At 41.6% G+C, this 62421-nt stretch overlaps 1 protein-coding gene across 1 annotated transcript; it reads right to left on the bottom strand.

Annotated features, from left to right (window-relative positions):
- Nucleotides 1-4477: 4477 nt before the first annotated feature.
- slc12a3 (solute carrier family 12 member 3) lies at nucleotides 4478-62182 on the bottom strand. Its single transcript, XM_041191291.1, has 25 exons — nucleotides 61868-62182; nucleotides 59553-59690; nucleotides 53348-53423; nucleotides 51031-51126; nucleotides 49056-49195; nucleotides 47137-47247; nucleotides 44354-44465; nucleotides 43338-43468; nucleotides 41393-41477; nucleotides 33893-34047; nucleotides 27720-27827; nucleotides 26407-26530; nucleotides 25650-25751; nucleotides 24065-24220; nucleotides 23419-23518; nucleotides 22412-22523; nucleotides 21429-21563; nucleotides 18662-18768; nucleotides 14757-14839; nucleotides 11461-11562; nucleotides 9345-9456; nucleotides 8151-8237; nucleotides 7879-8014; nucleotides 7293-7360; nucleotides 4478-4619 (listed from the first exon to the last, which is right to left on the bottom strand). Exons 1-25 carry the CDS (start codon nucleotides 62180-62182, stop codon nucleotides 4478-4480), a joined length of 3033 nt encoding a protein of 1010 aa, XP_041047225.1.
- Between the last annotated feature and the right edge of the window lie 239 nt (nucleotides 62183-62421).

Genomic DNA, 62421 nt, shown 5'->3' with positions numbered 1-62421 from the left:
GTGATGACCTCCAACAACCACAACCATTTCTTTGTGCTAGGTATGACTCCAATTAGTGGAAAGTTTTCCCCTGATTCCCATTGGCTCCAGTTTTGCTAGGGCTTCTTGATCCCACATTTGGTCAGATGTGGCCTTGATGTCAAGGGCAGTCATTCCGCCCCCCCCGCCCCACCTCGCCTCAGGAGTTCAGCTCTCTTGGCCATGTTTGGACTGAGTCTGTAAGGAGGTCAGGAGCCAAGTGATCCTGGCGGAACCCAAACTGAGTGTTAGTGAGCATGTTATTGCTGAAGCAATTGCTTATTAGCAGCCCAGCTCAGGAGCTGCTTTCTAAACATGGCCTTCAGTTACGATGCCTCTTGCAAGCCCCCTATCCCTCCCACTTCACCAAAGGTGGTGTGCCAAGACCTGTCACCTCTGAGCCGCACACCATCATCACACATGTGTGTCTCGGGGGAAATGGCATGCAGGGACATGGCTGCTCATTATCAGCCCATGCCATGTTGGCAATGCACACACCAACAGCAAGGCCACTCAGTCTTCATACTGCAAACCCAGCACTAGTTGTCAATGCCAATCTCACTCGCCCCTACCCAGCATCAATCAGATGCAGCTAATGTCATGTAGTACACGAGGTGAGCATACAGGCTGACCATATGTAATCCCATGCCAGAGTGTCAGAAGAGAGCCTCAGTTGAATGCTATTAACAGTTCCAAGGTTTAGTGACCAGGACCTGAAGCTCCTGGCCCAGGCTGCCAATGGGAAGCAGGATATTATGTATCCAGCTGGGAGGAAACTGAGAGCCTGGCTGGAAATCGCAGATATCATGAGCACCTTGAGACACCACAGGTACACTTGGATCCAGTGCCATAAGTGCTTTGGCAAAGTGAATGGTTCCTTCAGTAGACCCACAGATGCCTATTTGCTGGCATCGCATTGTAGCCGGTGCACACAGGGCACATGCTTCTCTGCTACCTCGGAGGACAATGTGCAAAGACACTACGTATGGTTTCACGACTGTTGCCAGTAGCCACAGGATGAGCAGCCTTTCTCCATGCTGTGCATTATATTCCTCTGCCCCTTTTCCTCACAGAAGAGGGAACATAATGCCAGGGAGATAACCTGGGTCACAGATGGGATACCACTATTGAAAATAATTAGGGCCGTAGGGGAAAGGGTGTTGGAGATTGCGAGGGTAACCTGTCAGCACAGCATCGGAAATGGCTAGTCATCCATTCCAGGTGCACATGGCCATGGGGAAGGTGCATGCAGCATAGTGTGGTGTTGGAGATGTGGTTGAAGGAGTTGCTGGGGTGGTAGTACCTGGGGGAGGCAGTAGGCAGGGAAGGGGGTGGCATGAATGGGTGCAGACATTGGCCTAGTGCCATGTGTAGTTTCATTGCATGCTGAGCAATGTGTGGTGTGGTACAGCCCACAGGATGCCCAAGGCTAACTTTTATTAACTCATGTCTCTCACAGACACCCACCCCCATGAGCCAAGTCATTCCTCAAGCATAAGGAGGAGGAAGAGATGTCTGATGATCTAGCATCACATCAAACTAGCATATCATCAACCAGCGCAGATACCAGCAACTTGTGCGCATTTAGAGTCTGTCACTGGGGGAGGAGCAACAGTACCAGATTGCGGGAGGTGTCTGAGTCAGAGGTATCTGTGCAACGAGCGAACATCATCCCTTCACCACTGACCACAAAATGCGGGTCATTGACACTGCTTCTCTCCACGGATGCTGCCTGACCTGGTATGTTCAGCATTTTGTGTCTTTATATCAGCTTTAATAAAGGACTGGCTCAAAACTCGTGGCATGTGGCTCCCATATCAATAGTTGGAAAAAGATCAATGCTTCAATAGCACGAGCAAAACTCTTTCCCTTTGCATGCTTTTGGTGGTTAGTGGAGTGTCCACCAGTGGTGGTCTGACGGTTGAAAAGATTCCTCCAAAGGAATTGATCCTGTAGAAAATTGGTTCAAACTGATGTCCCTCTAAAGTCCCATCTCAGCTTCTCACATTAAATAAGCCAAGGGCAGAATCTAAAGATGATTAAGGATTTTTAAAACATCAATCCATTCTCAGATTTAAAAAAATATTAGAATCACTGGTGAGGTGCACCAATAAAACAATTATTTATTCAATGTACATGATTTTTAGCAGAACCCTAATAGTGTTCAATAATGAATAAAAATAATTTCAAACTTTTGAGATCTGCAATTATTCCAATCCTGGGATAGAACTGCACAAGCGTTCTATCTTGGAGATAGAGCGGTTTCTCTGTTGCTATGGATTGCATGCTTGTTAGATGGACCAGTTATCTGCGACTTTCTAACATGTCGTATTGCTATCCTTGGTATACATGTCAAATTCTGCCAATTGTTTTCTAGATTCTTTCACTGTTGAGTGATGGCCCACAACCACACAATAAACATTCCTGGTAATATAATATATTCAAAATATCCAGTGCTTTACAATTGTCATTGGGATTAACAATGCTTTGGTTTGGTTGGGTGATACATCATGTAATGTATTAGATGAACACAGGTGGACTGACTTTTGGTTTGTTTGTGTTAAAATTACTTCTCCATTAAGTAGAGATTTTACAACAATGACTTATATTTATATAGCACCTTTAATGTAAGAAAACATCCCAGGCACTTCACAGGAGCATTGTAAAACAAGTATGACACCAAACAATATAAGGAGATATTAGATCAGATGACCAAAAGCTTGGTCAAAGAGGTAGGTTTTGAGGCATGTCTTAAAGGAGAAAAGTGAGGTGGAGAGATGTAGGGAGGGGATTCCAGAGCTTGGGGCCTAGGTAACTGAAGGCATGGCTGCCAATGGTGGAGCAGTTAAAATTGGAGTTAAAAACAAAAAAACTGCGGATGCTGGAAATCCAAAACAAAAACAGAATTACCTGGAAAAACTCAGCAGGTCTGGCAGCATCGGCGGAGAAGAAAAGAGTTGATGTTTCGAGTCCTCATGACCCTTCGACAGAACTTGAGTTCGAGTCCAAGAAAGAGTTGAAATATAAGCTGGTTTAAGGTGTGTGTGTGGGGGGGCGGAGAGAGAGAGAGTTCAAGAGGCAAGAATTATATAAGCACAGATATTGCAAAAGTTTGTGGAACTGGAGGAGATTAGAGTTAGGAAGTGGCAAAGTCATGGGTGAATTTGAAAACAAGGATAAGAATTTTAAAATCCAGGTGTTGCTTGACCGGGAGCCAATGTAGGTCAGTAAGCAGGGGATGATAGGGGAACAGGACGTGCTGCAAGTTAAGAAGGGGGCAGCAGTGTTTTCAATGACCTCGAGTTTACAGAGGGTAGAATGTGGGAGACCAATAAGGTGGTGTGTGTTGGAATAGTCAAATCTAGAGGTAATAAAGGCATGAACGATGGTATCAGCAGCAGATGAGCTGAGACAGGAGTGAAGTCTGACGATATTACTGAGGCAGTCCCTTCACTGTTGCTGGGTCAAAATCCTGGAACTTCCTCCCTAACAGCACTGTGGGTGTATCTAAACCAGAGGGACTGCAGTGGTTCAAGAAGGCAGCTCACCATCACCTTCTCAAAGGGAATTAGGGTTAGGCAATAAATGCTGGCCTAGCCACCGATACCCACATTCTGTAAATGAAGAAAAAACAAAAATATAGGAGATCGGAGCTCTTCTCGGTCAAACAGGACACCAAGGTTATGAAAATTCTAGAATCTCATTCTGCCGCCAGGGAGTGGGATGGAATTGGTATTTAGGGAATGGAGTTTGGATCGGGAACTGAAAACAATAGCTTCAGTCTTCCCAATATTTAATTGGAGGAAACTTCTACTTATCCAGTCCTGGATATTGGATAAAAAGTCTGATAATTTAGCACTAGTGGAGGAGTTGACAAAGCTGATGTTGAGGTAGAACAGGGTGTCGATGTACATGATAATTAATGCTGTACTTTCACATGTTGTCACCAATGACAACATGTAGATGAGAAATAGGAGAGAGCCAAGAATAGATCCTTGGGACAGGAGAGGTAACGATGAAGGAGAAGGAGCCATTGCAAGTGAAACTCTGGCTATGCTCAGTTAGATAAGAACAGAGCCAGGTGAGAACAGCCTTAGTCAGCTGGACAACAATGGGGAGTGTTGGATGTGGTCAATCATGTCAAAGACTGCAGAAAGGATGATAAGGGGCAATTTACCTTTGGCACAGTCACATGGTTATCTAAAAAGTGTAAAATCACATCCTATCAGCTTTGTTCAGTTGTTCTCCTTTCTTGGTTGTTTTCTCTTATGCTGGTCTTATATTCTCAAGTGACCCAACTCACGCTTTCAGATCCCTAAACTAACAGATATACAAAACTTGATACAGCTTAACAGATTTATTTCCAACACGCTATCAATTTTGTTGTGTTAAGTGTTTGTGCAAGCATTCAGTTCAAGTGCGTGTTAAAGTGAATAAATGAACAGTCCGTGAGTCAATGTCATTGACAGTAGAAGGTCAGGACATTTTGCTGGTTTCCTCTGATTAAGTGGACAGGGGAACGCAAGTCCTGAGAAAGTATCTCCAGCCATGCCATGTACAGTGTGCTTGGGCATTTATCCTTTCTTGCAACAGGCATTGTACTGAAAAAAAAATAAGGAACCACACAATATCACATTTCATTCAACAGCAACCCAACAATGTAAAATAGTGAATGTGCTCTTTTTGAGAATTCCAGGACCTCAAACATGTAGCCAGCAATAATTTGGTTAATGTAACTTAAATATGGAATCTCACCATTGTTATTCATTTTTTTTTTCAGATCAAATCATAATGAATCATTATTTTAACTTTAATTTACTTGAAAGTTCCCAGCTGTATGGGAAGGATTTTACAGACCCAAAAGCAACACATGGCTGATAAAGAACTGTAGCTTTGATTTTTTTTATTCGTTCATGGGATGTGGGCTTCGCTGGCTGGGCCAGCATATATTGCCCATCCCTAATTGCCTTTGCGCAGGTGACAGTGAGCTCCTTTCTTGAACTGCTGCCGTCCATGTGGTGTAGGTACACCACAGTGCTGTTAGGGAGGGAATTCCAGGATTTTGACCCAGCAACAGTGAAGGAACAGCGATACATTTCCAAGTCAGGGTGGTGAGTGGCTTGGCTGGAACTTCCAGGTGGTGGCATTCCCATGTGTCTGCTGCCCTTGTCCTAGATGGTAGCGGTTGTGGGTTTGGAAGATGCTGTCTAAGGAGCCTCGGTGAGTTTCTGCAGTGCATCTTGTAGATGGTACACACTGCTGCCACTGTTCGTTTGTGGATGGGGTGCCAGTCAAGCGGGCTGCTTTGTCCTAGATAGTGTCAAGCTTCCTGAGTGCTGATGGAGCTGCACTCATCCAGGCAAGTGGGGAGTATTCCAACATGCTCCTGACTTTTGTCTTGTAGATGGTGGACAGGCTTTGGAGAGTCAGGAGGTGAGTTACTTCCTGCAAAATCCCCAGCCTCTGACCTGCTCTTGTAGCCACAGTATTTATATGGCTAGTCCAGTTCAGTTTCTGGTCAATGGTAATACCCAGGATGTTGATAGTGGGGGATTCAACGATGGTAATGCCATTGAATGTCAAGGGGCGATGGTTAGATTCCCTTTTGTTGGACATGGTCATTGCCTGGCACTTTGAGGATAGATTGGAGAGGTTGGGACTGTTTTCCTTGGAGAAAAGGAGGCTGAGAGGAGAATTGATAGAGGTATTCAAGATCCTGAAGGTAAATAGTGAGAAACAGTTCCCAATCAAGACAGCGTCAAAAACTAGAGGGCACAGATTCAAAATAATTGGCAAAAGGGGAGTAAATGTGATGTGAGGAAGAATATTTTCATCCAGAATGTGGTTTGAGTCTGGAATTAACTTCCTGGGAGAGTGGTGGAGGCAGGTTCGATCGAGGTATTCAAAAGGGAACTGGATTGCTATCTGAAAAGAAAGAACGTGCAAGGTTACAGGGTTAAGGCAGGGGAGTAGGACCAGGTAGAATGCTCATTTGGGGAGCCAGTGTAGACTTGATGGGTCGAATGACTTCTTTCTGCACTGTAAAGATTCTGAGGAGGAAGGGGAAAGTAAGCAATTTTCTGTGGCAGGGAAGATGTATCTCAGTCAATGGTACTTCCACAGCCAATACTTACAGTGAGTGGTAGACACCTCTTAAACAAGCCTTGGTCAGAGATTTTCGGGGAACATAACCTGATGTAATAGAGCAGATAATTGAAGGAAAATGGAAACAATCATAACCCTAGCTCTGGGGAAAGGCCAAGAGAAGCATGGATAGAAACAGATGGTACCACTTTATCACTTGTTTTACTGGGCAGCTGAAAACTTAATCAAGCTATAGGTAAATTATTTTATATTTTCCTGCCATTTCAATTCTATTTTTCAAACAAAGGTTTTTACATCTATAATAATTTCATATAATATATTCAAATGCATGCATGTATATTAGGTTCACAAAATGCATATATAATTGTACACTCATAAATTATGAAGCTTGTTTTTCATGATGTGTACCAGCGTTTTTTTTTCAAACATTCTCGTTAATTGGGATATCAGACAGAACTAGTTTGGAAATATGGCTGTGACTGATTACATAATGGAGCTGAGCTGATATCAGTATAGATAATTATTAACTCTGTTTCAATAATCATGTTAGTTCAACCTTGTGCATTATAATTTTGCTCGCTAACGCACTGGACTCAGTAACGCTATGCTTCAACAAAAATATTTAAATAACTAACTGACATAAAAAGCAAAATTGGTGTCAAAGTTGATCAGAATTCTTAACTGTTTTCACCCTCCCCCTTAAAAGAGGTCCAACATGCTGTTTAATTATGCAAATTTTTGAATGGTTTATTTCAAATATCCTCATTGTTCTAGAAGCTTTGATCTGAGAAATACAAATTAATTGCACTGCAGATATGGCAGCCTTCAGGACCCATGACAAAATCAATCAACCCACAGGGTAAGCAGCAACATCACAGCAGCAGCCATGAAGCAAGGCCAGAAATGGCATTGAGATAATTAATTTGATGCTTTTTAATGACAGGCAATGAATACTCTTGTAAATATGTATTATAAGTAGAAATTAGAGGAAAATTTTGAAATAAAATTCAATCCTTTCATAAAGTATCTAGCTACATTTGATAAATAAAATATAGTAATTAAATGTTTTAGTATGCAAATCTGACTAACCGGACACATTGCAGCACAGAGAAATTAAGGGACAAAAATAGTCAAAGATAGAGATCACAGAGAACTGGTTTCATACTTACACAACTACAAGCGCAGCATCACGGGAGTAATCCAATAAGATCTCATTCAGTCTCACCTGTCGGAGTGACTGCAGAGAAAACAATCACATTATGAAGCTCTCCCTGAACAAATATTTTCTCAAGGATTTTAATTCTATGCTTCCAGTTTAGCAGAAGCATAACCTTGATCTTTGAGTATAATGGATACATAAATAAATCAAAGTGGAAAAAATGTTGATGGTACATAATAGTATACAAGTCCCATTGCTGAGCTTGTTTAATTTGTTACACTGTTATATCTTGTTACCAAGCTAGGGCAAAACTCAGTGGTGATGCACGTGTACACACCCATTATAACATCATGATATCCATACACCAGAACATAATGACTATATGGTAAAATATATTTATAATTACATTCCAACATACTTTTCTGAGAGGAGATTGATCTGGGTTTCTGCATCAATATTGTCTAACTACTATCAAACTGATCCCTAAGCCATTCTAGTTCACAATCATTCTGGCAAGAACACAACCCCAGCATATCCAGTCACCTTTGAATGAGCACCAGTAACTGAACAGAGTATCCAGCCTGATTTTTACATACTTTTGTGTTGCTATTCTTAATCTCCTCATCTGAGATCTTCCAAGGACAATCTTTCCTCAGCTCGTTAACAACGGCTTCATCCTTGAAACCATCATTCAGTCTGTAGGGAGCGATCAGATCCTCGAACCTCTTTAAACTACAATGGGGGGGGGGGGGTGGCGGCAGAATGAAAGAATGACTTATAAAATCAAAGAGCTGTAACTAGAATCACTAGCACTCTATGTTGCAGAGAGTTATAAAAGCTACAAGAATTGTGCTGAAATATTTCTTACTGTTCAGGACGTGGTTTCTGGTTGATGTCTGGTAGTACATGGACCTCATGGAAACCAAGGCGGAATTTGCTTAACAGCGTAATCATCCTAAAACATAGAGAATTGTTAATCCAGTGTCTTCATTTGCTGATGTGAAAATTGTAGAATTTTCTTTTTAATCTTGGCAATGAGACCTGACCTAGGAGTGACTGACACCAATATTAAGGAGCTTAAAGTAGGGACCAATCCACTTTCCAGTACTAATCTCCCGCACTCATTTTAAGGAGTACCAAATTAAACATCAAAATAACGTATTTTTAAAAAGTGGTAAAACTTGTGGATGCTGGTTTCATTTGATTTTTGATGACAGTTAATTACTAATAAAGTATCTTGTGACAAACAGCAATAGCCTTTCTTCTGAAAAACGCGAAAAAGTAATAGAGGTTGAGGTTATAGTCTGGTGAGAATTGACTCAATACAATTTCAGCAAACGTATGATTAGAAATACATGAAGCTAAAACCATAAATATATCTACATAATGATGAGTGCCAAAGTAAAGCAATGAAGACAGAGTGATACACCATTTGATTTTGAATTGTATTCTATAACATGCCTGCTAGTGCAATTGTACTTGGGGTTATTTTGCTTTTTTGTAATATATTTGGTGGATAGGCCATAAATTTACTGTTTCATTCACAGAGAGGGTAAAGGCACTAGTAATCCAGAGTTAGGAGTTCAAATTCCACCATGGCAGTTAGGGAACTTAAATTCAATCAATTTTAAAAATCTGTGATAAATAGCTATTATCAGTAATAATGGCCATGAAACTACTAGATTCTTGTAACAACCCATCTGGTTTGCTAATATCCTTTAGGGAAGGAAATCTGCCATCCTTACCCAGCATGGCTGAAATGCGACTCTAAATCCACAGCAACGTGATTGACTCTTGACTGCCTTCTGAAATGGCCTAGCAAGCCATTCAATTGCCACCACCACATGCTCAAGGGCAATTAGGGATGGGCAACAAATGTTGGTCTTGCCAGCGGCTGGCACATCCATGATTTAATAATCTCACATCCATCACCATAAAACTCGGACAGTAATCTTGTGAAGAGCAGACTGTGTCATCAGAAGATTTGCATGGTGGTCATTCAAATCAATGCTATCATAGCTAGACAACAGGCACAAAATAATCCAGATTCAGGTGTACTTACGCCTTTCTCTCCTCATCCATACGATTGATCTGACCTCCCACAAATACACGAACATTGCAACTGCGCCACCTCTTCTTGCGAGTGAGCAAATATGGGATTAAGAGGGTGAGGCCTACAGCAATGAGAAACAAAGATTAGTATGGCGACAGTGACCTTGGCTTCACATTTTGAGGTATCCTGGATACTCAGTTGCATCTCCATTCACTGCCCCACCGCAGTCATGTTGTTTAAGTGCCAGTCATGATTGTGTTGAATTTCCACACGACAGGAAAGGAGATCAGGTGGAGAGGCCAGTTCAGAACATCATTGACGGTGAAACAGGTTATCAGCCTATCTTAGGAACAGGTATTTCACCTCCCTCCAGGCCATGGTCAGTGCATGAACTAGGCCTGGAGGGATTAAGGAAGACAGGGCAAAAACAATTTAGAACATCACTATCTGTGCTCATAAATATTGAAACGAAGCAAATTAATACAGGCATATGAAGACAAAGGCAGGGGTGGGTGGGGTGGGGGGTGTGGGGTGGGGGTGGGGGGGGGGGGTGGTGGTGATGTGGGTGTGGGGTTGGGGGGGTGGTGGGATCACCCAATCCATCACATTCAGCCCATACAGGGGTGGTGGGGAGGAATGAGACAGATAAGAACATAAGAACTAGGAGCAGGAGTAGGCAATTCAGCCCCTCGAGCCTGCCCTGCCGTTCATTACAATCATGGCTGATCTCATTTTGACCTCAACTTTAAATTCCCGCCCTCTCCCTATAACCTATAAGAACATAAGAACGAAAAGAGCAATAACTCTGGGAACTCTCTAACTCACTAAGATAGTAAAGCAAAGCTCCAGGAGAACACAATTACCCATGCCATGAAAGAAAGACTTGCATTTATATCAGATATTTTAGACCTGAGGATGTCCCAAAGCACATTGCAATCAGTGAAGTGCTTTTTGAAGTGTAGTCATTGTTGTATTGGAGCCAATTTGTGCACAGTAAGCTCCCACAAGTAGCAACATGATAATGACCAGATAATGTTTTTGTGATATTGATCGAGGGGTAAATATTGGCCAGGACACACAGATAACTCTCCTGCTCTTCTTTGAATTAGTGTCATGGGATCTTTTGCAGCCACCTTAGAAAGCAGACAGGGCCTTAGTTTAACACCTCATCTGAAAGACCACATCTCTGACAGTGCAGCATTCCTTTAGTACTGCACTAGAGCATCGGGCTAGGTATTTGTGCTCAAGTCTCTGGACTGAGAATTGAATCCATGATCTTGCAACTCAGAGGTGGCAATGCTACCAGCTGAACCATGGGTACCTTGTAACCACCAGTGGCATCAAGCAGCAAAGAAAGCTGAATCAGGTGGATGTCAATGATGTTGTTGATCTGCCTCCCTCAGTTGTCTAACACCTCATCTGAATCCCCTTCTCCAAGTTCTAGGCATAATTCTCAATTAAGAACAGAAAAACAGTTGATGGTGGATGAAAATTTGAAACTATGTAACATGGAGAAAATTGGCTACAAAGTAGGTGGAAATTAATTATAATGTTGCTCCTGGTGGAAGATTCATGATAGCATTAAAAGAGATAAGTCAATCTTCTATAACACAACTCATGGTGAGTCCTCTCCACTGTGGTTCTTGCCTGTCTACCTTTGTGTCCTTTGATCTCTCCGTATCTTTGTCTCACCCAAACTCTGCCTCAGCTGATGTATCTCTCAGTTTGAACCTACTTCCATCCAGGCAGTAAGACTGCAACACTGGCTGTATTCTGTAACTGTACCTAGCAGTAGTGCTAGGCCTGCTACATGACGAAGACCACAACAGCGAATAGGATGGGCTATGCCATTGAAGGGAGACCCACAGATATGACAGGAAATGATGGGCAAGTTACATCTTAACTTTAGAAAATCCCATTGTAGATGTTTAACTTTCTCTAGGATAGAGTGGGCAGTATACATATCAATTTTAATATATTGTACTCGATGACCTCTCTACAGATAACGTTAAAGAATTTATCTCATTATATTCTAAGCATTTGCAGTTGCAAAGGGATACAAAACAGAAGATAATAAACAAATATACAACTTCTTCTGTTATTTATGAACAATTCTGAATATTACCTCCATCATCAAAGAGCCAGTAGATGTCAATGGTCTTTTTGCCTTGCTCCAACTGGAAGATGGTACTGGCCTGTTGCGCAACAACAACCGCACTGGAGTCCACTGATTAAAAATAAACAGCAATGTTTTTTTAACATAATAGAATGAGCAAGTGGCAGAAGTATCATTCAGTTCAAACCAAAACAATTCCAGTATGCTGCCATAATAAAAACTTCCAGTTCTGAAGAAGAGTCATACTGGACTTGAAGCATTGTTTCCTGTTCCTCTCCACAGATGCTGCCAGACCTGCTGAGATTTTCCAACATTTTGTGTTTTTATTTCCGATCCCTAGCATCTGCAGTATTTTGCTTTTATCCCAGTAAGCGGCCATTGTTTGATTATGAATTCCCATTCAAGATGGCTTCAGTTATCACAGATATATATTTTCCCTTCAACTTTCTCCATTCTTTCCTTAAAAGCTGAAATTAAAGTTGGATATGGTTTTGAGAGTACCAGAAATCTTGAACTACTTCATGTGAGCAGTGGGAGGAAGAAAGGTCAGACTTAACAGGCAAAATCTAATGTTGGTGACAGAGAATCTGCCCGCCAGCTGGAAATCCAGTGGGAGCCAAGTGTCACTTTTCTCCAGGAGGCACGACACTTTTCTAAGGCGATCAGGCACTTACCTGAGCAGCTTCAGACCTTTCATTGAATTAGGCCTGAGTAAAATGGAAATCCCGCCCCCAAAAGCTGCTGACCAATCAGAGGTTCGTAGCTCTCCTGTTCCGGCAGTGCCACGGGGAATGGTGGCCCTTGCCGATATTGCACTCTAGGGGGCATTGTCATTGGATTCCTGGAGAGAGGCAAGTGTGGGCAGGATGGAGGTAGCAGAGAGGGGGATGCCTGCAAAAGGGTGAGAAGTGAGATGGGTTAAAAGCAAGGGCACGAGGGGTGACTTTCTGCAGCCCCCATCCCGATGCAGGGTCCCTAATTGGGCACAGAGTGTCTGAGAACGAAAGACCCTCCCTAGTAGGCCACACTGACAGTGTGCTGAGTTGTCTTCCTGGATGGAAAGTTCCCACCCGCAGCTGGTTAAATATCAGCAGCGGCGGGTTAAGGCTCTTAAATTGCTACTTAAGGGCCTCCAGGCCAGAAGGCTGCCCTCAACCCTTCCCATCCAGTGCTTAATCAGGTGAGTCGAGAAGGGTGTCCATCTTCACCCTCTCATCACCGCGGCCCCCCCGCCACCGAGCTTGCTTCCAGTGGGGGGATGGTGCATAAAATTTCACCCTTAACTCGGTTTCTCCCTCCTGTCAGACCTGAGTATTGGCAGCATTTTCTGCTTTTGTTTCAGATTCCCAACTTCTGCAATATTTTGCTTTCGTATTTGTGATAAAGGTTGGATACTCCGCCCACATATCCATTGTAAAAAAAGCAGAAGCATAGAAACAGCACGGCATAAACAGAATAATTCAGCAATGATTACACAAACAATGCACATTAAAAAGGTAAATAACATCATCAATGCAAATTTAAGTCCTTCATTTATTATGTTTGTTATTGCAAGACAATTAATCTTTCACATTTTATGTTTTACTGTACTATATTTTGACTATTATATTATATAGTCAAACAATATAACTCACATGTGCCTTTAATCCCATTTCCTATAGTTTTCTCATCTTCATTTTCTTCAAATACAGCATTAAACATGGATGGTGAAGATAAAGAACCAAATCCATGTCAGGTTGGCAAACTGCATCATCAGCAGAAGAATCTAAAAACTCTGATTACTTTTACACAGAAACCTACAGGAAGGGCCTGAAGGGCCAAGGCCTATAATGCAGGACACCACCAAGGTTAGAGAAAAGAGGGACAGAGAAGTAAAAATTGGGTAATACTAAGCTTGTGTATGTCTGTAAATTCTTGGTAATCGAAAGATGGTATTGAATTCTATGAAAGAATGGCTTGGAGTATAAGGATAACATGGTGTCTTGATTTTAGCAGTGGTGATGATACAAGAATTAGAAAAATAGTAGTGTATTTTCAGCCTGGAATAGGTGAGAGAGAAATTCAGAGGAGCAGAGACCATATTAGTATGGAGAAACAATATAAAGTATGAAGCTTAGATAATTCTAGGTTTTAAATTCCACCTTCCCTTCACCCATTATTCAGTTTATGGGTTTTTAATTGTAGATTCAACAATGCACATAAAAAGGCAAATAATAAATATCAGTATGGTGGATGCGAGTAGGGAAGTGGTCAGAACCTTCAATGGAAATTAGAGAAGTAGGTGTCTCAAATGCAGAACGCCCCTTAAAGTGATATTGGCTGATGAAGGTGGTCAATGAAACAATTGGAATATTAGATGAAGAATGGAATCTGAGATTAAAAAGGAGGGCAGGATTGTGTCTGAGGCAGTAGGAGAGTCTAAAGGATGTGTGACAAACACTAGGAACAGTTAATCAGAAAGAGAATATAAAAGAATTAAGAGAGGATAATAGGGAAAGAGGAGCATAAAAGAGAGAAATATGGAATGGGAAGGGTAAGAGAGACAGGAGCAGAAAATGGACAGAGTAACAATGAAAGAGAAAATGTGGGGAAATATAAGAGCCAGAGATACAGAAAGGGGAATCCAAGATGGATAGATTTTGTTGTACAGGGCTTTGGTGAGATCACACCTGGAGTACCAATGTGCAGTTTTGATCACCATACCAAGGGAAGGATACACATGCCTTAGATGGGGATGCAATGAAGGTTCACTAGACTGATTCCTGGGATGAAAGGGTTGCCTTTTAGAAAAATGAGAGGTGATCTCATTCAAACATATAAAATTAGGAGGGGGCTCCAGAGGGTAAGTGTTGAAAGGCTGTTTTCTCCTGGCTGAAGAGTCTAGAATAGGGAGCTTGGTATCAGGTTAAGGGGTTGGTCCTTTAGGACCAAGTAGAAATTTCTTCACACAGAAGGTTGCGAATATTTAGGACACTCTACCCCAATAGAGCTGTGGACTCTCAGTTACTGAGTATATTCAAGGCTGAGATTAATAGATTTTTGGACTCCAAGGGAACGAAATGATACAGGAATCTGACAGGAAAGTGGAGTTCAGGTTGACGATCAGGCACGATCTTAGTGAATGGCAAAGCAGGCTCAAGGGGCCATATGGTCCACTCCTGCTCCTATTAAATTTCATCGCACAGCGGTCATACTGTACATGTTGTTGAGGAATTAATGAAACTCAATGCATAAGGATGCACAGGCTCTGGGCGCTGAGCCCTAAATACATATTATCTGTGTTGAAATGTCTGTCACATACTCACCATGTGCCTGCATCATTCTTGAAATGTTAAGGCCATGCTTCATTCTCATCATGCATACACCATAATTAAAGTCGAAAGAGTCACTATAATTCAAATACAAATTTTAAACATAGCAGCAGGAAATGTCAAGCAAATACAAAAGGTAGCTTTAGAATCAGAAAGGTCACTTGGACTCTTTTGATCTCGAAGGCGATGAGGAATCTTCCAGATTATTTTTTTTTTGGTACAAATTAGCAATGAGGTTTTATCTGGTTTTCCTCCTCTCCCAAGAGATTACATGGCTCTGAGTGGAGTGGCAAGTGTATAATAATATGATGCACAAGGCATCACTGTTGTGTGCAACAGGCTGAATAGACCAGTGGGTCTTTTCCTGTACGTCAATTCTAGATTTGATTTTATGCCTGTTGGATTAGGCTCATTAACCCTAAACCACGTAGACTCGAGTAACAGTCAGTCAATCTCATGTAAAAGTTGACCCCCGACTTTTGGATAAAAAAACCTTAATTTTCCATATACCTCCCGTTAAAATCGACCCCTGATTTTCCAAGGACACACTGCTGTGACTCAGCTCACTGTCCCACTCTGTGCTCAGAGTGACACAGCAGAGGCAAAGTTTTGAAGGAGTTTTCTGATCTTTCTGCATCGGTGCTAGATCACAGGGTCAAACTATCCCACTGTGATATCCAAGAACTTAACTAAAATTTAATTTCTCAATGACATGACAGAGGTAAGGTTGGAACAAACTGCAGGGTCAGTGTGCACCAGCCCAAAAGGTACCTGTGCGGAGTATGTTCTCATGTGGGACTTGATAGGGTGGATACCCAGAGAATATTTCTCGTGGGGGAGACTAAAACTAGGGGACCTAGTTTAAGAATGAGAGGTCTCCATTTTAAGACAGAGGTTAAGAGAATTTTTTCCTCTCAGAGGGTTGTTAGCATGTGGAATTCTCTTCCCCAGACAGCAGTGGAGGCTAGGCATTTAAATTTATTCAAGGCTGAATTAGGTAGCATTTTGATAGACAAGGGAGTCAAGGGTTATAAGGGGCAGATGGGAAGGTGGATCTGAGACCACAACCAGATCAGCTGTGATCTATCGAGTGGCAGAGCAGGCTCAAAGGGCCAAATGGCCTACTCCTAAGTCCTATGTAGACAGCTGGGTGTGTGAGCATTGGAGTTGAAAGTAAGCCCCTCAAAAACATTACCCGTGTAAAAGTCGACCCTTTTTATCTCTTTGCCTAAAAAATGGGTCTCAAAAATTTGACTTTTACAGGAGTATATATGGTGATTCCATTTACTAAATACAAAACAGAATCCTTTCACATTATTAAATATTAACAGCATTGCCCCTTTAAGGAGAGATACTTGGTTACATCACCATGGGGCTAAACTTTATCTGATTTTACATTCTATTTGGTCATTCTGAAATAGAACCCTTTCTTATTGTCCGAGATAGCATCTTTACATATGCACTGTTTATAAGGACAGAAACACTATACCACAATGATATTGTTAATAACTTCCAATCACTCATTGTTAGGAAATAGAGACAGTTTAAGTTAGTTATGTGTGTATTTGTGGGTGTTAGGGATGAGTTTTAGCTTTAACGTTTAAGTTTGATTTGTATTTCTGTATGTATGTTAGGAAAAAGTCAAGTTGAGTTTTAGTTTCACTTTAAAAGGTGCCTACATTTCTAAATGAGTTTTACTACTCTTAAGTTAAAGCAAACACAAGACTAGAAAAAAAAATGGTGTTGTTGCCTAAGCAACAGGGGTCCAGAGAGGGAGGCCTCACCCACACACACACAGAGAAAAACTAGACAAAGCAGTTTTGAGTTCAGTTTGAAGACAGCTGCCAGGAAAGACTGGACACTGGGAGAGGGAACTACAGAGAGAGTTGAGTTCCCAAAAGAACCGAAAGATACCAAGGCCAAAGGAGTGAGACAGAAAACAGGAGAAAGCCCCAAGCAGACCTTCTAGTCAAAGGAAGGACAGGAACCTAGATAAAGTCCTGTTAAGTAAGTTAAGAGTGAGGGGCAGAGAGAAAGGCTCCAAGCTTCAAGTTAAAAAGACGAAGGCTGCAGGAAGCAGATTTAAAGTGAGAACAGCTTGTGAGAAGCCAGAAGGTCCGTAGAGGCAACTGAAAATCTGTAACTCTTTGCTATTGGCATGTGAAGCAGTGGTGTACTGTTGATGGCTGAGTCGGTGAGAGAGAGTGCGTGGGAGAAATCTTGAATGCATGTGATGACCCAGGGGAGAGGAACATCGGAAGCAGAGTTTGAAACCCTGGAGGTGGGCCCTTGTGGAAGATGTCTGAAAGAAAGCGTCGGCTTGGGAGAAGATTCCAAAGCAACTTCTTGGTGAGTGGAGATTAGAAATCCTCATGTGAAAGATGGAGTTCAGTTTGACAAGTGTCTGGGGGCAGTTGAGGAGAGATCCATAGCATCTGTTTGGGATGGCATCTGTCACTTGGTTTCAGAGTGTGGTGTCTGACCATAGGCCGCCTATTGGTTTATACGGACTGCGTACTTACTGAGAACATTAGAGTATAAGATAGCTTTTGTAACATGTGTTATCCTTTCAAATCTATATAATCTGTAAAGGTATAGTTGTGGGTGAAGAAATATTGTAATAGATTTCATCTTTTCTTGTTAAAAGAATGTTTTATTCATTTGTTAGAAGTTCATTAGCTGACTCCTGTGATTCTGTTCAGTAGTCACTCACCATGTATCTAAACAAACAAATAAAAATTAGGATCTAGGTTCCACCCTGGGATCAGACTTGTCCAGTAGTATCAGCTAGGATCATATCACCACGCTGACAGAAAATTGACTGTATGGAGTCTCCCTCCTTCAAGAATTAATTGCTGCAGATTTATAAAAATGGTAAACTTAATTTTTAAAAAACTTTTCCTTCCTGTGTCTCTTTCTCAATCTCTTTTTTTCCCTCCCTATTTCTCAAATTAAAGGTCCTTCTCAATCTTCCTGTTTATCAATCTGATTGGTTAAGGAGACACACAGTTGCTTGCCCTGTTCACTCATGTCCCAGGTGCCTTTGAAATCTTAAGATTTAAGAGCAAGTTTAATTAACTAATGGTGTGGTGGATATGGTGGTATAGTGGTAATGTCAATTGACTAGTGATATAGCGGCCCAGGCTGATACTCTGGAGACATGGGTTCAAATCCCACCATGGCAGTTGGTGGAATTTAAATTCAATTAAGCAATCTGATTCAATAATATCCTTTAGGGAGGAAGTCTACTGTCCTTACCTGGTCTGGCATACATGTGACTCCAGACCTGCTCAGTTGGAGAAAAAAAAGCTGAATAGTAGTTTTAGCCTGTAGACAGTTGCCTCTTTTTTCATTTTCTTTCGTGACAAGAAATTGTGGTGGGCATCTCACATAAGAACATATGAAATAGGAACAGGAGTAGACCATTCGGCCTCTTGAGCCTCCTCCGCAATTCAATAAGATCATGGCTGATCTTCTTGTGTTTTGATTTTCACATTCCCATCTAAGCCTGATAGCCTTTGATTCCTTTGCCTACCAAGAATCTATCTACCTCTACCTTAAAAATATTCAATGACCCCTTCTGAGGCGGAGAATTCCAAAGTCACACAACCCTCTCCAGCAAGCATTTACTACAATTCAGGGTTACCTATGCTCACCCATAATCAGTAGGTAGCAAAGATACAAGTTTCAGTTCATGATACAGTCAAAGTTTAGCCTTGCATGTGTTGGGAAAAGCCAAAAATATAACATCCGACAAATCAGAATATGATGAAATTTGTCAAAATTATAACACTTTGAAAAATAAATTCTCATCATCAATAGTACTTAAAGTCTAAAGTTACCTCCTTTTAAAATTATTTGCCTTTTACTAAAGTAGTACAGAGTTGTTGGTTACTCACTAGATGATGCCAATGTAATTTTCCACATTCTGTGGATGATCAGATTGCCAATTCCTTTTAAATCCCATCACAAGTACGTTGGGCTTCATCCTCCCAAGACCTACAGCCTATTAAACACATAATATGATTTATTTTAATATATATGAACATTCTTACATGGTGGGGAAAAATAAGAGTTAATTTAAACAAAAAGAATTACATTTCTTGTAATAATAGTGAAGCAGTCAGCCTCACCTCGAGTACTGAGTAAAACCAACAGCAAATTCTGACATCTGCGCGTATGCAGTTAAAAACAGGAATCCGGAATTTTTTTTAGTTTTCTGTAGCAATTTGGTACAATTGAGTGGCTTTCTAGGGCAGTTAAGAATCAACCACATTGCTGGGCATTTGGAATCACATGTAGGTCAGACCAGTTAAGGATGGCAGATTTACTTTTCTAAAGGATATAAGCGAACCAGATAGGTTTTTAAATCCAATCCTTTCATGAGACTAGCTTTAAATTCAGTGAATTAATAAATCTGTAATTAAAATTCCACCAGCTGCTGTGGTAGGAATTGAATTTGTCCAGTAACATCATGACGCCACCATCCAAATGCTGGGCTTACCAGCAATATTCACATACAATGCAACAATTAAAAAAAAGTTTTGACAGAGATACTCTAATCTTCCAGAGAGGGCTCTATAGCAACCTTTGCAGATTAAGTCAAAGCACAAACTATTCAGCCACTATTCTTGCCATAAGGATCAACGAAAAAGTTTTACTTATCAGGCGTAACTGAGATTTTAACATTGTACTAAGTCATAATTATTCTTGAACAACCTCTCTGGCCTTGAAAAATGAATCCAATAAGTATGAAGTGTCATTCCCTCAGTAGAACATTCAACAACTGCAAATTTAAAAAAAACTTTTTTGTTTTAAAGTCTAATTTCTCATATTTAAGTTTCACCTTTACTCTCATGTGTATTTTCCAGTCTTTATTTTGCCTTCTGTATAAGGACTCAAATGTGATGTATATTCTCGGTTTTCTATTTCTAACTTTGCCCTCTGTGAGGATTCTTTGAAGCGATTAGCTGATCTTCTGCCTGCCCTGCTCCTGGACATCATGAATCCTTTATAGAAGGTGTCAAATTCAAACTGTTGTCAGAACAGAGGAAGTCTGCATTCTGGAGCCTGTTAAATCTTTGTGAGCAGCTTTTTCTAAGGTCAGCGGAGGAGCCACCCTTCATCACTAACAGCAAAATTTGGTCCCATATGTTTGAAGATCATAAGCTATTCATATTGCAGTTGAAGTATTAAGCATAAAATAGCTCACATGGGACTGTTGCAGAAAAGCCATGATTTTTAAAATGGCAACATTCACAAATGGAAGTATAAGAAAGGTGGTTTGCACTATGGCACAGTTGGATCATTTTGCACTTTTCAATTAGGAGGCATGCATAGAGTGCAGGATGATGTTCTTTTCTACCTCTTTCTCAGTCCTCCTTACCGTCTACCATTCCTCAACCTAAGAATTTGCAAATGGACTATTCCAGGCCTCTGCTAAGAGTCCTATTCAGCTGGCTTGGGAGTTCAACAAAGTATTAAGATGGGCATCATTATACAGCATGTGAAATATCTGCTTTGATTCTTTAATTTTCACGCTTCTCATTTATTTATTTTTATTTTCCTGGGCAGGATTTTTCACATGGTCGGGGGGGTGGGGGGTGGGGGGATGCGCGGGGGGGTGGTTTCCTGCCTTGCCACTGAAAAAGTCAGCAGGGAATGCACCCCTGCCTCTGACAGCTGTCCTGCAGCTACATTACAGCCTGTGAAGCATTAATTGGCAGAAGGCAGAACTTCTGCTCACATTTTGGGAGGAAGCCCTACCTCAGAGCCCATTAGTCACCTGCTGGGACTACATCCAGTCCTAGCAAAGTGGAGCTATTATCTGGATGGAAGGTGAATAGTGGAAGGTGTCTCAGTGGGGCCAGGGCTGGACAGGAAGTAGCCCATAATTGGCCTCAATCAGAGCCTCAATTGGAGGGATGGCCTCCCTAGGCCTCACCCACCCTCCTGTAAGGTCAGGGGAGGGTGGATAAGCAGTGAGAAGGACACGTGCAGAATTTTACACATGCTGCCCCATCAGTAGACCGACCAGCAGGAGACCATAAAACTCTGCTCTTCGTTTCTTTTTTGCCCATATATGTCTCTCTCTGCTGTTAACTTAATTTGAATGAATACAACTACATGCTCAATGAGGACAGATTTACCAATACTGTTCAGCAAAGTGAAGCCACTCGATATCCCATAACTGATTTTCCACTATGCTGATTGAGGCAAGGTTTAACCTTGATCCTTGGTGAATATAATCTAAATGAGTTTTAGAGCAGTTTCATTCTTGCTGAGTAGTACGGATATACTCTTTTACCATTTGTTTGAAACTAACTTTTTCTCAGTCAGTGGCAATAGGAGAACCATACCATTATTAAAGCAGATTTTTCCCAATGTAGGATTGAATACCGTAACTGACACAATAAGATATTGATTATTTTGTGCATTAAACACATAAAATACCCAAGGGAATTCTGGTCATCTATTTTAATTTGTTCTTGTGAAGAATCATCTTGATCTTTATTTTGTGCCACACTTCAACTCTGCCCCCCCGCCTCACATCTGCTCTGCGCCCCCACCTCACCTCTGCTCTGTTCTTCACCCCAACTTGCCTTGGCTCTGCTCTTCGCCCCTATGTCATTTCTGCTCTGTACCTTTCACATGTCATGCTTTTACCTGCATTAGCATTTGTGTTCCACTTCGTAAATCATTTGCTGCCACACTTGTATAAAAGGATTTGATCTTCCTCTTGGTCAACCACTTGATGTGTCCATTTGAGGATATCTCAGACACCTTTTCCTTGTGAGGACCCTTGGATTAAATGTTGCATAATTAGATATGAAACTTATTGCTCCTCAGTGTATTTAATCGTTAGCAGTTCCAATGATTAAGCAGACTGAATAAGGGCAATTTGGTTTCTAAATGAATATCAGGTCCCCAAAATTACACAAAACATATTGAAACTGTTCAGAAAACCAAGCAGTCTGGGTTTCTTTCCTGGAGACCTAGAGTCTCCCCTTATCAATTTCAGAGGAAGAGCGGCAGCCTGATACCAGAGGGAAATTCCTCCATCCTGCTATCAGCCTAGACCCTCACAGAAATTCCAGACACCAGACACAGCCACATCCAACCATATCCTCCCCTCTTCTGGCCACCCCATCCCATGTTCACTGCCAACAAAACTCTAATCTCGAGACATGTGGCAAACAGCAACAGCAGAACTCCCAAGGTAATAGCATTGCATGTCAACAAGCAAAATGTACAGCTGCATCAATCTGCAAACCAGTATTTTTAAGTTGTTAAATGTAGCGATTTTCGGTACTGTGTTCCCAATTTGGACAGCCCATAATTCCTGTGCAGGAACTGCATAGCGCAAGAACAGACCAAAATGCCTGTCAATGTAGATATCCCATGTGTGTCAGGAGATAATACAGACTAAGGTAAGGTCAGCTGTTCTTTTTTAGTTCTGTGCACACATATCTATTATAGAAGATCTTAAAAAGGAACAGCTAAAGAGAGTGTGCAGCAGAATATTTATAAGTTTAACGTATGGACTCTTAGTCAGGTCTCCCAAATAGCTTATTTTTACAAGGAAAAGTAACTACTGCACATTTTTCTAGAAAATGAAGGTTAAACTCCAAAGTTTCAATCACACTCACGATTAGCACATTACCGCACACCATCAAACTGTGGTTTTTGGTGACAGTCCCCACAAAATCTATCAATGCTGGACGAAAGTTAGGAGGACCAGTAAGAACCAAGCACTGAGGCCTGGAAAAAAAAGGAAAATAGCATAGCTTGATTGGAACACATTCAAAACTGAAGGGGCCAGAAAATAACACACTGTGTATTTATTCTGTTAGAAGCAGACTAAATACCCCAAAATAAATGGACACAAACTAAATACTTGTCAATAGATACACAACTAATTTATGACACAGTCATACTCAACAAAAGAATGTGAGATATTCAGCAGGATTATGACAAGAGATTCAACAGCATTAAACAGATTGGAGCAACTATAACACAGTTCCTTATGATTATATAATATGTCAAGCAGGCACTTTGTTTGAATTCTTGACTGCCAGTCAAACAGCCATTTTACTCCACTACAATATTTTTATAACTAATAAACAAACAGAAATGAAAAAAAACACTCCTTTTAGTATCCATGATTGTTCTTCAAGGTTGCTTACAGCAGTATCTGGGAGATCAATCTTTAATTCATGCTCATTCCAGGGTAATGCTGGAGGACTGGCAATCCTGCCAATTACCCTGATGATCTTTACTTTCTACATGAATGCCACCAGTGGGATATATGAACTACTTTGTGTATGGAATAAGAGAAATTAATAGATAGCAATGTCTGAATCAGTGGGGAAGTTGAAGCTGAGATGACCTTCTAAGTTTGGTGGCCAATTCCCGCTTAACTGAGCTTTAAGATGGACAACAGTAAACTTCAAGAGGCAGCACCCTCTATGCTTGCATGAATTCAATTTTCTTGACTAAAAATCAATTGGCTACTCTTCTGTTTAATTTAATGCAGAATCATTCTTCTGCCTGTTATGAAATTATTTGTGAGGAATTGCTGATGATCCCTTGATGAGATAAATAAATTATGCGCTGTGACTACTTGCTGCAAATCATGTGGTTATTTGTCCATTACCTGTAATTTTTAATGTGATCATCCACTTCATTCAGCCCCACACAATAGGAGAGGGCCATGTTATAGGAACCAGCTTGAATGGATGACCCCCAATTTACAGCTGAAAAGGGAAAAGAGATATACAGAAAACACATTCATTATTTGTCTAAATATTTCTTCTGAAATCCCATTATGGGTTGGATTCTTTTTGGTTTTAAATGGAAGAATATATTAATAATTGAAGCTCCTCAGATAAAACTTGAATGGGACTACACATCAACGATGAATCAAACATTAATATAAACACAAACAGAATTCAGCATTGGCGCAGCAGCTAAGTCCATCATTCAGGTAGCAAGAAAGAAAAAAAATTGCATTTATATTGCGCTTTTTTGCATGAATGAAGGATTTCTCAGAACGCCTGATATACAGGGCTTTGAAATGAGCTGTAGTTGTTTAAGGCAACCTTCAGAAAAAGCCATAGTGTGCTTTTATTTATATGTGCTACCCAACCACAAAAGAATACTAAAAAATACTGGAAGCTGCTCCAGAAATCAGAGATATACCCAAATAAATGAACACCTAATTAGTGTTAAAGTGTATGAGTCTTTGGTGTAAAACAGAATGCAGTAATAATACTTACACCGGCAGCTTCCCTATTACTTACCAGGCTTTTTGTACAATGCATAAGCCAGAAGGAAGCCAACAATTCCAATAGCTATAAGGGCTGCCCACCACGTCAGCAAGAACATGATAACCACAGAAATGACTGCACAAAACAGGGAGGCCCACTTGTTGTAATATCTGAATGAAGGTCTCCAACCTTTTGAAAACAAAGCAAAATCTAACATTTAAAAGTGACGAGAGTGACTGGTACTCAGTGGATGTTATCTGTGCGGCTAAACTGTATGGCTAGATATTTACTGACCATACAGATCTCTCTAGAAAGTTGTTGCTGCTCTAACTCTTACCAGGGTGATGGTGGTGTAGTGGTAATGTCACTGGACTTGTAACAAAGAGAACCAGGCTAATGGTCTGAGGACATCAGTTCACCACTCAGTTCAAGGGAAACAAGGGATGGGCAACAAATGCTGCCCTTGTCAGTGACACCCACATCCCATGAAAGAATAAATTAAAAAGTCTAAAATCTACAGGAACATTTCCAACATTTTTTTTTCTTTCTTCTTGAACTGAGTGGTTTGCTAGGCCATTTCAGAGGGCAGTTAAGAGTCAACCACATTGTTGCGGGTCTGGAGTCACCTGTAGACCAAGCCAAGTAAGGATGGCAGATTTCTTTCCCCAAAGGACATTAGTGAATCAATGGGTTTTACAACAATCGATGATAGCCTCAGTGACGGTGACCATGAAACTAACTTTCAGATTTTATTAATTGAATTCAAATTCCACCAGTTGTTGAGATGGGATTTGAACCAATGTCCTCACAGCATTAGCCTGAGCCTCTGGATTACTAGTCCAGTGTCATTACCACAATGCCACCATCTCCCCCAGATTTATATTAACTGGGACATGATTAAAATAATTCTGAAAGGTGGTATTCTCTTACAACAATATATACATAGTGCAGTGAAATACACAGTACTGGGAATATACATAGATTATAAGCAAAGAGAAAATTATTGATGAAAGTATAACTTGCAGACCGTAGAGGGAAAAGTTTACCTACAGGAACAATTATAATCCATTGACAGAAAACTCATGTGATTGTAAGAATACTGTGCTTCTGGAGCTCTCTCTCTCTCTCTATTTTTATGTGATTTTTGTGAAATGTTAGTTTTTTTAAATGGCATTCATTTCTTCCTCCAAATGTTTAGTTTTTTTTAAAAAATATGTATCAAAAACCTACATTTTCTCTTAAGAGCTCAGGAATAATTATGACTTCTGAACCACAATTGCTTTGGCTAGATCACACAGTCAGTGAGCAACCAGAGGAAGGAAATGGAAGGCTGTGATGCCCAAAGTACATGAGAACCAAAATGGCATATAAAAAACCAGAAAACTGATGAAGGAAGGGCACTATATTTGCACAACAAAAATAAAAATACCTGGAAAAACTCAGCAGGTCTGGCAGCATCTGCGGAGAGGAACACAGTTAACGTTTCAAGTCCGTATGACTCTTTGCGCACTGTTTATCTTCAATTTCTAACATATTACTGTTCTTGATACCTATCTTGATGTCAGAAATAATGACCAAATCCAAAATGAAACTTGAGAAATAGAAAATGAAAACTTGCCTGGGGAGTTGGTAACTGAAGCATGGAAGCAACTAAAATTGATGAGAGCGTATGAGCACAGGAAAAAGTTGGAGATGATGGGAGCAATCGTATTCAGTTCCGCTGCATGTAAAAGAACATAACATTGGTTACAGGTGCTTTATGCCTGTTGATACTGGACTTTTAGGATCCATTTTCTGTTGTCTGTATAATATGTAGGAGTACTGTATAATTTCCTTGAATCACAGCTGTATTGTTCTTGTATCATGACATGTCACAACTGAGGACTTTGATCATAACTGTGGTGTGTTTATTCTGGGAACTTGTCTCTCCAACCTATTGTCTTGATAGACATTTCCATAGCGCCAGTCTCTCTGTAGAACCTTCGTGGCTCTGCAGAACTTTGCAGCAAGTAACAGCTTGAAAATAAGATGCAAGTATGTAACCTCTGGCCATTATATACAGTAATTGTTCTTCTAGAATACTTGCCTTACAAAAATCTATTGATTCCTATAACAGCTTAAAATACATGCACACCAACCAAAACTTCATATCTGAGTAAATTAAATTAAAAAGCACACAATTTTTTATAAGGTATGTTATTAGGTACTTTTGTTCAAAGTTAAGTAATTTGGAATTCCATATTCACTTTTCACATTTTGAACTCAACAAATGTTGCTACAATTGCTTATGTCACCTGAAGCAGGTATAACATAGTGCAGGTACAGTTTTAGGCCTCACCAATCTAAGGTCAGAAAAGACATTATGAGCTACTTACCAACGAGAACGAAACCAACAGCAATGACATAGGTGAGGAGGTAACTGTAAATGGGCTCATTGTTCTTTCCAAAGCCCTTTCCAAAAAAGCCAATACCAGGATAAAGATTATCTTTGCACAAACACTGTTGTGAGACAAAGGTGAAAAATATTAGTTCAATTGAACCACCTACTTTCACATAATAAATAACTTAGAATATTTGTACTGTTGATAGATATTATAGCACAAGAACCTTCACTCCATGATGTTCACTAATCCAGTATATGGGAAATAGCAGAATATAAAACTGGGAGTGAAATACAAGTTTGGGACCTCACAGGGTCAAGTAAAAGTAAAAAAGAAGTGCTTACAAACATTATCCCAACCCTTGAAACGGTTTGGAGTCTTAACTCACGACATGGTATGTAATGTATAAAATAGAACTCGATTTTAAAGCATCTCCATTTTAAAAAAATGAAAGTTCCAGAGCTTCATAGCAGTTTGGGGCATCACAATGCAGGGCTGTGTAATAATGTTTATTGAAGGATGTTCTATTCCTTTGTCTACCAGAAACTAATTCACTGTGGGCTACAGTAGACGGCTGCAAATTACATCAATGGTTTTGCACCAATAAGCCATATAGTTTGTGTGCACTTGGTATTATTTAAGTCCAAATATGTTTACAGTGTTATAAAAGTCAGGGTTAAGAACATGGAACATGATAGGTGCTGCGGAAAACAATGAGGATGAAATTGGTTTTGGGCCGTAGTATAGAGCGGGCAATAGGCAGCTCGTTTTGTATTCTGCCCAATTTTCTTTTCTGAATGGTAAGGAAAACAGGTGGAGTAAGACAAGAGGCTGGTTCACTATCACCTAGTCATGCCACCAGTCAAGGAAAATTTCACCCCCAACGTTCCTTTATTCTGGGTTTTATTGATTTCCCAGAAGAATACCTAAGTAGACCTTTTTGCCATCCCAATTTGATATTACTAGACCAGTGCTACCCTGTACATTATAGCAATAATAACTTACATTTATATAATGCTCGACAAACCTGATCAAACTATCCTTAAATGCCCTCTCGATTACTGAAAAGTTAGACAGTCATCGCATGCTTAAGTGTGCAAAAAAGCATGCATATTAATGCAGGGAACAATGTTTCACATTATCTCTACAAGTTAATATTTGGAGAGGAAAATAGTTGCTTATAGAAAGTGTCTAATGTGACAAAATTAACTTTCATCAATCACCTCCACAATTCTAATTGAACAACATTACTGAGATGCACCACAGCAAAATTAACTATGGCGGTTAATTAGCTTAAGGAATAATACCTGGAAGACTTTGGGTGCAGACACGAGGCAGGCAAGAGCCGAGGAAAGGGTAGCTCCAAAGATTCCAGCTGTAATCAAAGGGGCAAATCCAGAAACTAGACTCATGGTCTTGGAAAAAAAAGGGGGAAAATATTTTTGTTACTTCATCAAATACTGGAATGATAGTACTCTCATACAAGTTGTATTAATTTTAAACAAGATGGAAAATAACCACAGCACATCACTCACTGAGTATAGAACTGCACGTGTTATAGGTACGATTGAAAATAACCACAGCACAACACTCACTACAGGTGTGAAACTGCAGATGTGTTCCAGATATGACAATGGCAGAATTGTCTGCCAGTAGTTTCTCGGCTGAGAAGTACAGTAGCAATTGTAAGATGGGGTAGAGAGTAAACAAAGGGATTTGGACAGGTTAAGTGAGTGGGCAAAAATTTGGAAGGTAGAGTATAACATGGGTAAATGTGAACTTGTCTGTTTTGGCAGAAAGAATAGAAAAGCACTATACTATTTAAATGGAGAGAGATTGCAAAACTTGTTGGTAGAGTGGGATCTGGGTGTCCTGGTACATGAATCACAGCAAGTGAGTAGGTAGGCAGATGAAATATTAGCATTTATTGCAAGAGGAATGGAATATAGAAGTGGGGAAGTTTCACTGCAGCTGTATATGCCCTTGGTGAGACCGCATCTGGAATACTGTGTACAGTTTTAGTCTTCTTATTTGAAAACAGATATAAATTGCTTTAGAAGCAGTTCAGAAAAGGTTCACTTGGCTCATTCTGGAATGAGGGGCTTATTTTGTGAAGAAAGATTGAACAGATTAGGCCTATTTGAAGTTTAGAAGAATGAGAGATGATCTGATTGAAACATATAAGATATTAAGGTGACTGGATAGGGTGGATACCAGGAGGATGTTTCCTCTTGTGGGAACTACAGGACATAGTAATAAGAGGCCTCCCTTTTAAGACAGAGGTGAGGCAAAATTTTTTCTCTGAGGGTCATTACAGTGTGGAATTCTCTTCCCCAGAAAAGTAGTGGAGGCCGGGTCTTTAAATTTATTCAAGACAGAGTTAGATAGATTTTTGTTAGACAACGGAGTCGAACGTTATGGGGCACAGACAGGAAAGTGGAATTGACACCACAACAACGTCAACCATGATCTTATTGAATGGAGGAGCAGGCTCGAAGGGCCAAATGACCTACACCTGCTCCTAAGACTTATGTTCCTATCACAGCAAAACTCTTCAGTCTCTACATATGTCTGTTGAGTTAAAACAAAGGAAGCTTTCAGGATTGATGTCCATCATTGCGCAATATGATTTCCTAATATATAATCCAGAAGGCAAAGAAGCTGAGTGAGAGCAGAGTGGGATTAAAGGCACAACAGTTTATCAGACTCCAGGCCAGCAAGAGCTGAAGTGGAGCAAGTCAATACAGGTAGAAATTTAGTCAAGTCAGTCCAGAAATGAATGACCGGCAAAACCAGAGGAAACTCATCAGTAAAGACGGTAAGTATTGAGGTAAGGATCTAAAATAAACTAGAATAATCAAAACTGGTTTAGCAAAAGTGAGATTAAGTTTTAAACATTAAGCTTGTTTATAAAGTCTTATATTTTATCTCTGATAGTTTAGTTGATAGTCTAATAAATAGTGACATGGCAGGGCACCTCCATCCTGTCAGATGCACATCTTGCTCCACTTGTGAACCACTGGACACTTCTTGTGCCCTGGACAACCACATGGGCAGGAAGAGCTCAAGCTCTGGCTTTTGGAGGTAGAACTGAAGCTGACGTCACTACAGCATATCTGGGAGGCTGAGAGCTACGTGGATAGCACGTTTCTGGATGTGATCACGCTGCAGCTTAATGGTGAGCAGGCAGAGAGGGAATGGGCAACTATCAGGCAGTCAAGGTGGACCAAGCAGATAGTGCAGGAAGCTGAGTGCATAGTGCTCTCTAACTAGTAGCTAGCTCTGAACACAGAGAGCGATGTTTCCTCTGCGGAGTGCAGCCAGAGCCAAGTCCACAGTGCCACAGGTGGTTCAACTGTACAGGAGGACAGGAGGAAGATTGTGAAAGCAATAGTGATACTGGATCTAATGGTTAGGGGAGCAGACATGTGTTTCTGCAGCTGCAAACATGATTCCAAGATGGTGTGCTGCCTCCCTGGCACTAGAGTCAAGGATGTAGCTGAGTGGCTGCAGAGCACTCTGATGAGGGGTAGGGTGAACAGTCAGAAGTCACGGTCCATATTGGTATCAACAACATAGGTAGAAAGAGAGATGAGGTGTAGAAGACCTCAAAACGTAGTAATCCCCAGTGCTTCCAGTGCAATATGCTGGTGGGTACAGGAATAGGTGAATAGAGTGGATGAATGCATGGTGAACAGATAGTGCAGGAGGGAGGATTTCAGACTTTTGAGACATTGGGACCAGTCCAGGGAGAGGCAGGACTAGTACAGGATAGATGGGTTGCATCTCGCCAGGGCCAGGACCAATGTACTGGCAGGACAGTTTGCTAGTGCTGCTGGGAAGGTTTTAAATTATCTTAGCAGGGGGTGGGAAGCAAGCTGTAGCGTTAGAAAGAAAAAACAAGTTGCACAAGGTTTGACAGAGACAAACAGGTCAGAGTAAGAAATAGCATGAAATTAAATGGGGTCAGAGTAAGGAGAAATGCAATTAGGTTTACAGTGCATTTGTGTAACTGCATGAATCATGGTAAATAAGGTTAATGAGTTGCAGGCACAAATGACCACACAGGAATATAATATTGTAGCAATACCAGAGACCTGGCTCAAAAAGGGCAAGATTTGGCACTAAATATCCTGGATACAAGATGTTCAAGTGAGTGAAGGGGAGAAAGAAGGAGCAGCAAAATTGATTAAGGAAAGCATTACAGTGCTGGAGAGAGGGAGCGGGTGGCCCAACGGGGTCAAAGACAGAATCTACTTGGTTTGAGTAAGAAATCATCGCGATGTCAGTACCCCACAGGCTGTATTCTATACACCACCAACCAGTGGAAAAGGTATAGGTGAGTAAATTTGCAAGGAAATTATAGAAAGCTGCAAGAATTCCTGAACTGTGATAATGGTAGGCTCTAATTATTCTAATCTAAATTGGAATAGTAATAGTGTTAAGGGAAGAAATGGGGAAGAGTTTCTGAAGTGTGTTCTGGAGAATTTTCTTTATCAATACTTTTCCAGCCCAACCAGGAAGGAGGCATTGCTGGATCTGGTTCTTGGGAATCAGGTGGGTTAAGTGGATCAAGAGTCAGTTGGGGAACATTAGGGAACAATTATCATAGATTCAAAATGTTTAGATTGGCTGTGGAAAAGAACAAAGAGTGATCTAGGGTAAAAATACCTAATTGGGGGTGTACCAATTTCCAGGGTAAATTGGAATCAAAGATTGGCAGGCAAAACTGTAACGGAACAATGGATTGCCTTTAGAGAAGAGATAGTTCAGGGTAGTAGAGGTACATTCCCACAAGGAGGAAATACAGAGGAAAACCAGAGCTCCTTAAATGTCAAAAGATATAGAGAGTAAGATTAAATTTTTAAAAAGAGTGCGTTTTTGTGCATGAAAGATGTCAGGTTGATAAAACAAGTGGGAATCAGGTAGAATGTAGAAAGTTCGGTGGGAGGGAATGTAAAAGAAAGTTACAGAAACAAAGGGAGAATATGAGAAACATAGGCAGCTAACATGAAAGTGAATCCAAAAGTTTTCTATAGGCATTTGACTAGTAAAAGGTCAGGAGGAGGAGGGGTGCAGGGGCTGTTTAGGGGTAAAAAGATCTGTACATTGAGGCAGAGAACATGGCTGAGGCACTAAAGGAGTACTTTGCACCTGTCTTTACCAATGAGGAAGATGCCGTGAAAGCCACAGTGAAAGAGGAATTAGTTGAGATACTGGATGGGCTAAAAATTGATAAAGAGGAGGTAATTGAAAAGCTGGCTATACTTATAGTTGATAAGTTACCAGAACTAAATGGGATGTAGAGGATGCTGGGATGCAGAGGATGTTGAGGGAAGTACAAGAAGAAATTGCAGAGGCAATGGCTATAATCTTAATAGGAGGGTGGTGCCAGAGGATCTAAGAATTACAAATGTTAAACATTTTTTTGAACAAACGTGTAATGATATATCCAGCAACTATAGGACAGTCAGTTTAACCTCAGCATTAGAATACTTTCAGGAAAGATAATCTAGGACAAAATTAACAACTGCTTGTGCAAAGGTGAATAAATTACGGAAAGCCAGCATGGATTTGTTAAAGGAAAATCGTCTTTAACTAATTTGAGGTAGTATAAAGGCTTGTGAAGGGCAAAGAGGTTTCTGTAGTATACATTGAATTCCAAAAGACATTTGATAAAAGTACCACATAACAGGCCTGGCAGAAAAGTTGAAGTCCATGGAACAAAAAGAGGACATTGGCAGCATGGATATAAAGTTGGCTGAATGACAGGAAACAGCGAGCAGAAATGGTTGTTTTTGGTTTGGAGGAAGATACATAGTGGGGTTGCCTAGAGGTCAGCATTAGGACCCTTGTTTTTTTTTAATATATTTTAATGATCTACTTGGGTGTGCAGGGCGCAACTTCAAAATTAGCAAATGAAACTAAACTTGGAAGTACTGTGAACTGTCAGGAGGATAGAATAGATTTCAAGAGGATATAGACAGGCTGGTGAAATAGGTGGACATGTGACAGATGAAATTTAATACAGAGGAATGTGAAGTGATACATTTTGGTAGGAAGAGTGAGCAGAAGCAATATTAAACATTGGAGAAAAGATTCACAAGAATGGTTCCAGGGATGGGTAGATTGGAGAAGCTAGGGTTGTTTTCCTTAAAGAATATAAGATGCAGAGGAGATTTTATAGAGGTGTACAAAATCATGAGAGATCTGAACAGAGTAGGGAGAACTTGTTCCCATTGGTGGAAGGGTCAAAAACCATAGAGTAAAAATTTAAAGTGATTGGCAAAAGACACAGCAATTGTTTACAATCTGGAATGCACTGCCCGACAGGCTGGCGGAGGCAGATTCAGTTGTGGCTTACAAAAGGGAATTGGATGAGCACCTGAAGGCAAATGAATTGCAGGGCTATGGGGAAAGGGCAAGAAAATGGGACTTGCAGAAAGTTGGCATGGACTTAATGGGCTGCATGGCCTCGTTATGTACAATTACCATTCTATGATTAACTGAACTCCAGGGATGGAAGTCTGATTATCTTTAGAGCATAGAATTTCAACAGGACAAACTTTTTCCCATTCACTACCATGCATAGAATTCAAAATTCCCAGAATACTCCCACATATTTCAAAAGTTCAGAGATCTAATGCATCAACCCTTATTCCCATTCAATACTATTACACACAATTCCAAAATTTCAAACCATTGACTTTGCACAGCATGTACAGTTCCAATGTACCACACTAGCTCCCATTTACTCCTGTTGCAGAGAATTTGAACAGACTCCTTTGCACTCTTCGGGCAGAAATTTCCCCCTGTCGGTGGGGGGGGAGTTGATGGGCGGGCGCAACGCCATTTTATGTGGGCGGGCCAATTAAGGCCAGCCTAGCATGATGTCCGCAGGGAAGCGCTATGCGCTTCCTGTGTGGGCGGGGGGGGGGGGGCGGAGGAGAATCCCAAAATTGAGCGCGAGCTCTTTCGCACATGCGCACGAAGGAGCACAGTCATCTCGCTGAGGCTAAGTGCAGCATCAGGGAGAGCGCCTCTACTTTTAAAAATAGAAAAAAAATTCCCTTACATGTCCCCTCATGTGACAATGTCACATGAGTTGGAACATGTTCCTAATTTCCAAAAAACCTTTATTAAAATTTTTAAAACCCGCTTGTGGATGAGGTTTCATGTTTGTTCTAGTTGCCGCCAACCTTAAGGTTGGTTGGGCAGGTCCACTAATTACTTTAATTGATCTATCAATGGCCTCAATTGGCCGTTGACAGGTCGACAGGTGTCCAGCTGATTTTGCTGCACTCCTGCCTTCCTGAAAATTTAAATGGGTGTGGTGACATTGGGAGTTCTGCCCGACATCATCTTGAACGTCATTTTACGCATCGGCGATGGTAAAATCCTGCCTTTTATTTCCCATTCTAGAGTTTTTAAAGCAAAACCTGCCTTTTAAAAAACAAAACTGCTTTCCAAGTGTTTTTACCTGGTAGTAGTTACTAAGTCCATATTTACAAGTACCAGCCTGAGTGCATTTGGTGAAGTTCCATCCATAATCACAGGCAAGGCCCTCACAATCCATTGACCCAATTGGAATGCTGTCATTCACACTTCCAGAGGCATCACGTATCACACAAGATCCTAAAACGGAGGGTGGAAGGAGCTATATTAAAGATGTATTTAATGAATTTCTAAACAGTACCACGTCCACGCCAAAGACACTAGTTTTAAGAATGGTGCATGAGAAGCAGTTATCTCTCATGTTGGAGGGGCGGGGCAGAGTTCCTCCCAGAACCATTTTTAGTGCTTTTGGCAGTATTACTGAGTGCCAAGACACACACACGCAGAATCAAGATTGCAGCACAGGTTCCGAAAGTGTCAGATCTGTAGTATAAAGATTTGAAAGATCATCTATACACAGTTCACATACTGTGGTCTTCCCTCTCGTCACCAAAGATGGAATTCTGTGGGATACAAAACATGTGACTAATCGAAGATCTCTGTATTGCTGCTGATGTCAATGATGGCACACTTCTATGTCGTTCACCATTTGTACAATAATCAGGCGTGCGGCTTTACAAATCCATATCTCCATTTATTAAAAAAATCTCACAGCAAAGAACGAGCACAAATATAATTACTCTGAAGCAAAACAAACACTAGAAAATTGGCATATGAGGTCTCTTGAAGTGTAATCATGCCAAAGTGGCATTTACAAACATAATGACCAGAATCTTCCGTTCAGGGTCAGACCCCCTATTTCAGACCCTGATCAGAAAAAAAAACTCACACATTGCCCTGAAAAATCAGAGGAAGGTAAATGTTCTGATGAGGACCCTGTAGAACTCAGTCAGTGCAGGAAACATTGGATGGAGCAGCGGAGAGAGAGAATCTGCTCAGAAACCACATCCCTTTTTATGGCACCAGCTGCTGTATTCTGTAAGTAAAGAGTTTAAATGCCCCAAAGCTCCTTTGAAAGGCTACGGAGGGAAATAGGTAGGTAAGGGGATAGGATGGGTCGGGGGTAGGGTGGGTGAGAATAAGGGGGTGCATTGGCAGGTAGGGAGGGTGGCAGGTGGTTAAGTGGGTAGGTGATTTAGGGGGTAAAACAAAAACAGAATTACCTGGAAAAACTCAGCAGGTCTGGCAGCACCGGCGGAGAAGAAAAAAGTTGACGTTCCGAGTCCTCATTACCCTTCAACAGAACTGATTTTTCTTTACAAGGAGAGGGAAATATAGGCTGGTTTAAGGTTTGGGTGGGGAGGGGGGGTGGTATTGTTGTTGTAGGGACAAGCAAGCAGTGATAGGAGCAGATCATCAGTATTATCTAAACGAATGTGCTAATTAAGAATGGATGGTACGGCACTCAAGGTGTGGGGGAGCATAAAAGATTTAAAAATAATGGAAATAGGTGGGAAAAGAAAAATCTATATAAATTATTGGAAAAAAAAACAAAAGGATGGGAGAAGAAACAGAAAGGAGGTGGGGATGGAGGAGGGAGCTCAAGACCTAAAGTTGTTGAATTCAATATTCAGTCCGGAAGGCTGTAAAGTGCCTAGTCAGAAGACGAGGTGCTGTTCCTCCAGTTTGCGTTGGGCTTCACGGGAACAATGCAGCAGGCCAAGGACAGACATGTGGGCAAGAGAGCAGGGTGGAGTGTTAAAATGGCAAGCGACAGGGAGGTTTGGGTCATTCTTGTGGACAGACCGAAGGTGTTCTGCAACGCGGTCGCCCAGTTTACGTTTAGCCTCTCCAATGTAGAGGAGACCGCATTGGGAACAACGAATACAGTAGACTAAGTTGGGGGAAATGCAAGTGAAATGCTGCTTCACTTGAAAGGAGTGTTTGGGCCCTTGGACGGTGAAGGGGCAGGTGTTGCATCTTTTGCATGGGCATGGGGAGGTGCCATAGGTGGGGGTTGAGGAGTAGGGGGTGATGGAGGAGTGGACCAGGGTCTCCCGGAGGGAACGATCCCTAAAGAATGCCGACAGGGGGGTGAAGGGAAGATGTGTTTAGTGGTGGCATCATGCTGGAGTTGGCAGAAATGGCGGAGGATGATCCTTTGAATGCGGAGGCTGGTGGGGTGATAAGTAAGGACAAGGGGGACCCTATCATGTTTCTGGGAGGGAGGAGAAGGCGAGAAGGCGGATGTGCGGGAGATGGGCCGGACACGGTTGAGGGCCCTGTCAACGACCGTGGGTGGAAAACCTCGGTTAAGGAAGAAGGAGGACATGTCAGAGGAACTGTTTTTGAAGGTAGCATCATCGGAACAGATGCGACGGAGGCGAAGGAACTGAGAGAATGGGATGGAGTCCTTACAGGAAGCGGGGTGTGAGGAGCTGTAGTCAAGGTAGCTGTGGGAGTCGGTAGGCTTGTAATGGATGTTGGTGGACAGTCTATCACTAGAGATTGAGACAGAGAAGTCGAGGAAGGGAAGGGAAGTGTCAGAGATGGACCACGTGAAAATGATGGAGGGGTGGAGATTGGAAGCAAAATTAATAAATTTTTCCAAGTCCCGACGAGAGCATGAAGCAGCATCGAAGTAATCATCGATGTACTGGAGAAAGAGTTGTGAAAGTGGGCCGGAGTAGGACTGGAACAAGGAATGTTCCACATACCCCATAAAGAAACAGGCATAGCTGGGGCCCAGGCGGGTACCCATAGCCACACCTATTTGGAGGAAGTGAGAGGAGTTGAAAGAGAAATTGTTCAGTGTGAGAACAAGTTCAGCCAGACGGAGGACAGTAGTGGTGGATGGGGATTGTTCGGGCCTCTGTTTGAGGAAGAAGCTAAGGGCCCTCAGACCATCCTGATGGGGGATGGAGGTGTAGAGGAATTGGACGTCCATGGTGAAGAGGAAGCAGTTGGGGCCAGGTAACTAGAAATTGTTGATGTGACGTAAGGTGTCAGAGGAATCACGGATGTAAGTGGGAAGGGACTGGACAAGGGGAGAGAGAAGGGAGTCAAGATAACGAGAAATGAGTTACGTGGGGCAGGAGCAAGCTGACACGATCGGTCTACCAGGACAGTTCTGTTTGTGGATTTTGGGTAGGAGGTAGAAGCGGGCCGTCCGAGGTTGGGCGACAATCAGGTTGGAAGCTGTGGGAGGAAGATCCCCAGAGGAGACGAGGTCAGTGACAGTCCTGAAAACAATGGCTTGATGTTCAGTGGTGGGGTCATGGTCCAGGGAGAGGTAGGAGGAAGTATCTGCGAGTTGACGTTCAGCCTCCTCGAGGTAGAGGTCAGTGCACCAGACAACAACAGCACCACCCTTGTCAGCAGGTTTGATGACAATGTCAGGGTTGGACCTGAGAGAACGGAGTGCAGTAAGTTCAGAGAGAGAGAGAGAGATTAGAATGGGTAAGAGGAGCAGAGAAATTGAGACGACTAATGTCGTGCCGACAGTTCTCAATGAAAAGATCAAGAGTAGGTAAGAATCCAGAGGGAGGGGTCCAGGTGGAGGGAGAATATTGGAGGTGGGTAAAAGGATCCGTTTCATACCCTTATGCCCTCATCTCAATGAAAATCGGGCTCGGCATGATGCTGAACTCTTCTTCCGACGTCTTCGTCTCCGGGCTCACTTCTTTGGGCAGGAGTCCTCTCCCCGTTCAACGGATCTTTTTACCCACCTCCAATATTCTCCCTCCACCTGGACCCCTCCCTCTGGATTCTTACCTTCTCTTGATCTTTTCATTGAGAACTGTCGGCACGACATTAGTCGTCTCAATTTCTCTGCTCCTCTCACCCATTCTAATCTGTCTCTCTCTGAATTTACTGCACTCCATTCTCTCAGGTCCAACCCTGACATTGTCATCAAACCCACTGACAAGGGTGGTGCTGTTGTTATCTGGCGCACTGACCTCTACCTCATGGAGGCTGAGCGTCAATTCGCAGACACTTCCTCCTACCTCTCCCTGGACCATGATCCCACCACTGAACATCAAGCCATTGTCTCCAGGACTGTCACTGACCTCGTGTCCTCTGGGGATCTTCCTCCCACAGCTTCCAACCTGATAGTCGCCCAACCTCGGATGGCCCGCTTCTACCTCCTACCCAAAATCCACAAACAGAACTGCCCTGGTAGACCGATCGTGTCAGCTTGCTCCTGCCCCACGGAACTCATTTCTCGTTATCTTGACTCCCTTCTCTCTCCCCTTGTCCAGTCCCTTCCCACTTACATCCGTGATTCCTCTGACATCTTACGTCACATCAACAATTTCCAGTTACCTGGCCCCAACCGCTTTCTCTTCACCATGGACGTCCAATCCCTCTACACCTCCATCCCCCACCAGGATGGTCTGAGGGCCCTTAGCTTCCTCCTTGAACAGAGGCCCGAACAATCCCCATCCACCACTACTCTCCTCCTTCTGGCTGAACTCGTTCTCACACTGAACAATTTCTCCTTCAACTCCTCTCACTTCCTCCAAATAGAAGGTGTGGCTATGGGTACCCGCATAGGCCCCAGCTATGCCTGTCTCTTTATGGGGTATGTGGAACATTCCTTGTTCCAGTCCTACTCCAGCCCCCTTCCACAACTCTTTCTCCGGTACATCGATGATTACTTCGGTGCTGCTTTGTGCTCTCGTCGGGACTTGGAAAAATTTATTAATTTTGCTTCCAACCTCCACCCCTCCATCATTTTCACGTGGTCCATCTCTGACACTTCCCTTCCCTTCCTTGACCTCGCTGTCTCAATCTCTGGTGATAGACTGTCCACCAATATCCATTACAAGCCTACCGACTCCCACAGCTACCTCGACTACAGTTCCTCACACCCCGCTTCCTGTAAGGACTCCATCCCATTCTCTCAGTTCCTTCGCCTCCGTTGCATCTGTTCTGATGATGCTACCTTCAAAAACAGTTCCTCTGACATGTCCTCCTTCTTCCTTAACCGAGGTTTTCCACCCACGGTCGTTGACAGGGCCCTCAACTGTGTCCGGCCCATCTCCCGCACATCCGCCCTCACGCCTTCTCCCTCCCAGAAACATGATAGGGTCCCCCTTGTCCTCACTTATCACCCCACCAGCCTCCGCATTCAAAGGATCATCCTCCGCCATTTCCGCCAACTCCAACATGTTGCCACCACCAAACACACCTTCCCTTCACCCCCCTGTCGGCATTCCGTAGGGATTGTTCCCTCCGGGACACCTTGGTCCACACCTCCATCACCCCCTACTCCTCAACCCCCACCTATGGCACCTCCCCATGCCCATGCAAAAGATATAACACCTGCCCCTTCACTTCCTCTCTACTCACTGTCCAAGGGCCCAAACACTCCTTTCAAGTGAAGCAGCATTTCACTTGCATTTCCCCCAACTTAGTCTACTGTATTCGTTGCTCCCAATGCGGTCTCCTCTTCATTGGAGAGACCAAACGTAAACTGGGCGACCGCTTTGCAGAACACCTGTGGTCTGTCCACAAGAATGACCCAAACCTCCCTGTCGCTTGCCATTTTAACACTCCACCCTGCTCTCTTGCCCACATGTCTGTCCTTGGCCTGCTGCATTCTTCCAGTGAAGCCCACCGCAAACTGGAGGAACAGCAACTCATCTTCTGACTAGGCACTTTACAGCCTTCTGGACTGAATATTGAATTCAACAACTTTAGGTCTTGAGCTCCCTCCTCCATTACCACCTCCTCCATCCCCACCTCCTTTCTGTTTCTTCCCCTTTCCTTTTGTTTTTTTTCCCCCAATAATTTATATAGATTTTTCTTTTCCCACCTATTTCCATTATTTTTAAATCTTTTATGCTCCCCCACCCCCACTAGAGCTATACCTTGAGTGCCGTACCATCCATTCCTAATTAGCACATTCGTTTAGATAATATCACCAACTTCAACACCTGTGTTCTTTTGTTCTTTTGTGTGACATCTTTTGATGATCTGCTCCTACCACTGCTTGCTTGTCCCTACAACAACAACCCCCCCCCCCCCACCACCTTAAACCAGCCTATATTTCCCTCTCCTTGTAAAGAAAATTCAGTCCTGTTGAAGGGTCATGAGGACTCGAAACGTCAACTCTTTTCTTCTCCGCCGATGCTGCCAGACCTGCTGAGTTTTTCCAGGTAATTCTGTTTTTGTTTTGGATTTCCAGCATCCGCAATTTTTCATTTTTATCTCTGGTTTAGGGGGTAATCTGATTGGGTTGGGAGGAGTTGTCAGGTCGGGTTGGGAGAGGTTGTCAGGTTGGGAGCTGGTCAGGTCGGGTTGGGGGGCAGGGTCTTGTTGGTTGGTGAGTCAGGGGTTGGTTAGTGAGAGTGATTGGGAAGTTCAGTTACCCAGGAGTTAACTAGATTTATTTTCTGTCTAACATTTCCTGAGTAATTATCCAGGTAAACAAGTTGGAACTGTCTCAGAGTTGGAGTTTTTTTTCAGAGGGTCCCGGGGAGTAAGGGAATTGCCCATCAGAATTCAAATTTCTCAGGCAAGTCTCAGGAGTCCTTGTGCTGAGACTTTCGAGGGCTCTTTCGGATACGTCCGGTCTCTGACCATCCGGAGATCGGAAGATCTGGGCCATTGTTGTGTTATGCTGCCTTTCTTTCTTATAAAATGTGCAACACTAACCTTAAAACATTTATTTAGCTTTAACTGTTGATTAGGTGTATAGCATGGTGTAAGACTGGGAATATTCCATTCTGAGAAACAAAATGTTTCAAATTGCTTTCCTCATGCATCAGAGCTGAATGCATTTGTGTAACATTCTTTTACCCATTATTTTAACGTGTAAATTTATTTCAACAGGTTAATACTTGCTAAAACTTTCAACAAAGAAATATTACCGTAAACATGTTAAGTGTTCCTATACTCATATCAGTTGATCTTTTCTAGGTTTGTGCTAGTTTAGTTTAATTGATAACATTCTTATCTCTAAGTTAGTAGATTCAAGCCCTACTCTCTGCATCATTGGAGAAGCCAATTTTTGATTAAAATGTTAAATGGAGGCCTTGTCTGCACATTCATCTGGGCATAAAGGTTCTTTTTGCACTAAATGCAGTGAGGTTTCCCAGTGATCTGGCCAACATTTTTGCCTTAACCCATACAATGAAGGTGGATAAGCTAATCATTGAACCAATTGCTGTTTGAGAGATTTATGTGCAAAATAGCTGCTTGCTCACAAACAGAAACTCCGCACTGTAAATGTAATTAATTGTATGTGAAGTGATTGGAGATATTTATGGGAGCTAAGTAAATATAACCTTTTTCTTATATTGATGACTATTGCTTGCTATTAGGGATAAGCACTTGATAAATGGCAATGATATCCAATTTATACCTAATAATTCAAATTTGTTTTTACACTAAAAGAATTGAATTATCCATAATTTGAATTAAGCGAGGTAAACACAGCAACCTGGAAACGAATTATTTGAATAAGCAACATTAAAGCCGAAAGGGTAGGTTATATTATTTTTATAGGTCAGGAGAGACTTGTAGAGCTGCTTAGCAATGTAGTAGTGATAAATAGTAATTGCTCTGTATAACTTACCAATGGTAGCAGTGATTACAAGGTAGGAAAAGGCTGTCCAAAAAATGGCCGACAAGGTTCCCTTCGGAATGGATATAGCAGGATCCTGTAAGTGCAATGCAATAGGAATGAGGGCATCAATACATAAGGAGGTTACTAACTACAGTCAGAATAAGACATTCACCTGATGAGTTAATAGTCATAGGTATTTAATTTCCCATTTCTTCTATTATTCACTTCTGGGATCTGGGCATCATTGGCAAAGCCAGCATTTATTGCTCTTGAAAAGGTGATGCACTACGGCCTTCTTGAACTGCTGGAGTCTCTGTAAGATACTCTAACGCTATTAGATAGGAAGTTCTAAGATTTTTAACTAGCAGCAGTGAAAGAATGGAGATATATTTCTAAGTCAGGTTAGTATGTGACTTGGAGGGAAACTTGGAATGATGCTCCCTTGCATCTGATGCCCTTGCCCTTCCTGGTAAAGGTCACAGGTTTGGGAGGTGCTGTCAAAGAGGCATTGCTGGAATGTATCTTGTATATGGTGCACACTGCAGCCACAGTTGAGGGAGTAAACCCATTATTTGTTCTTTTGACCTAATTAATTTTTCGTGTACAGAATGTAAATCATATATCTTCCTGGTATTCAATTCTGATGTTGATCATAAAGTCATATACAAGTTAGAGTGATTTCCCTAACCATCTAAAGACAGCAATATTAAGAGCACAGATTCCATCTTTCCTAGTACCTGGAGTATACTAGCTTCTGACTTAGTTTTATGGAGCTGAAAAAAGGACTACCACAAAATGGCCAATTGAAGAAACAACTAAACATGCTTCTGGCGGAAGAGCAAGCGATGTCTTAAAAAGGTGAGATGAGGAGGTTGATATCAACCAAAAAGGAACATGCTCCTTTGGCCAAACTACTTTTACCAACTCCTAAACTTCTTTTAAGCTCTACGTTCTAAGAGTTAAAGTCACCCAGCCTGGCTGTGTTTATTGAGTCAGGTAAGAACAGGCTTCATGAGCTTTACATCAACTTCTTATATTTCCAAAATGGAGTGAATATTTTGATTGAGATAGTCAGTCCTAGGCCAGATGAAAATTTCAGAACAAAGGCATAATTTTCCCATTACAATTAGAGTTAGACTTGAACTTGGTTTCTAGTTTGAGGAGCTAGGGTAAGACCAGGTAAAAGATTGATTCTCTCATGCTTCCAATGAACCTCATCTCCAACTTTGACTTCCCAAACCTTTCATCCCCTTTAGTGCTACTCTCCCAAAAACTTTGTTCATTCAATGAAGACATATTTTACACCCCCAATTTTGATCAGCTCAGGTGACCCATCCAATTTAAGCATTGCCCCAAATTCAAAACTAATTGATGGAGTTTTTAATACTGGCATAGAGGGACAAGAGAATTTCATTTTCCACATTAGCATTCATCACTTGATAAAGTGAAACAAATAAACTTGGAAATAAATTGATCGACAGCTTTATAAACCCCTCATTTGCTCTCCAGTAATATTAACAAATTACATTCTCAAGTATATGTCAGGACCTAATCATGTTGTCTTGTTACGTGATACAGGGGGAAGATTCTACACAAATACCTGGTCTTTGCCACTTCTGACCCAGAAGTTTAACCAAAAAACAAATAACAAGAAAAAAAGTACTATTAAAATGCACCGTTATCTTCCTTCATAATACTTGGGAACATTTGTTAATTAAAATTATTACAGCTTCTTTTAAAACACAAAAGCCTGAAATACGCCCCTTCATTCATGGATCATTTAACATTATCATCTCCTACTAAATATATTTTCCTATAGTTGGGAATGTATGTGAAGGCATTGCTACAAGTGCAAGTGGGAGTTCCTTGATTTATACCTGCACTGACTTCACAGCATTGAAATGAAAAGAAAAGATATTCATGGATTTATGTATTCATTCAGTGTTTTCATTACCTTCAAGTCACCAGAGATGTTTGCACCTGCCAGGATGCCAGTTGCAGAGGGAAAGAAAATGGAAAACATGCCAAAGAACGATGCATCATCACCTCGCCAGTTAGGCAAAAAGTTTTGGGCAAATATATCAGCTGTAAAGCAAAATCAGCACCAGAGTGAACTGTGGGGTTGGGCACCATTGCATGAACTAAACCATTCACCATACACATGCATCCAACAAATACATGATCAGGCTATAGGTGCTGTGCTGCAATCAATTGTAAAACAATCTAAGCAAACTTGGCTGCTATAGCTTGAAGTTATTAATGTGACAACAATGCATAGCAGACTATTCATTTAATGCATCTTGATAGAAAAACATTTTAACAAGCAACAATGTTTCTTATATTGGTCAACACTGCTTTATTCTGCAGTGCCTCTTGTTTTCTCTTTCACATGAGGAGTGAATAGAGAGAATTGTGTTTAATATTGTATTTGATTTCAGTCAAATTCATCAAAGGGTTTTCTAGTGTAAGAATAGAAGATTTAAATTAAAACCGTAAAAAGTTATACTGTTAACCCCTCACCATGCCTCTCCTCTCCTCTCTCAAAGGTACCTATCCATGTTGAAGTAATGTTTCATGGATTCAGGCTGCCCAACTGGCAATTCCTGAAATTTAAGCTTAGATAGTGACATTGCCAGAGTATTCGTCCCTGCGGAATCAAACTCAAACCTGTCCTCAATCAATAGCCAAATAGCCATGTGTTCCCATTTTCCAGCAGAGGTCATTAAACAGCAGTTAGGAGCAGGAAACAGCTCTGATTTTCCCATTCCCTAATCCAGGGCATGGAGGTCAGTTATAACCTTCCACATTGAACACTAAATCTGCCAAACAATGGGGAGGAGAGGTCTGTTCTCCATTGTGCCACAAGGCTCCTCAATAAATTGACCAGTTTTATTTAGAGGAAATAATTAAAAGTGCTTTGGCATTAAGAAAATGTAGCTGGAAAATAAGGTAAGAAACATAAGTACTCACCTCTATAACTAAAGAAGCCTTTGGCTTGTTTTTCTTTTGAAGCTGGGATAATAGTGCCCACGATGTAGTTTGCAAAGGAAACCATGATCACAAAGAAGAAGCCAACCTGTGCCTGTCAAAAAGAAAAAAAAGGGTATCCTTTGCAGCAGAAAACACTGGAAAATCACAGCATTGTTTCTTTCTGCCCCTGTTTATTTCTGTTATTTTCCATGCAAACTGCTTACCACTAAGTGGATCCATTGGGTCTTTACAAGACCACTGATACGATGGGATGGAGAGTCAACTACGTAGAGGAATCAAACAATGCTAAGTTATCAAAAATAAAAACAAAAAACTGTGGATGCTGGAAATCCAAAACAAAAACAGAAATACCTGGAAAAACTCAGCAGGTCTGGCAGCTTCGGCGGAGAAGAGCAAAGTTGACGTTTCGAGTCCTCGTGACTCTTCAATAGAACTAAGTAAAAGTAGGAAAGGGGTGAAATATAAGCTGGTTTAAGGGGGGGGTGGGGGGTGGCGGTTGTTGGGACAAGCAAGCAGTGATAGGAGCAGATAACCAAAAGATGTCACAGACAAAAGAACAAAGAGGTGTTGAAGGTGGTGATATTATCTAAAAGAATGTGCTAATTAAGAGTGGAGAGCAGGACAAGCAAGGTAGCTCTAGTGGGGGTGGGGTGAAATAAACGATGGGTGGAATACACTTAAAAATAATGGAAATAGGTGGGAAGACTGTAAAGGGCCTAGTCGGAAGATGAGGTGCTGTTCCTCGTTTGCGTTGAGCTTCACTGGAACAATGCAGCAAGCCAAGGACAGAATGTGGACAAGAGAGCAGGGTGGAGTGTTAAAATGGCAAGCGACAGGGAGGTCTGGGTAATGCTTGCAGACAGACTGAAGGTGTTCTGCAAAGCAGTCACCCAGTCTGCATTTAGTCTCTCCAATGTAGAGGAAATCGCATTGGGAGCAACGAATGCAGTAGACCTTGCTGCATTGTTCCAGTGAAGCTCAATGCAAACTGGAGGAACAGCACCTCATCTTCTGACTAGGCACTTTACAGCCTTCTGGACTGAATATTGAGTTTAATAATTTTAGATCTTGAACTCCCTCCTCCATCCCTACCCCCTTTCCATTTCTTCCCCCTCCTTTTTGTTTTTTCCAATAATTTATATAGATTTTTCTTTTCCCACCTATTTCCATTATTTTTCAATGTATTCCACCCATCATATATTTCACCCCACCCCCATTAGAGCTACCTTGCTTGTCCTGCTCTCTACTCTTAATTAGCACATTCTTTTAGATAATATCACCACCTTCAACACCTCTTTGTTCTTTTGTCTGTGACACCTTTTGGTCATCTCCTCCTATCACTGCTTGCTTGTCCCAACAACGAGCCCCTCCTTCTCCCCACTATCCCCCCCCCCACCCCCCCCCCACCCCCCCTTCTCCCCACTATCCCCTCAAACCAGCTTATATTTCACCCCTTTCCTATTTTTACTTAGTTCTGTTGAAGGGTAATGAGGACTCGAAACGTCAACTTCCTTTCTTATCACTTCCTTTCCCTCCCTAGGTGAAATCTATTGCTTCAACACAGACTGCATCTAGCAGCTCTGATAAGAATAATGAGATATACAGAGTTACAAAAATATTTTTATTTTCGTGTATTGTATCTTACTTGAGAAAAAAAAAGAACAGAATCTGAAAATAAGGTTCAATGAATAACCGTGTTTATGGTGTCCCACCACAGCTGGCGAGGCCTTCAAACATTCTAACATCTTGGATCTGCTCTGTAGAATTCTTTCCCTAAATACTCAGACCTTGTTCCTCAACCACAATATGATAAACCTTCTCAAAACCTGCAACTTTGACTATCACCTCCCTACTCTTCTCCTGTGTGAAGCACCTTGGAATTTTTTTTAAACATTAAACACACTTTATAAATGCATATTGTGTCATGCCAAGAGTAATAACCCTGCTGAGTTTAGTCCAGTAATAGATTTTGTTCTATCCCTAGGAGCTCAAGAATCCCTTCTGTCCTACCCACCAGATCAGCAACAACTTTTGGATTCAAGTCAAACTAAGTTTACAAAGGGTAGGGATGCATATGGATGAAAGGGAAGATATCTCTCTGATTCTGTGAGATGCTTCTATCACATTCCTATTGCTCACCTATACCGGTAAAACTAATGCTGTTATCCCTAAAATTCAGAAGTAATACTCCACGTATTTCTAGCATCAAACTGGCAATGTCCATGGTCTCTAAGCTTGCAATGGGAGGACATTTACACAAGTAGTACTTGATATCAATTATAATTTAAACCAACATTGGTCATCTTAGTGTTTTGGCACTTTGCACTGGTTGCTGGCTCCAAGGGTCATACTATACTGTTGTTGGACCAGGGTTTGCAATTGTGATCCCACAAAAGTAAGGTTCCTGAATTCTGCCAGGGAAATTGTCAAGCATTGCTCAAGAATTTTTTTGTAGAGAGGGAAGAAAATTTGAAATGGATCAGTCACAACAGAGGTCTTTCACCTATCTCATCACAGCCTGCTAGGAAGCTGCAAGGATAGCGGGAACATTTGCTTACCACCCAAAACATGGGGGGTACGGTATGGTGCATGGGAGTGGGTGACATAAATAGGAAAGAGTATATTAAAAATCAAGCACAAATTATTGGTAAATACTACCAGAGTCTGCAAAATTAAAGTAAAATTAAGGTGGATCCCAACACTTCTTGAATTGAATACAAAGACTCAAATTTTATGTAATTTTACAGCTTCTGTGGCTCTACCTTTGCTTCCCATTCCATTCCAGCTAGTGAAATCCCAAGTAGCACCGTTACTGTTATGACTCCAATAATCCGGATATCATTTGTGGGATCCACAATTGTTGCATTGTACTCCTGTGGAAATGTTAATGTACGTAGATTAACAGGAGTTCTGCATGAAATCACATTAAATCACAACAAAAATGAGAATATGAATTTGGATCTTGAAGGCTACTGGAACTACACAGCTCCAATGAACATATTGTTATTATACATACATGCACAGTGGCAGCAGTTACACCATCTACAAGATGCACTGCAGGAATTCAACAAGGCTTCTTCGACAGCACCTTCTAAACCAAAGACCACTACCATTTAGAAGGACAGGGGCAGCAGATAGATGGGAACACCGCCCCTCCAAGTCACTCACCATCCTGACTTGGAAATATATCATCGTTCCTTCACTGTCGCTGGGTCAAGATCCTGGAACTCCCTTCCTAACAGCGCTGTGGGTTAACCTACACCACATGGGCTGCAGCAGTTCAAGAAGGTAACTCACCATCACCTTCGCAAGGGTAATTAGGAATGGACAATAAATGCTGGCGTAGCCATCGAAGCCCACATCCTGTGAATGAATAAAAAAAACTTTCTTCCTCATCAGAAAAGCTACTCTTGGGGCTGCTAACAGCAGAGGCATTAGGATCCACTCACCCAGGAATAGCATAGTCCTGTAAAATGCTTTTTGCAACAGGTTAAGCTCAACATTGATCTTGTGACCACAATTGGCCAAATTCAGATTGGTTTCATCCTGTGGGGTAAATAGGCCAATCACAAACAGATCATAGACATATTCACATATGATGTTGTACTGACAAAGTCATTGAATGTTTGTGATTCTAACAATGAACTCTATTAGAAAAATAATGCAGAAACAGACCAGTTAAAAATCATACTCATCAAACTTATTGTCAACGTTTGTCATCTCACTCTGAAAACTGCTGTTATGCAAAGGCTAGTACTGACAGGTTCAGAAAACTGGTCGTTAAGCTAATCATTGGGGCTTGTCTGAAGCACACATTATTTTATATGATTTTTGGATAATCGCTGGCACCAGATAATGATGAATTTCCAAACTAGTCAGCATTTTGTGACTTATATAGCGATTGATAAGAAATAAATTGACAAATCAAATTAAACAGATAAGGCAGCTACTTCATTATTTTGTGAATTAGACTTTAATATAGTTCGTTTTAAAAGATTAACTCATTTATTAGATTTTTGATTCATTCATAGTCAAGGATTCTGCAAGCATCTCACTTTGTTGTTGAGTATACAGAGATTTGTTATTCTTGTTGCCACCAACCCTTTAATTCTGGATAATCTTTGCAAATTAAGGAATGTGCTGGAATGTTGCAGGTTATCAAGTTAATACCAGTGCACTCATGACAGAAACTTGAGACTGCTTGGAGCTGATCTGCCCTTGACCTGTGACCTCGGACAGCCTCTCTGTTCAATATGTCTCAAGGGTTTCATTCATAACCCAGATAGCTCTGAAATGTTGACAAAGATGAAATTTACCATCATTCCATCTCCTCCTGTTGTTTTCTGGCAAAAGAATGGCTATGAGGCAGGGCAATCCCTGCATCCATAACCAACAAAAAGACTCTTAAGAAATAAGATGTGCAATTTTAATAAAGTGTTTGGTCCAATGATATTCCTTACACCTCACCTTTGAGGGAGTGCCAGGACTTCACTTAGGAACTGTCTATGGTGGAAAATTTGGAACCTGACGTGGGAATCATGAATGCTGACCAGCATCCTATCAATCGGTGTCACACTGTGCTTGAGCATTCTTGAGAATGAACCTTAACAAGACATTGATTGGTATTCACGGCTCTTGCAAAAAGATACTGTGACAATAATTTGAAATTAATCTAACTTACAATGAGCAGGTCTCTCACGGTCTCAGCAAAGCCAACAGTATGCATAGAAACTGCAACCGCATTTGCAAAAGCAAAGATGAGACCGATGGAACCTCCAAGCTCCGGTCCAAGGCTCCGAGAGATGAGGAAATATGTACCACCTGAACAACAACACAGGAATGAAAGCCAGTTTACTGTAAGCACAGGCTGTGAAAATGTACAGTACAAAAACAAAGGACTCTTCAACGGGGTCTGATTCAAAAAATAGATTCCCTACAATTACTGATTTAGTCTTGGGGAAATGTTAGCAAATGCCCTCTGTTTGTGATTTGGACTAGTTACACCGAGTCTTGTGTTTAATTTAACCAGGAGCTGCAATTTGTTTCACTTCTGCTGGCCCTGTCTACAATGTGTTCCTTTCTTATTTTTCAGTTCAAGAAAGAGAAATCTTGCCAAATGCAATTGGAACAAGAAAAAGCTGGTTACGCCTCATATTTATGTAAGACAGGATGGGTTGTTTGGACCTTTTATAAAACATGTTCTAGTGAAGCCAGATTTAATCGCCACCATCTCCATCTGCTCGCCCGCCACCCACCACCCCACCTGCCCCCACTCCCCCAAGCCACCACTGCTCTGAATGTTTGGCTTTATAGGCTCAATGCCCCACCCAATACTCTCTCCAAGCTCATCTTGTCCTTGAGACCCAGCCTTTGCTGACCATCTATTTCTCTCCATGCCACCTCCTCAGCCCTCTCCCCTTCACCAACCCATGCTAGCTGACATTGTAAATAATTCCCTCTTATCGGTATTGCCCAACTCACTCCACAACTATCACTGCTGCCCCTATGTCTCAATAAAACTACCCTCAACCCCTTTGTCTTTGCAAATAGACAAAGGACCCATCACCAACTTATCTTTTCTCTTCAAAATCCTTGGAAATATTGTTACTTCCTAAATCTGTGCCCATTTGTCCTGTAACTCTTTGCTTTAATCCCTCCAATCACGTTTCCATCCTAACCACAGCACAAAATTGCCCCTAACCAAAGTCAAAAATGTCATTCACAGAGTATTACTTTGGTATCTTATCCCATCTCATTCTTCTCAATTTCTCTGTAGCCTTTGACATGGTCAACTATAGCACCCTGGATAAAAGGCTGAGATAAGACAGATTTTTAATCAGTAAGGGAATCAAGGGTTATGGGGGAAAAGGTAGGAAAGTGGAGTTGAGGTCTATCAGATCAGCCATGATCTCATTGAATGGCAGAGCAGACTCAATGGGTCAAATGACCTACTTCTGTTTTTATGTCTTATGGTCTTATAGCAATTTTCAAAGTGCTTTATAGCCAATGAAATGTTTTTGAAGTGTAGTCACTGCTAAAATGTAGGAAATGTAGCAGCCAAGTTGAGCACAGCAAACTCCCATAAACAGCAACATGGTCACAATCAGCTAATCTGATTTTGTGATGTTGATTGCGGGATAAATATTGACCAGGAACAGTGGGGGAGAACTCCTCCACTCTTCTTCAAAATAGTGCCATAGGATCTTTAACATCCAATCTGCAGGCAGATGTGGCCTCTGTTCAATTTCTCATCCAAAGCCAGCACCTCTGACAGTGCAGTACTCCCTCAGTACTGCACTGGAGTGTCAGGATTGATTTTTGTGCTCAAGCCTGAAGTGGGACTTAACCCAGAACCTTGAGGCTCAGAGCTGAGAGTGCTATCAACTGAGACATGACTTGACACAACTGCCAGTGATACTCTCATCCATGCCTTTAACTATTAAAATGGTTTCCCATCATAAATCTTGCATAAACTTCAGCTTAATCAAAACTCTTCTGTCCATACCCTATCCCGCAATAAATCTTACTCACCCATCAACTCCTTTCCTTGCTGGCCTATGTTAACTTCAAGTTCGAATGAACAGACATAGACAATGCAAGGCTCAGCTGAATGAAACAGTAGTAAGTAATGTGAGGAAACAAGAACCAAAGAATACCTGATTTGACTTTGCCATTTGTAGATATTGCTGATATGGACAGACCTGTAATGCTGGTTACAATTACGGACATGATAATGATTAACCATGTTAATGCTGTAATGGAAGTGAACAAAACCAAAATTATTAGTGTTTTCACCACTACTGGGATATACTCAGTATTTCGTACTTCAATGTTTATGTGACTATGTATCTAGAATGAGAAAAGGTCATCAGGCCCATAAATGCTCAGTGCATGCTTTGACTGATTCCCCAACTGAGTGTGTGAGAAATGTGAACTATTGTAAGAGAGATCACTCCACACTACAAAATTTTGGGTACAAAACAATATCTTAATTTTGTGCCGAGGCTAATATATTAAGCTCTTGTTTTATACGCAAGTTATTATCCAATATTGAGTCACAGCCGCGGAGGAGGCTGATTGGGTAAAATGAAGTAAGATGGTAGAAGTTTCAGCACAGACCAGTTGGGCAGAATGGCCTGTTTCTATGCTGTAAATTCTATGTAAGGTATTTCTTACAAGAAATACTTATGTCCATGGATTTCTACCGATATCAATAAGAAAATAAAAATTCTCATCAATCTTCAAAAAAGCTGTGATGAGGCCACATGAATTTTAACCCAACGACAGAACAAGAAGGAATAAAAACCCTTTCGATCCAATGCAAGATTAGATTATTCATTCAAACTAAACAGCTAATTTACGAAAGGCTGTGTAGGATGCAGGAAAGCTAGCATCATAAATTGTGGCAATGCAGAGCTATTTACATTGCAATTCAGTTGACTTAAATAGCAATAAATGCTGTAAATTAAACAGGGAATGTGAAACAAACAGGAGCCCCAGCAGCCGATATAACAACTAAAATAGATGAAGGTTTCTGATTCAGTGATCAGCTTCTTGCTGTTTTGGGCACAGCATGGAAGCAGGATGTGAGAAGTGGTTAGGAGATCGTTTTTGACAAAACAACTGACGTTAACCCCCTTGTCTACAATATAATGACATGGGTTGTCTTGGAGATGGCCATGACCCTGTGTCTCCCAACTTTTGCTCTGTCTTTTTTTTTAAAAAGCTTGTACTCAGCATGTGAACAGTCCTGACAAGATGCATTTATTGTCCATCTCTAGTTGGCCAGAGTAGGTAACGGTGGGTTTCTCCTCGAAGAGGGTGGAGCTTTTGAGGTGAAGGAGCTCTGACAAAAATACAATGGCTTTGTTAGGCATGGATAATTCTACCTCGCCTGTCAAAAAGCCGCTGTGGTAGAGTGGCCAACAACCAACATACCCTGATTAACCACATCCATGCCCTCTTAACATAGGGCAGGTCCTTACAAACCCAGCATCGTCTCTGCATGCCCAGGTCATTAGAGAACCAAATGCAGCTGCCATGCAGCAAAGCAACCTGAAACTAGGTTCCAATTCCTTGAAAGAATGCTGCAATATCAATCCATGAGAAGGATGCCATAGAGTGGCACAGAGAATAACCCTCCTAAGCTACAGCCTCATGCAGCACTAGCACCTGACTCACTGTTTGAGGGCTATGTCACTTGCCTGCATTTTTTCTTTTCTCCTCATTTTCTCCAGTCACTTCTTAACTTTCCTTACAGCCCTGGCAAAAATTGCTAATGGATTCAGGCTTTTATCAACTGATTATCATACACCTCTTAACTGTCCCTTTAAATCTTATCTAAATGACATTTTCCACTTGCACCACTATTGCGTTTTTAGCACATGTCTTATACTTGGAGCTAAATACACAATAACATAGCTATAGTGAGGTAGCCTTAAAGTTGGTAAAAATAGCTACATCCATTTTTGTCATTGCAAAAACCATTTAAAACCAGTGTATGCAGGGAAATGACAGCTGAGCTCATTCCTGCCCTGCCTTCTCCAAAGATATGCATATTTTATCTGTGCAGTTTCTAAACTATAATCAGTAGAGCAGATCCTGACTGATTTTTCCCTACTAAGTGCGAGGTCACGGAGGCTAAAGTTAGCTAACTCAAAGAGCAGGGATCATTACTAGCTCAGTGGTGCACCACCTAATTTGTTTACCCACTGGCTTTCCAGGAGGACATTCTTTTTACAATGTTTTGTGTATAAAGTGAATTATACTCAGCATATGTAGTGCTCACATCACAATACTTACTTCAGATTTCTTCTCTTTAATTTTTTTACGTACTAAAATACTGCTCACCAAGCTGTATTGTTTTAATCTTTTTCTTCATTGGTACAGTAAATTCAAATTTTCATACAGTTAACTGCTTTATAATGAACACCGAAATATTACATATTTTGAAGTTCACAAATGTACCCTTACCTATTCCAGCCTGTGCAGTAATCCATGACAATCGCAAATACAAAATAACTCCCCAGATATTTAACATGCATCGAATCTGGGTAAATGGAAAAACAAACAATAATTACATTGCATGTGTTAAGGAAGGCATCACCTATTAAAGGAGAAGCCTCCTTTAGTGGATAACTGATTTCAGTGTAAAGCTCTTTGAATTATTGAATCATATAATGGCCCTCTCCATGCAACTCTATAAGAGCTACCTAGCTGATCCCACTTCCCTGCCTTTTCCCGTAACCCTGTAAATTTCTCTTCAGATATTTATCCTATTCCATTTTAAAAGCCACATTTGAATCTACCTGCATCAAACACCTAGGCAGTGTATTCTCTAACCATTCGCTACATAAAATAGCTTTTCATGCTGCTGATGTTTCTTTTGCCAATCACCTTAAATCAGTGTCCTCTAGTTCTCAAATAAAAACATAAAGTGCTGGAAAAACTCAGCAGGTCTGGCAGCATCTGTGGAGAGAGAAGCAGAGTTAACGTTTCAGGTCCAATATGACTCTTCTTTGGAACATTGTTTGAGAACTCAGGTTCTCAACCCTTCCACCAATGAGGACAGTTTCTCTCTCTCTCTCTCTCCACTCTTTACAGACCGCACAGGATTTTGAACATCTCTATCAAATATCCTCTCAAACTTCTCTTCTCCAAAGAGTGGAACTCAAGAAGTGAGGTGAGAGTGACTGTCTTTAACATCAAGGTAGCATTTGACCGAGTGTGGCATCAAGGAACTTTAGCAGAACTGAAATCAATAGGAATCAGCAGGGGAAAACTCTCCACTGATTGGAGCCAAACCCAGGAGGTCAATCATCTCAGTCCGAAGGCATTGCTGCATGAGTTCCTCAGGGTACTGTCCTGGGCCAAACCATCTTCAGATAGTTCATTAATGACTTTTCCTCCATCATAAGGTCAGAAGTAGGGATGTTCACTGATAATTGCACAATGTTGAGCACCATTTGCAATTCCTTAGATACTGAAGCAGTCCGTGTCTATATGCAGCAAGACCTGGACAACATTCAGGCTTGGGCTGATTAGTGGCAAGTAACACTCACGCCACATAATTGCCAGGCAATGACCATCTACAGCATGAGAAAATCTAGCTATTTCCCTATAACATTCAGTGACATTACCATCTCTGAATCCCCCACTGCCAACATCCTGTGATTACCACTGACCAGAAAGAGAACTGGAACCAGTCATATATACTGGGGCTACCCAAGCAGGTCAGAGGCTGGGAATTCTGGGGAGAGTAACTCCCTCCCGACTGCCCAAAGCCTATTCACCATCTACAAGGCAGAAGTCAGGAGTGTGATGGAATACTCTCCACTTGCCTGAATGAGCACAGCTCCAACACAACTCCAGAAACTCAACACCATCCAGGACAAAGCAGCTCACTTGAGTGGCACCCCATCCATCACCTTAAACATTCACTCCCTCCACCATCAAAGCAGAAATGCATACAAGATGCACTGCAGCAACTCACCAAAGCTCCTTCAACAGCATCTTCCAAACCAATGACATTTACCACTTTGGAGGACAAGGGCAGCACCATCACCTGCAAGTTCTCTTCCAAGCCACACACCATCCTGACTTCGAGCTATATTGCTATTCCTTCACTGTTGTTGGGTCAAAATCCTGGAACTTCCTTCCTAACAGCACTGTGGGTGTACCTACACCACAGGGACTGCAGTGATTTAAGGCGGCGGCCCACAACCACCTTCTCAAGGTCATTTAGGGATGGGCAATTAACAGCAACACCCAGGTCCCGTGAATGAATAAATATAAGAATGACGAGAACAGCATCAGCTTTGTCAATATATCTTCATAACTAGAGTCTCAAATCCCCAGAACCATTCCTATAAAGCTTTTCTGCACCCTCTACAATGGCTTCACATCCTTCCTATACTGTGTTGCCCAGAATTGGGCACAATACTTCAGTTGAGGCTGAGCCAATGTTTTATACAGGTTTATCATAACCTCCTTGTTTTTTTACTCAATGCCTCTATTTATTAAGCCCATATGCCTTATTAATCGCTTTCTCAACCTGCCCTGCCACCTTCAATGATTTGTGTACATACAGGTATACCTGCAGGTCCCTTTGCTCCTGCACCTCCTTTAGAATTGCACCCTTTAGTTCATATTGCCTCTCCTCATTAATTCTACCAAAATTCTCCTATTAAATTTCATCTGCCACATTCCACCAGTCTGTCCATATCACCTGGAAGTCTATCGCTATCGTCCTCAGAGTTCACAATATTTCCAGGTTTAGTGTCATTTGCAAAATCTGAAATTGTGTCCTACACAGCAAGTCCAGGTCATTAATACAGATCAAGAAAAACAGTCATCCAAATACTGACCCCTAGGCAACCACACTATATACCTTCCTCCTGTTCTAAAAGTAATGTTCACCACTACTTTGTTTCTCTTATGTCTCTTGTTCTCATATGTCTCTCACAAACTTGATTTCTTTATTAATTTTCAGTATGCAACTTGCCTCAGAGAAAGGATATTTCACAATCCTAAATGGAGTGCAATTTATTCAGAGTGGATTTGCTCAGTGAGTCATCAGCAAATGCAGCCATCAGAGAAGAATGTAGTTATTGGGTTTCTATCAACATGGGAAAACAGACCTAACACCAAGAACAAGTAAAATGCTCACTGAGAATACTCACCATGCCAATACTCAACTGTGGTGAGGCCTGGTCTGAAATTATTCCACCAACGACACAAAATTTGTAGGGAGGCACCATGAGGACACTTGGCTCTTCAGCATAAGGAGGGGACAACTGACAAGAAAAAATCCCTCAGACATCCCCTACATTTGCAAGGGTAAAGATTTGGAACTGATGAATGGCAAGTAATTTTTGTTTTATTCATTCAAGGGATGGTTGCGTGGCTGGCAAGACTAGCATTTATTGCCCATCTTGAGCAGGTGGTAGTGAACCAACTTCTTGAGCCGCTGTAGTCCATGTGGTATAGGTACATCCACAGTGCTGCAGAGTGGGGGTTCCAGGATGTTGATCCAGCAAGTGGAGGAGCAGCAATATAGTTTCAAGTCAGGATGGTGTGTGGCTTCGAGGGGAATATGCTGGTGTTGCCCTTGTAGGTGAGAGAGGCCGCTGGTTTGGAAGGTGCTATCACAGGAACCTTGGCGAGTTACTGTAGTGCATCCTGTAGATGGTACACATTGCTGCCACTGAATGGGGCAAATGTTTAAAGTGGTGGATGGGGTGCCGATAAAGCAGGCTGCTTTGCTCTGGATGGTGCTGAGCTTGAATGTTGTTGGAGCTGCGCTCATTCTGGCAAGTGGAGAGTATTCCATCACACTCCTCAACATCAACATCCTAGGGGTTACCATTGATCAGAAATTGAACTGGATAAGCCGTATAAATACTGTGGCTACAAGAGCAGTTCAGAGACTAGGAAACCTGTGGTGAGTCACTCATCTCCTGATTCCCCAAACCCTGTCCACCATCTACAATGCACAAGTCAGGAGTATGATGGAATACTCTCTACTTGCCTGGATGAGTGCAGCTCCAACAACACTCAAGAAGCTTGACACCATCCAGGACAAAGCAGCCCCATTGATTGGCACCCCTTCCACAAACATTCACACCCTCCACCACCGACAAACAGTGGCAACTGTGTACCATCTACAAGATGCACTGCAGGAACTCACCAAGGCTCCTTAGGCAGTACCTTCCAAACCCACGACTGCTACCATCTAGGAGGACAAGGGCAGCCGATACATGGGAGTGCCACCACCTGTAAGTTCCCCTCCAAGCCACTCACCATCCTGACTTGGAAATTTTTCGCTGTTCCTTCATTGTCGCTTGGTCAAAATCCTGGAACCCCCTCCCTAACAGCACTGTGGATGTACCTACACCACATGGACTGCAGCGGTTCAAGACGCCTGCTCACCACCACCTTCTCGAGGGCAATTAGGGATGGACAATAAACGCTGGCCTAGCCAGCAAAGCCCACATCCCGTAAATGAATAAAAACACTTCTGACTTGTGCCTTATAGATGGTGGACAGGCCTTGGGGAGTCAGCAGATGAGCTATTCGCTGCAAAATTCCAAGTCTCTGACCCGCTCTTGTAGCCACTGGCTGGTCTAGTTAAATTTCTAGTCAATGGTAACCCCCCAGGATGTGGATAATGGGAGGCTCCGCAATGGCAATGTCTCTGCATGTCAAAGGGAGGTGGCTAGTTTCTCCCTTGTCAGAGATAGTTATTGCCTTGCACTTGTATGGCATGAATGTTACTTGCCACTTCAGCCCAAGCCTAAAGGTTGTCCAGGTATTGCTGCATAAGGTGCCACATAAATGTTACTTAATAAGAGCTCATGCTTTTAGGGGTAACATTAATAGGGTTGGAGGACTGGCTAACTAATAGGAAACAGAGTCAGGATAAATGGATCATTTTTAGATTGGCGAAATGTAACTAATGGGGTGCCACAGGGGTCAGTGCTGGGGCCTCAACTATTTATGTCATATATTATATTAATGACTTGGATGAAGGGGCTGGGTGAACCTGTAGCCAAATTGCTGACAATACAAAGATAGGTAGGAAAGCAAATTGTGTGGAGGTTACAAGGAGTCTGTAAAGGGATATAGGTAGGTTAAGTGAGTGGGCAAATTTTGGCAGGTGGAATATAATGTGGGAAAATGTGAAGTTGTCAACTTCAGCAGAAAGCATAAAAAAGCAGAATATTATTTAAATGGAGAGACACTACAGAATGCTATGGTATCGAGGGATGTGGGTAGCCTCGTACATTATTTACAAAATGTTTGCATGCAGGTAGGGCAAGTAATTAGGAAGGCAATGTTGGTTTTTCTTGCAAGGAGGATGGAGTATGAAAGTAATGAAGTCTTGTTACAACTGTACAGGGCATTGGTGAGACTGCACCTAAAGTACTGTGCAGTTTTGGTTTCCTTTTTTAAAAGATATACTTGCATTGGAAGCAGTTCAGAGAAGGTTCACTGGGCTGATTCCTGGGATGAGGGGGTTGTCTTATGAGGAAAGGTTGAGCAGGTTGAGTTTAGAAGCATTAGAGTTTAGAAGAATGAGAGGCAATCTTATTGAAACATAAGATTCTGAGGGGGCTTGACCAGGTGGATGCTGAGAAGACGTTTCCCCTTGTGGGGAATCTAGAACTAGGGGGCACATTTTAAAGTAAAGGCTCTCCCATTTAAGATCGAAAGGACTCTCTTCTCTCAGAGGATCATTAATCTTTGGATTCTCTTCCCCCGAGAGCAATAGAGGCTGGGTCATTGAGTATACTCAAGGCTACTTTAGACAGATTTTTGAACTACAAGGGAGTCAAGGGTTATGGGGGGTAGACAGGTAGTGGAGTTCAAGCCACAGTCAGATTAACCATGATCTCTTGAATGGTGGAGCAGGATTGAGGGGCCAAATGGCCTACTCCAGCTCCTATTTCTTATATTCCTATGTTCATATAGGCACAGATCACTTTAGTATCTGTGGAGTTGTGGATGATACTGAATGCTGTGCAATCACCAGCAAACATCCCCACTCTTGACTTAATGATGTAGGGAAAGTCATTGATGAAGCAGTTGAACATGGTTGGGCCTAGGACACTGTCCTGAGGAACTCCTGAAGCTAGGGCTGAGAAGATTGGTCACCAAGAGCCACAGCTACCTTCCTTTGTGCTAGGTATGATTCTAAACCAGCAGAAAGCCTCTCCCAGATTCCCATTGACTTCACTTTTTCTAGGGCTCCCTGGTGTCACAATCAGTCAATTGCTGCCCAGTGTCAAGGGCAGATGTAACTTGTCACTTATCAGCCCAAATATGAATGTTGTCCAGTTCTTGCTGCATGCAGGCATGGACTGCTTCATTAATTTTTATCTACACCTGTTTAAAGATATCCCCCCCAAAAAATCCTGTCTTCTTTTACAGTTTAGAGATAATTTTTCAGATTTCTCCTATTAATGGGCATATTAAGTAATGGTTGATTATTCCATTGTAACATTTATCAACTGTATAAAATGTGCTCTGGTGCCATCAAGACAGTGAAATTACTTGTTGTGGAATATTGGCCACACGAAACTAAATAGCAGTCAAGAAAAATTGTTCTAGAACAGATAACCCCTCAGTGCATTTTTTTTTATCTACAATAGTGGCATAGAAAATAAGTTAGACATACCAGAACACCTTTTATCCAGCCAAATCGGACAGGTTCTTCTGCAAGTTTATTGCTATTCAATTGTACCTCCCTTTCTTCTTTGCCAAGTTCATCATCAGGTCTATTCTCATACAATGGGGGTGGATATTGTCCCATATCCTGAAAGATTATACAATAACTTCAATAATACAGTAACATGAATTAACAGTGCACATTCAGTAGAGAAGTGTAAGCACAGAAATCTGCTGAAAAAAATAATTCTGCATCCAGCCTATACATTAAAAAAAAAAGCTGCAAAGGCTGAAAATCAGAAACATGACCAAAAAATGCTGTCCTGAGAGGGTTGTAACCCAAAATATTGTGTTTCTTTTCAAATTGCTCCTGAACCTGCTATGGTTTTCCAGCACATTGTTTTTACTTTACTCTCATTTATACAACTTCATGGTATCAAATTACTCTCCGTTCATATGATGATAACTTACTTAGAAATACACACTGTCTGTTTCTAGGATAGATACAAGGCAGCCACCTGTCAAGGTCATGTTCATGGCTCTCTTCATAACCCATTCTCTGACTCGCTATTTGGACGGCTGCTCTCCAACCATTCACACCTCATCTAGACACATCTTTTGTTTCTTTACTTTACCCATTACCATTCCCTTTGGCTTTTGTACCATGAACCCTTTTGTCATTTAATCTCTCCTGCCCTCCACCCTTATCACAACCCTTTCCTCTCCCCTTGCTCTTGTTCAAAACCTATTACATTTCTATCTTTCCTCAGTTCATTGGCCTGAAACATTAACTCTGTTTCTCTCTCCACAGATGCTGCCAGGCCCAAGTTTTTCAAGCATTTTCTGTTTTTATTGCAATAAGTATGTTGACCAAAATTCCTTTAAAATGAGATGAAGCACGATAAGATGGGAAAGTGTATATCTCATTGGAAATTTCCTTTAATTGGTTATCGTGACACTAGATCAGAAATCTGCAAGATAACTCAAATAAGAGGATTTCTTTCAATTTGTTATAGAATTTTTAAAAGTTTTTTTTTATAAATGAAAGAACATGCATTTATATAGTCTTTCACATCCCTAGGTGTCCCCAAAATGCTTCGCAACCGATAAATTACTTTCGAAATAATGTCACTACTGTAAAGCAAACACAACAGCCAGTTAGTGCACAGCAAGGTACAAAATCAGCAATGACTAGCTGATCTGTGCTAGTAGTGTTGGATTTTATGAGAGCTAACACTTCTTTAATGGTCACGGAGATCCCATTTTCCGTTTCCTTTGCCAAAAGCTATCAGTGAATCTCGTTCTCTGCTGTTGGAGCTGGACATTACTGCTAACTTCTAGGATTTGCATGCAGACCATTATAATGGCTACAGTGTAATTATAATGGCTACAGTGTAAAAAGCTTAACTTGTTTCCAGACAGTCAGAACCATGTTTACATTACATTCTTCCCAGAAACCAGATCACAGAGCCCCCTCCCCACAGTCAGAAATTTAAACATCAATCTTCCTTTTTTTTCTAACACAAGTTCTGTTTGTTGCGTGTGTTCCAATTCTCTAAGGATTCTGTCTTTGATAAAACTGATAATTTTGCTCTTCAATCTGTTGGGTAAAAAGAAGAGGGAGTTTGGGCTGGGTATGTTTGAATCGAGCAGCTGGTAAGAGAGTTGGGGTGAGACGCCAGAATAAAACCGGAATTAGGATGATTGATATAGAAACAGTTTTTAAAATTTAAGAAAACTATTGTAAACCATATTTAAAGCAACAGCCGTCACTGGATAACAGTCTAAGATCAGTAGCCATGCACCTCTACATGATCAGAAAAGAATTGGCGAACTGACCAGTGAAACTCGGACGTCTGCACTACACTAGAAATATAACTTTTCAATGGAGTATAACGGGACCTGGAAATCTGAATGACTGATGCTTGGAAGACTAGCATTTGATTAAAAGAGTCACAGTTTACACAATTATATATTTAAAAGAAGATGGAAGAGTGTTAAAGGATCCCAAAGCCAAGTGGAGGGGCAGAAAAACTTAAAATAAACCTCAATTTAAAGGTGCGCTTTAAGAAAGTGGACAAAAAAGTTTGAAGCTCGTGAATTAAAGATGAATTGAAAAATTAGAAAACAATATTGAAGGAAGCGTTTTAAAATATTAAAAGGAGAAAATTAGAATGAACTAGGTGTTGACAGTCTTGAAGAAACACCCTGCAGCTGAGTGTTTGGATAATCTACTTTGGAACGGAGATCGGACCCAAGACTGAAGAAAATGAGATGGACAGGTTTTAGCAGGGCAGGAAGTTGCTCAGCTGGGGAGACGCTTACCATGATGTAGCAACGGAGGTCTGCTAGGGTGGGCCTGCTTTTCTTCTCCTGCCCGGTCATGTGGGTGTTAACATAATGCTCATAATTAGGCACTGCATCGAGGGTGTTATAGCCGAAGGTTCTCAGGTTAAAGGTGCTGCTTTGGGTCAGGTTGCTGGTGCTCAGGCTGTCGTAGGTGGGCTCGGGCTGGCAATAGATGCTCTTTGTGTCCTCTTCATCGCCGGTTAGGGTGATGGTGAACCGGCCGTGAGAAATGCCTCCGCTATCTGAGCTAGGAACCTGCACTAAGCTTTCGCAGATTGTGGGAACTGCCATTGAATCCGCTCCCAGCTCTGGGCTAATGAAGGAATCGGAAGGATTCCCAACTGAAGTTGAACTGCAAGGTTTTTATATGATATAGAGGAACCGGTGCGGACCTACAGTGGACGGAAATTAAACCGGCCCCACAGGGCAGTCGTGGCTGGAGAAAGCCAGAAGATAGAAAGTTTATTACAAAAGTCAGCTGCAATTTTCGATCATTAATCTGATAAACATCTTTTACATCGTCAAGAAAG

The sequence above is a fragment of the Carcharodon carcharias genome, chromosome 7 (genome assembly GCF_017639515.1).
Source record: "Carcharodon carcharias isolate sCarCar2 chromosome 7, sCarCar2.pri, whole genome shotgun sequence".
NCBI lineage: Eukaryota > Metazoa > Chordata > Chondrichthyes > Lamniformes > Lamnidae > Carcharodon > Carcharodon carcharias.
This window is presented reverse-complemented; position numbering and strand designations above follow the sequence as displayed.

Excerpts from the sequence above, each read along its gene's own strand:
- slc12a3 (XM_041191291.1), bottom strand. The coding sequence starts at position 62,182 with ATGGCAGTTCCCACAATCTGCGAAAGCTTAGTGCAGGTTCCTAGCTCA. Across the intron at positions 53,424-59,552 it reads GCTGGATAAAAGGTGTTCTG|ATTCGATGCATGTTAAATAT; the intron begins GTATGTCTAACT and ends CCATTTACCCAG. Across the intron at positions 8,238-9,344 it reads ATGGATGAGGAGAGAAAGGC|GATGATTACGCTGTTAAGCA; the intron begins GTAAGTACACCT and ends TCTATGTTTTAG.